Source organism: Lactuca saligna, chromosome 4 (assembly GCF_052625555.1).
Source record: "Lactuca saligna cultivar CGN05327 chromosome 4, ASM5262555v1, whole genome shotgun sequence".
In the NCBI taxonomy this organism is placed as follows: Eukaryota; Viridiplantae; Streptophyta; class Magnoliopsida; order Asterales; family Asteraceae; genus Lactuca; species Lactuca saligna.
In genome coordinates, this window is record NC_136420.1 from 31,080,848 (window position 1) to 31,135,131 (window position 54,284).

Genomic DNA, 54,284 nt, shown 5'->3' on the forward strand with positions numbered 1-54,284 from the left:
TGGGGAGTTCGACTCTCATTGGTAGCCACTCATGGGGAATTTTCCTTTGGAATCCCATTAAAAAGGGTGATGGTTTGCCAGTAAAGGAGCCTGAACCCGGGCTTCCGCTTGGTATTTGCCGTTCCAATATATATATATATATATATATATATATATATATATATATATATATATATATATATATATATATATATATATATATATATATATATATTAGCAAGCAACTAAGACATGAGCTTATTATGTACAAGGAAGCATAAGGAAACAGAAACATAAACAGTTACATGATAGACTTCATAAGGTGAGAAAAAGGTGAACAACAACGGTCTATCCAGCTACCGCATTGCTCTTGTGTTTGCGCCGAAGATATCATAAAGCTACTTTTGTGGACGAAAGTCTTAAATCCTTGTAAATTCTCTCGGATGTTGCATCGTTAAATCTAATGTTATTTGACCACTAATCCTTAATGTGAGATTTTATTGGATGTTGCATGGAGCTGTTAAACTTTCATAAATAACAATTTTACCTTCATATTTTCTCTTTATTTTGTGTTCTATATTTTTCATAAATATCCATTTTATTATTATTTGACCTCGAGACTCATACCCATCTCAATGTTTCAACTTATGTTTTGGCCGTTAAGCTTTCTCAAACCTTTCAAATCCCATCCATTTATCAATACCTTATGGAGATGCATACCACGTATTTGGTTAAATGCCCCCAAGTGTGTTTTTAGAAGTAAACATCAAACATTCGTGGCACTTAAATATACTACTTGACGGAGTTTTGAATTATCCAAACTCTTTCGTTGATTCCTTTTTTGCTTCTCAAAAAGACTTATGCATTTCAACAAAGAACTCTTGATCCTTTTTTTGCTTCTCAAAGCTTCTAATAACATATTCCATGGACCTCCTAAGAGCATGATCACTAGCATTCTTTCCTATAAAATTAAAAATAAAAAAAAATAAAAAAAAAAAAAAAAAAACAAAACAAAACAAAACAAAACAAAACAAACAAACAAACGTAAAATCCGTTAGTTGACTAGGATGAACCCGCTACAAATCCTTATTCTTGTTACACTTGAACTTTATGTTGACTAAATCAAATTTACAAAACAAAATCTACATGAAAGATATCTAGAGGAGAAGATAGGAGATGTGATGAAAAATCAAATACACTGCGGAGTGAAGATCAATGTTTTATCTTCGCTTAGAAGAGGATGTTATATTTGAAGAAGATGAAGCGAGACTAGAGGACAGGGAGACAAAGACAATGAAGTGTTCTTGATAAGGAGGAGATAAGACGATGTAAATCAGAAAAACAAACAGAAAAAAACACACGAGTAAAAGATAAAAGGTTTTATCGTCATTTAGGAGTCATGTGGCAAGTGACAACCGATTGACACCCGTTCAAATGGCTAAATGGTAACAAAATCGTGACTTCAATGACTTATTTAACACGGTTAGAACTTTGGCTAAATAGAAACAATTTTGAAAGTTTTTAGTCAAACAAAAGTCAATAATCCTCTTTTTTACCCTATCATATGCACAACTGAGACGTTAAAACTTGCGATTGCGTGACGCAAATTCTAGTTAGTGGTATTAACGGTCGTGATCACTTAGACGTCTTCAGTCTTCACCACATATAATCACATATATATCGAATATCGATCGTTCTTCTTTCATTTCGCCTCCAAAGCTGAGGTCCTCCGTTCTTCCCCCCTGTCCATGACCACCAACACCTACAATTTCATTCGCCTCCTGATTCCGAATTCAGTTTCCTATTCAAGTTACTGACATCCAATCATCGTTTCAGGTCTTTACTCATCTAAATAATCCTATCAGTAGGTTTGAATTATGCTCATCGTTTCTGTGTATGAAAGTTATGTTTCAGCTTTGATACTGAACGTGTTATTGATTCAAATGCTTCTCGTGTGTTTGAAATGTTAACAAGTAACAATAGGTGAATCGAGCCGCTTAACTAAGAAATCAATCCCCTTGATCTGAAATTGAGTTGCATTTACTGATTACTTTTCAATTTTTGACTGCTTAATAGTTACAAGTGCTGGAAATTCGCATTAGGCATTAGGCATTAGGCAATTGCTTGTGTGAAGTATGCAGTATATTCGATATAGATTTTGCATTTGATAACTAGTAGGTTTGACGTGAAACATCAAAACTGTAGTTGTGTTTTGAGAATGGAAGTGGAATCTATGATAACTCCACAAACTACGAACACTTATCTCGCCTTTAAAATTATCCATGAAAACTTTTGCAGAATATGGTAGGCGTTCAAGCGAGTCTTCCTTGTACCTGGGCTTTAGGAGGTCAAGATCATGTTATGAAAGTAGGATGCCGTATCTTTCCAATTCCATGCTTCAGTGATTCAGGTTTAGGTTCTTCTGGAAGTAGATCACTCTTTTTCCAGAAGCAGTGCGTTGTACATGGTTCTTGTATAGGTAAACGTTGGCATCCTATTGTTTGTTCTAGTAAAATGGATGATGATGCAGATACAAATGATTCTGATGATGATATAAATGAGGACAAATCTTCAGAATCAGTAAGTTGACATTTATAGTTTTATACCCTCTCCACTTTTCAACTGTTGATGAAGATGAGAATATGAAGTTTTAATTTTACAGGTTAACAATGAAATTCTGAGAGAAAATCTAGAAAGAATTATTGGTGTAGATGATTCTGCTTTTTCTGGGATTGATCTTGCAACACTTATTAGGAAAAAATACGGACGATCATATGATGTTCAGCTTATAAAGAAGGTATAAGCTTTATTTATCCCCTTGTAGTAGACTATTTCTTGATCTTGACATTTCAATTCAAACATGTTTAACTTAATATGATGCAGGAATTCATGGGTAAAAATCTCCTTGCATTGAATGTCATGTGGAAGTACATGGAACAGGTAAATAGGACATGTTATTAATACATTTTAGAAAAAACAAAAAATAATTTTAAAAAAAAAATCAATTGGCATGACAGAGATCTTTTCCTCTGACTGAAGAAGAGTACTTGTTGAGGCTTGATGACGTGGCGAATACGTTGAAATGTTGGGGAGCTGTTTCTCATATTCGAAACAGTTTGGAAAAATTGAAAGAGCGACCTCGGATTGGAAAGGTGTGTTCATATACAGCTTAACAGATTAAGTCATGTCTCATTAAGTCGTTTTGTCTGTATTAAGTTAATAATAAACACTCATTTATTATCCATTAAGTCAATGTGCTTTGGTATTGGTTTAGGCAGTCAGCATCTTTATAGACATGGATGAGAGTGGAGGGCGCACAAATGAATGGATTTACAAGTAGGTAAGAATGTGAATATGATCAAATCTTGTGGTGTAATGACAGGGGCATAAAAGTAATTAAGGAATGTTGGTTGTATATTTACTTACCTCTAAATCTTTCAAGATTTTAAAATGAAGGTAAGAAGCAATAGAAATGTTGCCTTGTAATGTGATTCTGTCATATTCTTTGTAATTAAACTAGAAATATGTCGGTTCATACAATATTTTTGGGTAAATTATTTTTACCAATATAGGCAATGTATTTTAATTATTTACCAACAATAGCAACCAAGTTATACTCTTTTTTTTCAATATTGACAAATATATAACATGTTTAATCGGTGATGTTATTTTTAATACATTTGTAGATGACAATCATGAGAGATTGCTTATGAAGTGACACTTGAACATTTATTGTTATATTACTTACATAAATTATATGCTCCACATTTTGATGTACTGTTTAAATTTTAACAAGGTTCTCATCCATTTTCAAAATCAAACATTAAAGTTAATCTCAAAGCCCTAAACCAGGGTTCCTTTTCTTTAAATATTGTATAGATAAAGTGGTTGAATGAGTGATGATGCTTATCTGAATAATCAATTATTGAGTATGAATCGTTCTAATAGATGTTTTATGACATGATGATAAGAAATCAAGCTCTTAAAATCCTTGGATGTGTCAAATCCATGATAACTAGCATGTGACTTGGAAACCTAAGCGAGATGAAGTGAAATCCAAAACTGTGAGATTAATTGTTAATACCCTTTAAAAAATAAAAATATATATTTTTTTAAGGGTTGACGGGTTGACCCAGGAACCCAAATACCACCCAGAACATGGTATGTTAATTTGACAAGTAAGATATCTCAACTTAAATCCGTTAATTTTCGTTATAACAATCTTTTTAGAGCTAATCTTAGCAAAATAACCATCTATTCACTATATTCTTTGTCCTATGGCATCTTAATAAACATCAAAGAAGAGCCAATTGGTTGTTGTATACTTGTGTTCATAAAACGGTCATTAAAATTGTTAAAATATGTCGTAAGAAGCAAAACATCTATAATTTTTTATAAAACAAATTTGACATTAGGTCATTACTCATGTTTAAAAAAAAAAAAAATGGTCCATGTGGTTAGCTAAAAATTGTCACTTTGATCCAAAAAAATTTGGATGGGCACCAGTGGTCTAAAACATAGATTTTGTTATGAGTTTGGCCCAAAACTTTAAGAAAATATTTAAAACGATGGAATTGCCCTCACTTTTATATTTTATCTTTTCTTTTTTCTGTAATTATAAGAAAATCAAAAATAAAAATACCACCCACCCTTACTATCTACCACACCAATAACCACTTTCATCTTCCTATATCCTCCCAATCCCATCGGAACAACCAACCGGAAAAATCAAAACACCATCGGCATCATCGCCGAGAACTGCCACCATCGCTGGGAACCACCATTGTTCGCTGGAAACCACTATTACTACCAGAAATCATTGCCATTTACACCAAATTATGCCAGATTCCACCATCATAGTTGTTAGCTCGTCGGATTTGTCTCTGCCGATCGTCGATTCATGGTTTTTAACCCGCCAGTCACCCAAAATGACTCCAACAACATAGAAAGCACCAAATTCGTCATTCCCCGGCTTTGAAAAACTCTTAAACACAAGAAACCATCAGTCATCTATCTCCGATTCGATCTGTCGTCGAACGACCGCCCTAGTCGTAACCCCCTTTCTCTGTTCCTTTTCTCCGGTAAGATCGGTTTCATGTCTAGATTTAGAGCCCCAGATTTGTTGCCTTTTGTGGTCGACCTACAACATCGACGCCATAAAACCCTATTCTAGGCGTCGCCGCCATAAAACCCTAATCAACCAGACCTAATGTTTATCGCAAGAGGCATAAAAACTTAAGGGTTTTCAGCACCACTTTCATAGAGTTTAAGATCTGGTCGACTTACATCATCTCTCTGTCTTCTCTACCGGAAAATCGAGGGTTTTATCTAACTATTGTTATTGGTGTTAACCGTGCGGTGGTGACGTTCATATCTTTGATCAACAACGTTGGTGGCGTTCATATCTCTCGTTGGCAACGTTTATATCTCCGACCGGTGGTGGTGGTGGTGGTATTTCTATTTGTAAAAATCATGTAGAATACATGTATCGTAGAGAAGAGAGGGAAATACGGGAAGAGGGAAGAGGTGGGGGTGAAGGATTGTATTTTATTTGTTTGTTTTTTTAGTTAGTATAATAACTGGTTTATAACCGTGCGAACCACTATTACAAAATTAATTAAACTATGTAAGTAAAAATTCAAAACTATTATTAAGTATTTTAAATAACTTATTAATTAAGATATACTTTTTTAGTTATATATAAAATTAGAACCATTGATTCAAATAAATATATAAAATTATATCATCTTATAATTTGTATAAATTTTATTTTATTATAATTTGTATAAATTTTATTTTATTTTTTATTTAAATGTTATTAGTTTCATGTAATTAAAATGAGGAATTTAAATTTTGAATTTTGAAATTTAAAAAGAGAATAAATAGATTGACAAATGGCATAATATTAATTATAAAGTTTAAAATGGTGACACATGGTAAAAGAACTACTCTTTTATTAGTATAAAAAAGAATATCAAAAAACAAAATCAAAAGGTTAATTCCATCATTCTAAATATTTTCATAAAGTTTTGAGCCACACTTACAACAAAATCAAAAGGTTAATTCCATCATTCTAAATATTTTCATTAAGTTTTGAGGCACACTTGCAACAAAATCAGATTTTTGGACCAAGTCCAAACATTTTTCGATGAAAGTGTCACCATTTGTGCACTTTAGTCTAAAAAAAAATGTTAAGATATTGTCCAGAAAAATATTATAATAAAAAGTAAAATCCCTTCGATCGGCGTGGCAAGTGGGAGTTTCGACATACCGAAACGGTGGCGACACAGCTCTCGTCCGGCGGAACTCGGCAGTGAAGCGGGAAACCTCTAAAGACTAAAACCCCTTTCTTCAGAACGCAAATGGTGGTATTTGAAGCACGAGAAGAACCCTAGGTCTCATCCCTTCCTTCTTTAGACTTAAATCAATTTCTGGAAAAGAGAACAAAATTGATATGATTAATGGTCGAGATCAACATCATCAGCAGCAGGCAACTACTGTTGAAACGCTCCCTATAAGCTCTCCTCCTCCTTCTTTTAGATCATCACATACAACCACCACCGCTACCAACAACAACATGCAGCAGCAGCAGCAGCAGCAGCTCCCGTCGCCGATCTCTCTTGCTTCCGATCGCCAACTGCCAGGACATCTTGTTACGCCAATTTCCGCTGCTCACCCTACCGGAGAACCCGCCGTGATCATGCCCACATCTTCGCCTTTGGCGAGAATAAGGCTCTCGGACCTGATCCCTTACGACGGGGCGCCTACCGACTCTTATTTGAGAGCGATTGAGGCGTTATCCGGTTCGCTTACGAGGCACAACGCGGCGGTGATTGAATTAGGAACTGATGATGGAGCATTGATGAGATGCGGATTGGAATCGGCGAGGTTGTATTTCAGGACTAGGGCTCAAACTGGTGGTAATTGGAGCAGCAGTAATGGTACTACTGGTGTCTATAAGTATAGGGCAGGAAGGTACGTCTCTTCTCCATTTTTATCCTTTTCAATGATGAAATTCTCTGATGATATTCAATCAGCTTGTGATAATTCGCCCCTTTCTAATACTAAATTACGAGTAAAAAACTGGCTGATTATCTTCTTAGATCCTGCTAATGCACATTATTACTTCCTGCTGCTGCATCTTGTTCTTGTAATGGATGGAATCACAGATAAATGTCATGTGACAGGGCTGTAGAAGACATGGATTCATCTCCACCATGCATGTCAGATGTTTTCAGATGCATGGGAAAGGTTGCTCGTGCTGCTCTATCTGCAATAGCTAGACACCTTCGATTAAGAAGCGAGTAAGAACCATAATCATGGATTCAAGCATTCATTTATTGCACTTAAAGTTACACTTAACATTCATCTACTCACTAACTCAGTGCTTTCAACCATTTACTTGATGACAACCCTTTACCTGCAAATGAGGCATCATCATCCATCCTTGTTGCATCATACCTGCCCACATTGCAAAAGGGGAAAAGTGTGATTGGTGGAGGGAACATAACAACAAATCATGAAAGTGAAAAGGGATTGTTAACATTAGTTTGTTCAGATTCACCTGGTCTGCAGGTATATTTCCTTTGAATCAATCGTTTTATGGATTTGAATTTGATGATTTATAAGTTTTTTTGATAGGTTCGTGATCCCAATGGTAGATGGTATGTAGCAGACATTGTTTCAAGTTCAGGGGATCTTTTATTATTGACAGGGAAGGCACTCAGCCATGCAACAGCTGGCCTTAGGCCTGCTGCTTCATATAGGGCTGCAACAGACTACATTTCTGCTGGGAGGTAACTATGTAGAATTCATCTTAAACCATATTATTACATCATTATAAATTTATAATTTATAATTCATAAAATAAAATGTATCTTTTTTTTTATATAAAATAGGTCATCATTGGCATTTAGGCTGATGCCACAAGGGAATGCCATATTAGACTGTTCTCCCATTAGGGCAGCTGGGCATGTCATCCCTCAAAGCTATGTCCCAATCTCTGTAAGCCAGTTTATGGATGATCTTTCTGCTGATGAAGATATACCTTCTAATGGAACTGATAATGTTTTTGTAAGCCAATCTTTTTTTTTTTTTTATAAAATGTCAAATTCTATGATAATAATTATTACCCATTTGCCAATTTTATATTTTTTTGTATAAATTTGGATGCACAGGCGGCTTGGAAGTTTTCGAATAAAGAACAGTCATTGAGAAGTGTTCTATCTGATTCATTATCGTAAGCTGTTTCATTATTACAAAACTATTGAGTTTTATAAAATATAATAGATTGGATTGGATTTTAATTTAATTTGGTGTTTTATTGATGTAGTGGTGCATTTCTTGAAGATGCTATGCTTGTTCCTTGTGGGCATTCATTTGGTGGCATGATGCTGAAGAGGATGATAGAAACTGTAGGTGAAAATTGTATTATAAAGTATTAATAACCACTTTGGTATATCTTTTTTATAAAGAAAAGAAAAAAAAAAAGTTTTATCTTTTTGTTTACATCACAGGGAAGATGTAGTCTCTGTGATGCTGAAATTGGCACTGCACCTCTAATTCCAAATCATGGTAACATACCTTTTTTTGGTTTTCTTTCTTACTATAATCTATAATCATAACTCCTTTTGTTTTAATTTAATATGATTTTTTTTTAATTATGTTATGAAAAGCTTTAAGAGCTGCAGCTGGAGCTGTTAAACGTGAGGATGATCGAAGGCTCTTTCACAATGCTGCAATGCGAAAACAAAGAAGAGAAGTCAGTGACAGATGGGTATATTTTATATAATCAAAAACACTATAATTATAAATATTTTTTTTTTTACAAAAAATACATTATTTGAGTTAAAATGGCATGAATGATTTCAGGTAAATGGGGATGGTAGTTCTGAAAATGGGTCCCATAGATGTGTACAGTATCCATTTTCAGTAAACGAGAAGGTTGTTATTAAGGTGGGATGTTATTATTATTATTATTATTATTATTTTGAATTATTTCATATATTGAATTAAAAGAAAATGTTGTGCAGGGAAACAGGAGGACACCAGATAAATTTGTTGGGAAAGAAGCTATCATAACTTCACAATCGCTTAATGGGTGGTTAGTATATTGTAGAATTTGTTTTTTAATTACAAAAATATTAAATATGTTTCTTTTTGTTTATAAAACATATAACAATTGAAACTTGTACACAGGTACCTGGTAAATATTATTGAAAGTGGAGAGAAGGTTAGGCTACAATATCGTTCTTTTAGGAAGATCCCAACTTCTCCACCTACAGCTAGTTAATTTTTTAAATTTCAAAGTTAATGTAAATTGTTATGTTTTTCAGCAGAAAAATGACAAATAAAGATGTTAATGTAAGATTTTAGTTCAAGTTATATTAGTTTTTTCAGCAGAATATGATTGATGTATTGGGTATTGGATCTCATACATTTTGCAAGTTATTGTTATGGTTGGATCCTACACATACAAACACGAGTTAATGGATTAAGCCAAAAATCTGGCTTAATATATTAAGACACCAACTCTTTTATCCATTTGCCTTTCTTTTTATGTGGTCACGCTTTATACAACTTTTTTACTTTGAATTCAAATACAATGTATACTTGTTGCAACTTAACTTCAGATATAATATAGTAGCGATTTAAATCGGAAGATAAAGTCCATTGTAGTGCCTTGAAAAAGTTTAAATCATAGTCGGTGGTTTCAACAACATTGTTTGGTATGTCTGGTCTGATCACCACTTCTGATTCTTGAGATGGTTTAGAAATGTCATATTATGGTTGTGTCACTTTTATATTAATATTTTCGAACTTCAAGCTCTCAAATAGACAATAAAATAAACTTTATACACAACTTGTAGATTACTAGAGTTTTGGTACCATATTCAAACCCACAATTTTTTGCAAGCCTATTACCACATACAACGTAAGGTAAAACATACACTACTGATTTTATATTTTAATACTTCATCTATCCATCTAAACGTATAAACATTTACAATGGACCCACACTAATCCCACCAACTAAAGATCTAAACGGCCGTTACGCGTGTTCAAGACAGTGCGAAACATACCGTTAACTCCGTTAGTCAACGTATCTACACCATCCGAGAACTTCGCCGCTGCCGTTCCCAGCTCCTTCACGAATTCCTCCAAACGAACCTTATCTCCGTCGTCGGAAACAAAGACATGGAGGAGGTCGAGTACTACCGCCGCGCGGCTTGCGATGTTGTCAAGCTCCAAAACCGGATTTTGCTTCGGCTTTATCAGGTCAAATATTTGAGTCTGCAGACAGTTGACTGAGTTGGCCCAGAGGAACTCAACCGGAACTGAAAGCTTAGCTACATCGGATTCCCCGTACAAGACGCTAACCAAAACGCTTCCGACGAAAACAGTGAGGACTCCGAGAGCATAAAACGTGCGTCGGATAAGATCTCTTCCGGTGTTCGACTTGCTCGGCGGCAGCTTACCGAGAAGTATTGTCAACTCCCCGATCAAAGCCTTGGCGCGGAGACCTTTCTCCTTTACAGATTCTTGTGTATTGTTAAGAGATTTGGTTAGAGAATCCTTTGCCTTGTTCAATTTCTCAGACGATGGAATCTGATCTGAGAAGTTAAGCAAGCGAAGGCTGAAATTCAACAAAAGACGTCGGTCGGTCAATTTTTGAACCGCCGACGAAAACAAATTACACAGATCAAGTACCTTGAGACTGTATTCCATATACAAAACCTGATAATCATCCGATTCAGATTTCAGATTCGAGATCTGATCCTCCGCTTCGGAATGAACAGTTGAGAGAAACGAAACTGCGGCCGATAGCCAAGATAAACTGATATTTGAGGAACTCGTGGGTAGATCTAGGGCTTTCAGATGGAGAATTACCTTTTCATCAAACGAACGAGCGACGTGTTGGTAGTTTTGGGGAACATGCGGTGGTTTCTTCTTGATTGATCGAAAATGGGAAGATAAGTTTGCTTTCTCGACAATAAACATGGCTAATCGTTGGAGATTAAGATGGTCACTGAGTAAGGAAACCTTGTTGACGGAATTTTGGGTTGCCGGAAAATATAGCTAGGGTTTCTTACGGTGGTTTTATTCAATAATAATCTGTTGGGGTTACACAAGGCGTGTGAAAGTAAATGAACACCGAACGTTGGGATCCTTCGAAATACCCAAATTATCCTTAACCTTTTTAATTTTTTAATTATTATTGTAATAATAGCATATTTACAGTCCCAACATTTCATATCTCTATTTTAATTTTTATATACAACTTTTCTCGTTAAATAAAAATATGCTTTTTGGTCCAACGGTATCGTTTTTTTTTTTTTTTTTTTTTTTTTTAAAGGTTTTTGGAGTAGATTATATATTTATATTTGTTGTTTTAAAAAAAAAAAATTATACAAGTTAAAATATAGGGGGGGTTTTTTAACAACAAAATATAAATGGTATATCGATTAAAGTACCTTTTGCGCACGATGTTATTTAATTTTTTTTTTTTTTTTACATTTGAAAAGTAATTATTTTGTCCGGAACACCATAGTTAGACCGGAGGGAGTGGTGTTATCGAAACTGCACTCCCTTCAGGACCACATAAACGTCACTTTTTAAATAACGTCACTTTTATCACACAAGTGTGGTTTTTTATCACACAAGTGTGGTTTTTTATCACACAAAGAGAGTGGTGCCACACTTTTATTTTATTTTATTTATTTTATTTTATTTTAATTTGATAAAATTTATTTTTAATAAAAATATATAATTTTAAAAAGATAATATTTCATTTTTAAAAAAACAATTTGAAAAACAAATTGAGGAAGAGATAGTAAAAACATAGGAAAATATTGTGAAATTTTTATAAGTAATGGTAAGTATATATAGGGTGAACTAAAAAAAATATTACATACGCAGAGGAGAAAGAAGTAGCAGCCAATCACGAGACGCGGCCATAACTTGCCACACTGCGGCCAAGACCGCAGGAAACCGCACCCAGGGGGCGGTGTGCGCAGTCTAGCTGGCATAACCATGGTTTGAAACCGCGGTCCACTCCGCACAACCTTATAATTGTTGTCGAGTTGATGAGATTCAACATAAAGTGGTAAAGGTATTCTATAATCTAACAAGTATCGTTCTAAAATGATATTGTATAATTCTAAAATGACATTGTATAATTCTAACCAACATAAAAACATTCAAGAACGTACGTAATTCAGGACTAAAAAGGGGGTGAAGATTATGAATTATTGGCCATTTGTTTACTTCTTTTATGCTTTTTGGATTTGTTTGGAGTTTGAAATTTACATTTCTAATATTGATAATGATTTTATATAATTAGTATTTTTAGAATATATGATTGTGGTGGAGAACAATTGAAGCAAAATACTAGGCTCCATGTATTATATTGTTCCATATTACACATGTGTTGGTGTCGATTTAACCAATGATATCAACTTCGTTGAGTTGATTAACTCTAGAGCTTCTAAGTCCATGTTGAATAATAATCAGATTTATTTGTATTTTCAATCTTCCAGTCCAAAAATAGTTAGGTAAATTATTGATAACATGTGTATCCTATATTTTATAAATATTGTAACATGAATGCCTCCTAACATACTTTAATTTTTTTGTTAATAATTATGTGGAAAGTAAATAGGTCACATGGTTCGAGAGCAACCAAGTATGTAATTTAGTACCAATGACGTTGATTCATCTGGTGTATATACAGGGAATGATGCAAGGTATAAAGGTAATAACACTTTTTTTGATGGTACTTCTTATGTGTCATTTCATGTAGTGTTGGAAAGATGGTGATGAATTGGTGTTGTTCTTCAAGTGTGTGAGTGTGTGTGTGTGTGAGAGAGAGAGAGGACGGGACGGGACGGGAAAGTTGAGGGTATATGGATTTAAGGTGGGTGGTGGGTTGACCTAATTTCTCTCTCTTTCTCTCTCTCTCTCTATATATATATATATATATATATATATATATATATATATATATATATATATATATATATATATATATATATATATATATATATATATTAAAAATGATAGAATAGATTTTTACCGGATGATGTTCAACCACATAAGAAACTAAAAACGTCGATATTTTGATAATTGTCATAAATTAGTTAGTTCATGCAAACCACGGTACTGATTGTATAATTTTGTCTATATGAAGTTTTATAAAAGAAATATATCCTTGTTTTTATATGGATAAAAAATATTTATAGAATACGAAAGGGTATAAATGGTAGATCCCAAAATAGATGTGATTGGATGTTGTTTTCTTATCTTGTGGTGGATACAAACGTGAGTTGGACATGACATAAATGGAAGATTGGTTAACCTATATCGCGATTTAAATTAATTAACAACTCATCGTTCTATGAAATTAAGTTTTAATAAAATGATCTTTCCAATGATAAATTCTTTTCGTAAAGATAATTAATTAGTAAAGGGTTTTACTAATTAATTATCTTTCCAATAATAAATTCTTTTCGATACCAAAGAGTTTCTAACCCAGCGGTTGTTCTCCCTCTTTGAGGTCGAGGGTTCAAGTCCCGTGAGGGATATGAGTGGAGAATTAGGAGTAGATTAGATTTACCGTTAAAAAAAAAAACTCTCTCATTTAATTAATCATTTTTAAACATACATCATTCCTAAAATATCACAACAAATGAAAATATTTCTAGAATCATTATGAAATTCATATTTCACAAATAAAATCATTAAATATTTAATAAAAATAATTAATTAGTAAAGAAATAACAAATAAACTAAAGCTAAAATATAGTTATAGAAATGAAATGATATATAACTAAAAGAGAACTTGGATATACGAAGCTTTAAACTATATTGATCATTCAATATTTATTGATTGGTCAACAAAAAAAAGTTATTTGTTTTAATGATAATAAGTGTTATAAATAAATAATAATAATAATAATAATAATAATTAAAAAAAACATCATAAATGGTCCCTGTGGTTTCTCAAAATCTGAAGTTAAGTCTCTGTGGTTCAAAAACATCATAGATGATCCCTGTGCTTTCAAAACTTTTGACGATTGGTCTTTATTGCTAACTCCGTTAAGTTTTGTCCATTAACTGAGGGGTATTTTCGTCATTTCACTCCCATAGGGACCATTTATGATGTTTTCTAGTATCTTTTTTATTAAAATAAATACAATTAAATTTATAAAAGGTCTCTCTCTCTCTCTCTCTCTCTTTCTCTCTCTCTCTCTCTTACACACACACACACACTCAGAATATGGAAACTGTAAAGCCTTGAATCAACCATCAAAGCCTACATTTTGTGAGCGGCTTCTTACACACCACCTCCGGAAAACACCATATATATCACCCTGACAACCACCTTCATTCCCACTACCACCAGTGACCAATATTACACATAAATCTCGAATCATGGTTCATTGTCTACATCTACAACACCAAATCATGTGTGATTCAGAAGGAGGACCGAACCTTGTGTGATTCAGGAAGTGCGATCGATTGGAGAAGGATTGCGATCGGTTGCGATTGGAGAAGGACTGCAACATCAAATTCGAGATAAGAGGGAAGGATTGCGATCGATTGGAGAAGGAGGACCGAACCTTGTGTGATTCAGGAAATATATAAATAGATCAGAGCTCGATCGATTTAGGAGAAAAGAGATTGAAGGGAGCTTTGATTTTTTCCGCCTCATCAATTAAGAACAAGTCGTAGAAAAGGGTTGTGATTTCTTCTTCCTGTCAGGACGCACAAGAGACGCACACATCTAAGAAGCATAATTGATTGTGATCTCCTTTACAGTGTATCTTCTCCGGTGGTGGCAGAGGGTAAGTCTGAATCGGAACCTTAAATTTGAATAAAACTGAAACCGGTGTCTTTGTGTGAATGAAGAGATGATAGAAGGGAAATAAAGTTTGATTTAGGTAAAGAGATGAAAAAGGGTAGATCTTTCATGTTCTTTGTTGTTCTTGGTTTCATGTTCGTCTCTATTTCTTTGTCTGGTCACGACGACATCAAGTGCAGATACACCTGTGTACAGTGTGTAATCGTTTAAGCGTTTTCTCGGTGTTTCCTCAAGTCTCCGACATAATCTATAATTGGGAACATGTGTAAATCAAAAATCAACACACGGAAGAAAGGGAGAAAACAAAAATTGAGGGAATAAAGAATTAAAAAAATACAATTTGTTTGAGGTCAAAGGTTGCTTATCTGAGTTGATCAGAAAATATGTTGTAGGGAAGAGATATAGTCTTTGTTTGGGGATTTGTGGTGGTTTCAGGTGGCGGTGGGTCTTCCTCTTTGATGAACTCCGTCATTTCATTTAGATAGAAACGATCCGTCATTTTACGATGTTGTCTCTTATTGTTTGTGTATGTGTGTGTGTGTGTGAGAGAGAGAGAGAGAGAGAGAGAGAGAGAGAGATCTTATATATATATATATATATATATATATTTAAATATACGAGAAAAACTCATAAATGGTCCCTATGGGAGATAAATGACGAAAATGCCCCTCAGTTAACGGACAAAATTTAACGGAATTAGCAATAAGAACCAATCGTTAAAAGTTTTGAAAGCACAGAGACCATCTATAACGTTTTTAAACCACGGGGACTTAACTTCAAATTTGGAAAACCACAGTGACCATTTATGATGTTTTTTTTTCTAATAATAATAATAATAATAATAATAATAATAATAATAATAATAAGTTTTTTTTTACATTCCTATTAAAAATACTCTAAAAATTATTGATTCTCTTAAATCTTCATATACCTTAGATTATTGTAAAACACAAACACACAACAATTAGTTATCATATTTATTAAAAAGTCAATAATTAGAAAAAGTTATTTAACAAATTTAAAAGTATTTTAATAGTTTTTTCATTCTTTAAAAAGAAAATATTAAAAAAAAAAATTGATTTTTTAAAACTTTTTTTTGTTTTTTAATCCCAATAGTTTTAAAGATGAGATTTTAAGTCAAGCATTTTTAAACTTATTCACTTATTTACTACCATAAAAACTAATCCAAATATTTAAAATTAAAAATAAAAAAAAATATAAAAAAAAAAAAAAAAAAAAAAAAAAAAAAAAACTAGTTCTGTAACCACCATAGATCAATGGATATTTTTGCCAAAAACAATTTTGGAGTTCAAACTCCGAAACACCCTCTTTTATATATATATATATATATATATATATATATATATATATATATATATATATATATATATATATATATATATATATATATATATATAAAAAGAGAGATAGAAAAAGAGGTTCAAATGTGGATTCACGTATATTGTGTGGATGTAGGGATTATTCTAAACCAAGTTATTTCATTAATTAAATAAGATATTATTCCTAATCAAATCCCTTATTTTTAGCCTAATTATAGATATAATTTTAATTCGTATTCATTATCCTTTAAGCCATATATAATCCCTCTGTACGACTAACGTCATGCGGATCATCGTAATTCATCCTCGTTCATTTTTTTCTCTAAAATTGCAATGGAGCATCTGAACAATAATCAAGATCAGGTACAAATGAATTACAATTTGTATTTATCTAATTAACAAATTCGATACAATATGTGTTATTATCATTTTTTTCAGTAACAACCAAACAACGATTTCAATGTTCAAATGGATCCTCCTCCGATGAATGCAAGTAGGATTCGAAAAAGAAGATGTTCGATTTGTATTAAGTTGGTGAATCATGACATGCGAAATTGCTCATTTGCCAGGAAATCAACTTAGAAGTCTAGTTGTTTGGAGTTTATGTTTCAATAAAAATAAGTTTTCGGTTATATGTATGGGTTGATTATATCAAAGAAGCTTTAGGTGTTTTCATTATGTAATTCAAATAAATCCATACATCATTTGATGTATGGGTATCTTTTATTATATTAATTGGTGTTTGTTAAATCTATATAATGAGCAATATCGTTTTTGTTTGGATGTTACACAAGTGTGTTTGAATTATTCAACAATGTAAAAGTAAATGTTTCAATAATATTGTGAATGTGATAATGCAATGTTAAGCTGTATGAATTTATACTTTGCGATTATGAAAGAAAAGGAAAACAGATTTATAGTATTACCATTTGTATATTGCTGTTTTAGAATATTTGTAATTTAAATCATTTAGAGAATTCATATAGGTATTTAATAAAAGTAAAATGTTGCTGCAAATCTGCCAGACTTACGGACTTACAAGGATAATATAACTCATAAGTTCAATACTACTCTGAAAGAAAAGTGAAATAATATTATATTATTGTCATTAGTATAATTCTGTTTATAATCTTTTTATTATGTAGTTTGTTTATAAAAGTCAGGTATTTAGGTGGTAAAATGAAAATACTATAGACATTCTATCAGAATTCCATTCGAATCTTATAGAATCCATTCGAATGTTACTCAATCTTTTCAAATCATACTGAATATTAATCTCATGATTTTTTTTACATGAGTAAATTATTTTTGATTTCAGATCACCATTAAATTTTGGATAGTATATTCAGTTTTTAGAGCATTATGTCAACGAGCCAAGTTACCAAATCTAATACTAATTACAAAAATATTCTCAGAAAACAAGATATTATCAATTAATGAATGATATATTTTTAAAAAAATAAATTAAAATCATAAAATCAGTATTAACTTAATAGCCCCTGATATCACGTGTTATCAGTTACACCGAATTGGATTGTTTGTTATTTGAAATTCCTATTGATGAAGTCGATTATATTCATTTTTCTTTTCTTTCTACAGATCGGTTTATGTTATCATATTCATTCTAATGGAGGAGCAAGTACTTTCAGTTGATGAACAATTAATTCCTATAAATTATGCAGAACAACAAGAAGAGTTTGAATTTTCTCAGTATGATAAACTCGACAATGTAAACTTGCAGATTGTTGATATTAGTAACATTAATGACTGTGAGTTTATTTTTATTTATGAAGTATCTCATTTTTCATAATGTCTTCTGTTATAAACATTTAAATTTCACTTATGAATTTGTTTCTTTGTAAGGCGGTTATTCATATGCCAACCTTGGTTCTGACACACTCTACAACGAAGGATTGTCAATTGGTGAAAGTAGTAAATCTAATGAAGGTGATTCTTTTAATTATTTAATGTTCCCAATACCAACAGAATTTAACTCTATATATTGTAATTTCATTCCTTTTGTTAGCAGAATTTGAAGATGCAGAAATCAACAATTACTCATCTGATGACGATAATATAGCATAGAATATCAATCTACTTCGTGGTAACATATATTTTAACCTAATAATTTTACTGTATTCATATTTATGATTTATTACTTTCAGAACAATCAGCTGATGATCATGATTATGTTTCACATGGTGACTCACTGTATTGGACACCCGAAGTATCTGATCATATTAAGCCAAAGATTAAATCAGTATATGATTCATATGTTGATGTTGTTAGAATGTATAGAAACTATGCATTAGAAGCTGGATTTGATGTTAGACTTGGGACTCTTAGAACATCAATGTTGCGTGTTATTATGGAAAGATATTTATTCTGTAACTGTTAGGCGTGTCAAACCCAACAAATGATAGGGGTACGATATACTCCTAAGAACATTATTATATTGCACTAACAGGTAGTACATGGTAAGTAGGGTCGATTCACAGAGACACACGACAATCGATCTAATACCTCTTTGCGCAAGGTACTTGTTCACAAAAGATTAAATAGGGGGTTTTGAATGCAATGATTAAACATACAAATTAAAACACAAGTAATCAACTAAATGAGTGAATTAAAATCAGAATTTGTAAGAGCTCCAACGTCATGTATGACAACTTAGCAAAATGTGATTCAAAGATGACTCGATGTTCGTTTAGTTCCATTAAAGTTGGTACTTGAAAGTGTAAATAAGCTCTAACACTTCCCATTCACCACATTAATTAACCAAAACGAGCTCTTTGATTAACCCTAACCTTACTAACCTAATCTAAACAAGCTCTTAGAATTAGATTAAAAGATTGCATGAAGCTTTATGTGAATGTTCCCAACAACACCCAATACTCCTCATAAGCTTGGGAGTGTAAAAGTGTATGAATAACAGAATAAGATTTACACTAAATTCATTCAATAAAGATCAATTTAATGTTTGTTACTTGTTTAATTTCACAAAACAATTACGGATTTTGTAAAAGATATAACTTGAGTGACCCAACCCTAATTCAAATAGCCAGTAAGAATCACAATTAGAATCAAACATTCTATTAAAGCAAAATCAAATTCACTAGATAGAAATTAAGAACAAACATCAGTTCATATGATTGAAGTCACTACCAAGAAGTCAAAACATGAAATTGGAGAAACTAGGGTTCTAGCCACACATGGCTAGACAAGATCACAAGTTTAAAAGATGGAAATAATGTGCAGATATAACTTATAAATACTAGAAATAATGTTTCCAAATGATTATTGATCAAACCCTTGCAAAAACCTTCGAAATCTCTCCCTGAAAATGTGCTCTGATATGTTGTATGTATGTAAAAATGGCCCTCAACCCATAATATGAAAGATTGGAAAAACTGACAAAAGTTGGTTTTTGGGTCGAACACGGCCCGTGTTAAAATAGTTTAAACTGATACGTCCCCTTGTTCAGCAGCCAACACGACCCATGTTGATTTGCACTAAACTTACACGGTCGGTGTTCAACATGGTCAACAACTCCCATTTTGGTCAACATGGCCCGTGTTGATTTTGCATTGTATATCCAACACGGCCCGTGTACCCCTCTGACTCCGAATCCAAACTTGATTTTTCCAACTTTTTCGTTCTTCGCCTGATCATCCCGAAACCTTCACCAATGCTTCCCGGTACCTCCCAAAGTGCATTCCAATCTCCGGTTTACCTGAAAAGATATGAAAGTGTGCAAATAAGGTTGTTCTAAAGACTAACATGAATATGATGAAATGAAAGAAAAAGGAAGAACAATTACGCTAAATAGATGCATGAAATGGGACTAAAAGGTGTACAAAAAGGTGCACAAATTGCACCTAACAGTAACCGTGAAGGCAAGCCCAACGCTGGTAAAGTGGATACTTTGGACATTCAACACAACAAGCCTAAAAGAAGAAAAGATTCATTCAGGGTGGATTGCAAAGCAAAGATTGTTTTAAAGATAATACTTGGCACTGTAAAATATGTTGTTCATGATTTTATTGAGAAACATTTTCACGCTTTGTTTAGTAAGGAAACTATTCACTTATCACGTGCCAAGAGAAAACTTGATTACGCACAGGAAAGTTTTATTCACACGTCACAACATGTCCAAACAAAACATTGGTGCAGCAAAAGCACATAGATTCTATACTAGCATAACTGGTTGTCATTCTGATCGAGGCTGGCTTTCTGACTTCAAAAATAGTACAAGAAATCTTAATTGTTTCACAGGTAGGAGAGATTCCAAATTTCTTGTTGACAAAATGAACAAAGGAAAAAATATGTCTCAAACTTTACTTTTGAGTATACTTTTGAGTATAGAGTTGTCGACAAGAAGCTAAATACACTTTTTTGGGCGGACGAGACAGCTAAGTTTAACTATAATGCTTTTGGAGATGTTGTATCACTTGATGCCACGTTCAACACAAATAGGTATGTTTTTCTTATTTTTACTTAATTTATCTTCACTAAAACATGTAGTTGATTTTCCTTTATATAAAACATATTTTCTACACAGGTATAACATGGTTTTTGTTCCATTCACTGGTATAGATAACCATAAAAAATGTGTAACATTTGGTGTTGGTTTGTTGAGAAAAGAAGATTATGACTCTTACTCTTGGCTGGTTAAGGCCTTCTTGAAGGCATTTACAAAACCACCTACATTGATATTATCATATCAGGATTCAACATTGTCCAAAGTTGTTAAAGAATTGATTCCAACAACACATCACAGACTTTGCATGTGGCATATAACTAAAAAGTTACCAATGAAGGTACAATTTAATTCCCATACTCGTATAATAATTATCTAACCACACCAATTACATCAAAATCATACATGTTCTTAAGGAATTGACATTCTTTGATCACAATTAAATTAGAATACAAACTATATTCTGCATATCATTACATTTCAGACACATTCTTATTCATACTAACACATTTATGTTTTTTAACTAGATATCAATTGAAATTTCTACCAATCTAGAGTTCCGTAATCGTATCCATGGCTTAATATGGAATTCTAAAATTGAACCACAAGCATTTGAGGCTGGTTGGGAATGTTTGTTGAGGGATTTCAATATTACATACAACAAGTGGTTGAATGTTATGTACGGGTTGCGTAGATTATGGATCTCATCATTTTTTAAGGACATACCAATGTCTGGTCTTATGCGAACTATGTCATTGTCCGAAAGCCAAAATTGGTCATTTCAAAACAACACCCTCTCTGGTTTGTATCTTGTCATTTTTATGATGTCTTTTGAGACTAATTTGGAACGACAAGACATAATCAGATTTTCAAAGATTTTAAGACTTCCAACACTTCTCCTAAAATAATCAAACATCTTCCGTACGAAGTTCATGCATCCAAAGTGTACACCCGTTAAGGATGAGCAAAACCGAACCGAAAAACCGAAAAAAACCGACATAACCGAAACCGAAAAACCAAAACCAAAACAATAACCGACGGTTTAGGTTTGATTTTACAAAAACCGAAAAATAACGATTCGGTTCGGTTTTGACGTATAAAACCGCCCATAAAAACCGAACCGAACCACATGTATATTATTTATATTATGATTTAAACTTTTAGTTTTAGACTTTAAACTTTATCTCTTTAATACTTTATGTTTATTTTCAACAAAGTGTTATTGATGTTAAACTTTGATATTTTGAACACTTTTATGCTTTTATAATACAAGAATTCGTACTCTTTATTTTAGTATATTTAAAGTAGATACAATACTATTTATCGCAACATATTTTCACTAGGGTTGAACCCAAAATTTTCGATTTTCGATCTTTTTTATCTACTTTTCTTTCATCGGCAACAACTATTTCAACCTCGACAACACCTAATATGTATTTTTGCGTCCAACCCCATATATACATATATGACTTAAGGTGACATTTTATTAAAACGTGACGTTAAATTCAAACCATGAAGACATAGCAAGCCATGACGACCTTTTTAGAAGCTTGCTTAAAATTGTTGCGGGTAAAAAAGATCACTCTATGCTAACATCATATTTTACATTGTTTTCAGAATGAAGATCTATTTTAAAGTCTTGTGCTATAAAGGAATAAGGGACCATATTAAAGAGTTTCATGAGACACAACATATATGTGATTTGATCTCTCATTAGATTAATTTGAGGATCAATGTTTTCCTATCAATAATATCATAGTTGATTTGATCTCTCATTAGATTAATTTGAGGATCAATATTTTCCTATCAATAATATCATATATGAACAATTTCCTTCGGTGTTGATTTGTTATTTATTTCCAAATTAAAGGACACGTAACTTTCAATTAGGAAATAATTTCAATCTCCAAACTAACAGTTAGAACATTTAATCTCCAAATTAACATATTAGAATCCATTTATAAAACTTTTTTTTAAGCAAAAAAAAAAAAAGTTCTTGTGAATATAGGGTCAAAACAACCGCTTCATGATTTGAAACCGGATCCAAATCCAAAACCTATCTGCATCAAAACCTGGTTTAGACAAAAATGGTTCGCCTTGACACTAGTTTGAGAATATAGTCGTTGGAACCGGATTCTACAAACCGGCTATTGATAAAATTCTCATGTTTTTTGTGTTATAGGAACGGTAATACTCAAGTTTTTTAGGTGTTATATGGCCGTTTTTGTATATCTTATACAAAACGGTAATACTCACTTTTTTTGGCCTGGCACTTCAAAAATAAGACCGCTGCCTTCACTTTTGTATTTGATTTATTGGGCCAAATGCTAAGACCAAAGACTCATTTAATTACTCTTTGGTAAAGCTCCGGCTTTTGAAGGTTCTAACACACACACACGCTATATCTCTCTCTAAAACAATCCCTGTTTTGCTTTGCTTTACTGCTGAAAAAAAAGCTCCAATTAACCACTTTCTCTCAAACTGGTGTCAATCAGTTTCTATAGGTTTGAGTATTTTCCGGTTTATGGCCAAACTGGTTTTGACTTGATCTGATCCGGTTTGTGCACCTCTATTTTTAATAATATTAACCTAACAACCAAACTAATTGCATAAAGACAAAACTGTACAAATGATCCCTGTGGTTAGCTGAAAATTGTCACTACCAGAAATCCAAAGTTTTCATTTTGTTGCGAATTTTGTTCAATTTATTTTGAACTTTTTTATATTGACGTTTTTGCCCTTGATATTCTATTGTTTCATTTTTTCTAATTATTTTAATGTTTTCTTAATAAAATAAAAATAAAAAATAAATACACAAATCTCTCTCTCTCTCTCTCTCTCTCTCTCTCTCTCTCTCTCTCTCTCTCTCTCTCTCTCCACAAATCCAACTTCCTCATTCAAACTTTCTGAAAATGAAAATACAATCATCGGTGACTTAGGCTTCCGGTGATTGAGTGTTCCGGCGACTGAGGGTTTCGGAGGCCACCACCGTGTATTAACTACCGTCTGGAGCACCACCATCTCTTCTTTCACCTCAACCCACTCTGAAGTTCCAGACCTGCGACATCTCTTCGGCACCGCCAACGACTCCGACTCCGACGACACCATCGACTTTGATTTCGGCAGAGCACCACCATTCTATTGTCATTATCGTCTGGTGTAACACATTCTCATCGAATCTGGAAAGACGATGGAGGCCTATTCAAACTCACCCCCATTGAACACATACCGATGTCACCCATTTCTCTGCCTTCTTTTCTCTTCATCTCTATCCTTCTTCGACGACGATTCAAGCTACGGGATTGATAAATGCTAGCGACACTACTCCAATCGTCCGTTTAGGGTCTCTACTTCGCTATATCGTTCGTCTCGGTTCAGATTTGTCGGCGCTAGGGTTAGGGTTCCCAAACAGCGGTGGAAGCTATCAGATATGAGGGTTTTCCTGTTGAAGGTTAGTGGAGGCTTTCAAATTTGAGGAACGACGAAGCTCCGGAGATGTGGAGAAACGAAGGCGGCGAAGACCTAATGTTTGATTAGGAAGATGGCGTCAGGCCTCCCTTCTTCAAGTTGCAGATAAGATTTGTCGTAGTTTTAAGTTACCAGGTGGTGGAAAAATGGGTGCCATCGATGGTGGTGGTCCGGCTAAATGGGTGGTGGGAAATGGGTTAGAACCCTTTTGTCGGAGTCGCCACAGAAATGGTAGCAGTGGCGGTGGTTTCCGATTATACTTTTCAGATATGAGGTTTTCAAGGAGATGGTGGTGATGTTGACTTATAGTGGTCATATTGGCTAGATGTTTTGACCTGTCGTGGTGGTGGTGACGTTCATCATTTTCGGTGGTGGCATTTATGTTTTCCGACGGTAGTGTTCAGACTTTCCGGTGTTCATGTTAGCTGAAGAGAGAGACAGAGAGAGAGATTGCATATTTTATTTATTTATTTTTATTTCTTTATAAAAATTATAAAAATCAAGTAGAAAAGACAAATTTTATTTTCAAAAAAATATTTAAATAAATTTTTTTGAAAGAGAAAAAAATAAAAAATAAAAAATAATATTTAAATAAATTAAAAACTAAAAAATATAAAAGTAAGAGCAAAATTGTCATTATGAAAAAGTTTAAAGGAAATTGGACCAAACCCGCAACAAAATGAAAACTTTGGACCTCTGGTGCTAGTCCAAAACTTTTTGGATCAAAGTGGCAATTTTTGACTAACCACAGGGACCATTTGTGCAGTTTAGTCTTGCATAAATTAATATGAGTACAAAACTGAAACATTATTAGATTAAACGGTAAGTAATGACTTTGTTGCATAAATAAATATATAATTAGGCCTTAAGAACATGAAGCCCCAACGACTTTAATCTATAACCCAATACTCGCTATGAATTTATCTATGAAAAATCAGTCAGTCACAAAAAATTGTACAGCTAATCTTTGGGGCCAACTGTGAATTTGGCTATGAAAAATCCAATTGTATCATGTGGGCCCGAAGGATCAAACCTCTGTACAAGATCTTCCTCACCAGCTCTCAACCATTCCCTAAAAAAATTTACAAAAAACAAAAACTTTACAACTCAAAGGAAACAGATTTATAAAAGTTCCCAAATAGAACAAAGAAAAATAAAAAAACTTACTCAGAATATCCATTAGATGATTCATAACGACCAATCAAACCAGGTCCACCAATTCTTGGATCCTACAATTTCATAAAAAGTAGACTTAAATGCAAAAAAAAAAATGGAATTACAATTCTATAACTAGGGTATAGATTTTTCAATATGAAAAAACAAAAAAATTAGAAGGTTGAAATAATAAGAAACTAATAACAAACCTGTCGAGCTAGTGAAAGAAACTTGTATGTGTCCAAAGCATAACGAACCAATGCCTCATTTTCGCCTGGATTTATCGTGCATCTGGAATTTTTTTTATATGATTAATTTTTATCCAATAAATAATAAAAGTAAAAAAAAAAAAAAATCAAATTCATTTATTTTTCTTACGTGGAATATACAAGAACTCCACCAGGGCGAACCAGCTGAACAGCCTGATCAAACAAACGTTTCTGATACTTCCCATGTCTTCTCAACGATTCCACCGTATCCTTAAATAAATAAAATTTTAAAAAATAAAAATCATTAAAACATATATAAATAAATAAAAAGATTTTTTTTTTTTTTTTTTTTTGTTTTTAAAATTGCCCTACCTCTCCAGCAAACAAGCGGGGTCTCAATCCAAGAGCAGAACAAGGAGCATCAAGAAGTACTCTGTCAAAACTATTTGGCAAAAAGCCTTCACATTTATCCACCCTGCCACCTGTCGATTGGTTTCTCCCGGGCCCATTCTTCATCCTTCTTCTTTCTTTCCTTTCCTCTGCTTTACTTTTATAACAACCTACTTTCATTCCCTCATCCTCTCTAATATTATTATTATTATTATTATTATTATTATTAACTTTCTCCAAAATTGGTAAATCTTTCGTAACACAACTCATTGACTCTGCCTCTTCACTGCCTTGACTTTGACTTTGACTACAACTCTGTGTCATTACATTGTTTTCACAAACAGCTTTTAGTGCATCTAACTTATACGCTTTTATGCTAGTCAACCCCAGTTCTGCAGCTAGATTGTGAATTTCAAGCACCTGGATAAATTATTATTATTTAAAAAAACAAAAAAAGGAATAAATACAGATACATGAAAAGATATATAATGTAGTAAGAGGATTTTACCTTGTTGTGAGACCTATCAACTGCAATCACCTCTCCTTTATCTTTCATAATGGAAGCAATTGCAGTTGTTTTTCCACCAGGGGCAGCACACATGTCCAATATTCTTTCTCCCTCTTGTGGATCTATAAATATATATATATATATATATATATATATATATATATATATATATATATATATATATATATGAATTGCCAGAATTACCCCTCGTTGACAATCAGAAAGAAGAAAACAAAGATGTATATGTGCAGACATACCTAAGACATGTGCAGTGATGATGCTTGGCAGGTTTTGAAGAAATATGTCCCCCTTCATCACATCTGTATGTAGTAATTTTTTATTGATGAATTTCAAAAGAATTTAGGGTAAAACCGTAAAAGAAAAATAAAAAAAATGTATACCATTAAAGGATGTTAATCTAAAAACTCTATCAGTCATATCCACACCAAGACCTGATAATCCACGAAAAATTCCTGCCCTTGACATGGTTGTCATTCCTTGACCAATATATAATCCATCTCTTTCAAGATAATGAGGATCTACAACAGATATATAACAAGTGTTATAATTTATTTATAGAGAAATAAAAGTAAGTAAGTTGAATTAAGAGAGAGAGAGAGAGAGAGAGAGAGAGAGAGAGAGAGAGAGAGAGAGAGAGAGAGACCTGTTTTGAGTCCTTGAAGGACAATGCCACGTGTGATTCCAATAGCCCATCCATTGTCACGACTAGGCTGTTCAACACCAACTGAAACTGCAACTACATCCCCTTTCTCAACATGAGCACTGCATGCTAATATACCTGGAACATATACCTACACAAAGGAGAATGAGAAAGGGAAATTGGGCACCAAGTCAAGTTAAGCAATCATAAAAGAAGACACATGATACAAGATTACAAGCACTAATGAAAAAACAAACATGATTGCTAGAATGTGTGATCATTTGAATGAGGATGATAACAAAATGATTAATATAATAATTTCAACTGTTTCTTACCTGAGCACCTCGAAGAACTGCCTCTGCACACTTACGGCTGACAATTATCTCCTTAGGAGGTCTGTCTTGCTGATAATCATACTGAATATCATGTGGACCTGAACCCTTCACAAATACAACATAGTCTAGCCCAGGTATCTGACACTTTAAAACGCTTAGGGATTCTACATCACCATGCTTTACAGTATCTTGCAGTCTCTTCTCGCATTGAATTTCCAGAATCTTCTCAATCACAGCTTCAGTTGTTGTGTTCAGTGTGTTTACACGTATACAAGAGTAGCAAGAGGGACGCCTATACAATTATAAGAGCATACATGTGTAATAAAATGATTGGTTAAACTTATAGAAACTAAGACAACAAGTCTTGTACAACTTGCCTAGTAACATGTAACTATCAAAACTTTCTAGAAAATAGAATCCATATGTGAAGCAATTACGTTAGTGCTTTGGAAATGCGAGAAAAGACTTCTGCTCCGTAAGCATTGGTGAAATACTCTTCCACTTGAGGATTCCAACGCAACGTGGGGTTGTAGCAGTAACGTTCAGATGAATCCATCAGCAGGATCTATGATTGCAGTTGCAACAAAAAAGGAAAACGAAACATTATAACTAGTTGCATAAGCACGGATTGATGAAATGAGAAAGGAAGAAAGCATTGCAGGTGGACCTGAGACTGTGACGGGGACTGCGATTGAGAGGGTGTTGTTCGACTGCTGAAGCTTCGGTTTCTGTTAATAGCTCTGAGAAGAACCCTCGCTCCCTTCATTCAACATTCAATTGAATTTAGAGAGGCAAAAAAACGTTTTACAGCATAGCCCAATTTGACCTACATACCTTACCTTGGGGTTTTAGTTTGCACTAGGGTTTTATAGCTGTCTATTTCGGTTTTAAAATAAAGATTTTTTTTTCATAAGTGTATCATTGTTTCTCTACGCACACAAACATCAAAATAGTGATTGTTGTCTGTTGATATCAAAATAACGCTTGACTTTCAATCTATTTCTAAAATGTTGGGTTTTAAAAGCCTTTCCATTTAGCCTTTCATATTTTGATGTTAAAGAAAAGGAAAATGAATTTAAAAAATAACGGAATATCAAAATTGTACATAAAAGACAATTCTTCTTATTTTTATATAAAACATATCATGTTACCGGTTATTGTTCAGGGTGTCAATTTATGACTAGACGCGATAAAAATACACGAAACGAAACGAAATCGGGATGAAATCAAAATTCGAATTCGTGTTCGTGTCAAAATTAAAAAACACGATGTCGTGTTTGTGTTCATAAATCGACACGATTAAGCATATCGTTGTCGGGTTTTTCGTGTTTGTCGTTTTTATCGTGTTATATATCTTTAAATATGAATGAAATACACTAATAATTATGTAATATTATCTTTGTCGTGTCGTGTTTTAATTGGTTCGTTTTCGTGTTAATGAAAAATAAAACACGACATCGTGTTGTGATGTGTTCGTGTTATACAAAACCTTGTCGTGTCGTGTCAGACAAAAACACGACACGACTGCCCGATTTGACAGCCCTAGTTATTGTAGGTCACAATCAGGTTAGACTGTTTTTTCTATATAATAACAGGTCTTGTACGCATTCCCCTTCATCGTTTCACCCAAATTGAAAGAACTAGGGTTTTTCCTTCATCCATTCTACAGACATCACCATGGCTTCAACATTGAAGGATGAGTTCTTAACAATCGAAATGAATCATACATGTTATTTTGTCCCCAAACCCATTGTGTATTTCAATCTAGTGAAATTGGTTGTTAGCAATGTCGACTTCAGAAACATGATATTCACGAAGTTCATTTCTTATGTAAAGAAGCTGGTAAAGGATGTTATAATCATTGTCTACTATTATGTTCCACAACGTTCACTAAAAGATAGGTTGAGAGAGTTCGAAGATGAAAATGATTGTATACGTTTTCTTGATGTTAGATATGAGAATGGTGGATATATATATATATATATATATATATATATATATATATATATATATATACATATATATATATATATATATATATATATATCCACCATCATAGTCAGGAACCATTTATGGAGTGGATTGTAGAAAAGATAGTTGACGATGGATGCTCAGATGGCCATACTAATGATGATGATGATGATATAGACTCTGAACTTTCAAATAATGATTTTGTGGAGCATGAACCTGATGATGAAGTGATACGAATACACCCATATGATGATCCTTTCCTTGGACAAAAAATTATTAGGCCAACAAGAGTTGTAGATGATAAGAAAGATGTCAATTTAGATCTTCCTCGGTATCCTGTTAATGATCCTGACCAAAAATGGGATACCATGGTATGAAATTTTGTGATCGTTTTGAACTTAAGCACATGTTAAGCAATTATGTTGTAGCAAATGGGTATAAATGTGGTATGAAAAGAATGATTCAACTAGATTATTAGTCAAATATTTCAAAAGATAAGAAAAGTATAAATGCCCTTTTAGGTTGTGAGCAACTTGGATGAGTAAAGAAAAATCACTTCAGATTAAGTCCTTAATCTCTAAACACAATTGATGTGGGGCCTTCTATTTAGGTGAAACCCTAGTATGATGGGCATATACATATGTACGCAGGACGTACATGTGGGTACGCTAAGCATACTAGGGTGTGCCCTAGTATGTTGGGCATATACATATGTACGCAGGACGTACGCGTGTCAGGGTGAAACCCTAATTGTTAGGGTTTGTGGAGTATTTAAGCACCATTATAGGTCATTTGGACTCACTCTTTCAGCCTCCAAGTCCTTTAGCCATTTTGAGAGAACCCTAACCCCATAAGTGAGCATCTTGAGCTTATAGTGTGATATTTGTTTGCCAAAATGAGAAGATAGTGCATCAAAGGAGTCAAGGAAGGAAACAAGCTTGTAGATCTAAGATTATCATCTTCTTAGGGAGCTCTAGAAGGTAAAAACAGCTTCTACCTTTATGCTTGGATTGTTTAGATTTTTTTGGTAGCTTTATGGTGTTCTCCTTGTCCCAAAAGTCCCAATATTGTGCATGCTTTGTTTTTGGATGAGTTTGGTTGTCCTTTCAGACCTAGGGATGGGTTATAAGTCATGAAAATGATGTCCCTTTAGCTAGTTTGGTCCCTTGTTCCTTGCAGGAGGTCTTAATGGATTAAGACCATGTGTTAAGGAATTTTTGGACGACCAAAGTCTTAAAGTTTGAGACTTTATGGTTTTATAGTGCTTTTGAGTCCTAGATTTGAAGTTTGAGCTTAAATGATTAATCCATTAAGCACTTATAGAGGTATTAAGTCCTCTGTCGTCATACCCCCAAACCAAGGATGGCGGAAACGTTCAGGGGTGGAGCACTTCATGTATAGTATCACAACAACAAGTATAGTAGTGCTCAAAGTAAATACAACCATTATAAATATAATCAAGAAAGTTACACGGTTTATAAGAGTACATGTTTCAAAATCGATTACAATATAATGACAAACTGTTTTGATTAACGTCGAAGCGTCCCATCCTCAAAAGTTGGTAGTCACCGGTTTCTATTGATTACCTGAGAATACAAGTAAATTTTGAAAGAGTGTCAACGATTATGTTGGTGAGTGCATAAGCTTTTGTATATAGAGTAGAAATCCTTTCTTTGTAAATTTAAGGTATACACAAGAAAAATCCAATATTTTCCTCATAAAATGTGTTGCAGTCTTAAGACCTAAGACCCAAAATGTACAAGTATTTTACCATACTTATAATAGTGTATGTAGTTTTATAAAAATAAAACCCCTTTTAATCATAGAGATCCCCGTAAACTATGTGTATTGTTATTTTCCTATGTGAGTTGTTATAATCATACTGTTTGACATAGTAGCATGTGGCGACGTTTCTTCAAGCATCGGAATGTTATGATATTTGTCACCCCAGACATGTCGGTCTAGCTGTAGCATGCTGCTAAGGTGTGGGTTGTCAATCCCAATATAGATCTATATACAAGTATCACGCTCTCCCTACAAGAGACTTTGGTTATAACTACAAGATTTTTAACCAGTACTCTAAGAGTTCAATGAAGTAGTGTCTCACAACCAGATTTAACGAGTTTACGTGTAGTGTAATTGGAAAACCTTTTTGCAGTAAGAGTATAACCCTCCTTAGTATGTTTGTAGAGTTGATGTAACATAAACTATACCTATTATAGCTTATCATGAATGTGTGTAGTAATGAAAAACTCGTTTGTAGTGAGAATTGAACCTTTTCATAGTGAATAGTAATATAGCAAATCATAAACTATACTTTTTATAGTTCATCATGTATGTTTGTAATGACCAAAAATCCTTGTAATGAAAGAGTATTTCTGTTATTTTAGGTGTAACTTAATAGAAAACACAAGTAAACATGTAATCATCTAAGATGAACACTTTGCTCAACACATTACAAAGTGTTAATAACTTGTAACTGTTTGTGAAACATCCCAAAAACACAGTCTGAAAATTTTGTTTAATTTAATAATAAAAACCATAGTTAATAAACCTCATATAAAAATCATAAGCAATGTATCTCAAAATATTATAACAACTGTCAAGTATATCAAAGTATAAACATCCCAGGTTGAACAAATGGTATGTTCACTGCAATCTTCCCAAACTTCTCTTTTGAAAACTGAGTACCTGAAACCAAAAGAACTGTAAGCACAAAGCTTAGTGAGCTCCCCCAAATTACCAAATGTCATATAATAACATATAAAGCACATATTGGGCCCTGCCCACTGCATCGGACCGACATCCAAAACTGACTAGGGCCTTGCCCACTACGTCGGACTGAAGTCTGAAACTAACTAGGGCCTCGCCCATTGCATCGGACCGAAGTCTGAAACTAACTAGGGTCTCGCCCACTGCATCAGACCGAAGTCCAGAACTAACTAGGGCCTCACCCACTGCATCGGACCGAAGTCCAGAACTAACTAGGGCCTCGCCCACTGCATCGGACCAAAGTCCGGAACTAACTAGGGTCTCGCCCACTGCATCGGACCGAAGTTCGGAACTAACTAGGGCCTCGCCCACTGCATCGGACTGAAGTCCAGAACTAACTAGGGCCTCGCCCACTGCATCGGACCGAAGTCCAGAACTAACTAGGGCCTCGCCCATTGCATCAGACCAAAGTTCGGAACTGACTATGGCCTTGCCCACTGCATCGGACCGAAGTCCGGAACTAACTAGGGCCTCGCCCATTGCATCAGACCAAAGTCCAGAACTGACTAGGGCCTTGCCCACTGCATCAGACTGAAGTCTGGAACTGACTGAATATAGCATAACATAATCATAACATATAACAAAAACACATATACTTCATACTGCATCGGACTACAGTCCGTAACTCATAACACATAGACATGGTTGTAGACCCATTCCTACTGGAAGGAAACTCACCTCACACTGTTGTAGTCCCGTTGACAAAACCCTAACCGTTGGATGACAGATTCCGAATCTATCAATCATCAAAATAACACCCAATTAATAATTGGGTTCCAACACATAACCATAAATACCTACTTAGGGGTGATAACTACTTTACCCATAACGTATCTTTATTTAAGCCCAATGCCCAACAGTCAATTATGAGTCAAAGCCCAACATATGGCCTAATTTTAGGCCCAAGCATATACATGGTCTTATTCCAAGGCTCAATATCATATAATCATTAAGGCCCAAACTATGGCCCAATTTTCCAAATTGGGCCTAATCCATCATATCGGCCTTATCCTAAAGCACAACTAATTACTCTAGTCCATTTGATTATTCTTGGATGACCCGTTAATAAACCAATTACCAAAGCCCAATGGACAGGCCCAACTCAAGGCCCAAGTGAATTTAAAGTTTCACATAAAATGACGATTAGGGTTAAGTGTTTCTTACTTAACCCATTTAGGACTTAATTCATTAAGTCCATTACTCTACTAGATAAGTGCTATGAAGTGATTGGGCTTAATACACAATCTAATCTCAATGGCCCAAGAGTGGGTCCAATAAGTCTAAGGTCCAAATACTCACAATTAGGATTTTCTAAACCCTAATTAGGGTTTTCACCCAACCATGGCCCAATAGGCCCAAATATTAATCTTTAAGCCCATTAGGGTTTTGCTAAGTCCATTAGGGTTTGCTAGTGGGGCACCACCCACTACCACCTCAGGTAGTGGTGGTCAACAGCGGCTCACGGTGGCAGCCACCACCTTACGGTGGTGGTTATGGTTCTTTTCATTGCATCTTCTACTAATTACAATTACAAGATTTTAATCCATAAATAAACACACACACTAACTAATCTAAAACACACACAACTACTCTAGTGGTGGTTGGCAGTGGTACAAGGCGGCAGTCACCACCTCATGATGGTGGTGGTTATGATCTTGGACCAACGCAACACCAAAAGCACTTCCATCATCAATCTAAACGCACCTGAAAGCCCATAGCCACCGAAGATGGTGGCTAACGGTGGCGGAATGGCGGCAAAAGGTGGTGGTGAGGATTTTTCTTCATTTTTCCTATCCAAGAATATGAATACAATATTAAATCACGAACTAGGCCTGCACACACACTAAATCACGCACACAGTGGGTAAGGCTCAATATGTGTTTATATGTTGTTGTATGGTATGTAGTAGTTTGGGGGAGCTCACTAAGCTTCGTGCTTACAGTTTCAGTTTTGGTTTCAGGTACTTCCGCAAGTAAAGGGAAGGGCTCGGGTTGATGGCATCGCACACACCACAGCTTCAACTTTATCCCTGGGAGTTTTGTTCAGATACTTAGATATGATTTGATACAGTTCTTGATATGACATTTTTATTATGGCTTTTGAGATACCTGACGTATGGTTTTATCATATGACATTCAGTGTTATGACTTTTATTATTATTTAAAAACAAATTTTTTGGGTCGTATTTTTGGTATGTTTCAAGTTGGTATCAGAGCCTTGGTTTGAGGGATTTAGGCACACTTCTGGGTGTGTTTGAACTCAAACTAAGGAAATGGTAAAATGTTTTTTTCGAAAGAAAAGAGTTTTAGAAAAGTAAAAAGAATTTAGAAAGAAAAGGACTTTGAAAAGAGAAAAGGGTGTGGTGCATGCGATCGACCGAGCCTAAGTAAGTACTCCCAAATTACCCATACAACAGTATGTATTAGTTAATGTCCAGTTTCAGTTTCAGTAGAACAACATGCTAGTATAGGACTGAGGATCTAGGAGGATGGCTTATATGCCTGCTTTATGTGTTTCAGCTTTATAAGAATTGCATGCTAGCATTGAGTAGTCAGCAGTAGGATAACCTGTTTAGGTTATGCCTTATATCATGAGCTTAGCATTGTATGCTAGTACAATTTCCCATTATGAGGATAGAATTGCTTGAGTAGTCTCATGTGTCTGAATGCTGCTTGTTTTGTGCTTTGTGGGACTCTGAGTGATGAGAGTTAGCCATTAGGTGAATGCGTCACGTCACATGTGAACAGGGTTGAATAATCTCATAGTGCTAGACTTGGCCCTACTGTGCAGCTCTTATCTGAGTATAACCGTTGTAGGGACGAGTCTTTTACTTGAAGGATTATCTGAGCCTCGCCGCATGTGATGGTATTCAGTTGATGGCTAATTGGCATCACAAGGGGGCTTTCAGTAGTTGAGGACTGAATTGGGTATAGTCATAAAATTCCCTAGGGCAAGCCTATGATGGGAGTAGCAGAGATTATTAGCAGTAACAGTGACTTGGTGGAGTCAAGGCAGTACTTGAGGAAAGTACGGATAGATGTGGAAGATAGTATGGGCCCGTACTGCTGAAAGCAGAGGATCCGTACTCGAATCAAGGAAAGCTGAGATGAGACCAGGAAACTTGTGGTAGTACTGATTCCTTGAGATATATCAGTGTTCCTGATGTTTATTATGTTGTATTTCAAAATTGTGGTATTACGCCCTAGACCAGCAGTCGGCAGTTCAGGTGTCGGAGGGGGATCAGGATTAGGCCCGGAGGTCGGGCAGTTGGATGAGCAGACTAGGGAGTTTCTCTCTTCAGAGATTACTTGCACCATACTTGAGCAGACTCCTGTGATCTTCGGTTCGATCAAGGAGGGTATCTTATAGATGATGGACGAGAGGTTGAGCACCTTTCGTGCTGAGGTGGCGGCCATGATGGGGTCGCGCACGCTTACTTTTAGGGAGTTTCGGGCATGCGGGGCTCCGGATTATCATGGGGCGCGGGACCCCATAAAGAGCACCAGATGGTTGGCATACGTGGCTAACGCTTTTCGCACTAGCAGATGTCCCGAGGGGGACAAGGTCAGATTGGCATCATGTCTTCTGAAGGACAGGGTACGGGATTGGTGGGAGGAGATTGGTCATGCCATCGGGGATGATGCAGCTTTGGATGTCATGACCTGGGAAGACTTTACTACCAGGTTCAGAGCCAATTTCGCACCGGTTATTGAGGTGCAGCAGTTAGCACACGAGTTTCAGGATCTTACCCATACTACAGAGACAGTGGAGGAGATTACCGCCAAGTTCAGGGAGAGGGCTCTTCTTGTTCCTCATTACGCGGCTGATGAGGAAATGAAGATGGCTCGTTATCATGAGATGTTGTGGAGTGACATCCGCCAGTTTGTGAGCCGGTCCAGCTGTAAAACGTTGGATGACATGATTGCTAGGGCGAGATAGAGATAGAGAGAGAGAGAGAGAGAGAGAGAGAGAGAGATTGACCTTGAGATGGAAAGAAAGAGGAAGTCGGAGGCAACTCTAGGTACAGGGAGTGCGGGCAAAAATTCCAAGGGTTCATATCACAGAGCTAGGAGTCAGCAGAGCCACGCTCGGTGTGGCAAGTGTGGGAGATTACACGATGGGGCGTGCAAGGCTTTTGAGATACCCGAGGCATGGTTTTATCATATGACATTCAGTGTTATGACTTTTATTATTATTTAAAAACAAAATTTTTGGGTCGTATTTTTGGTATGTTTCACTTTAACCCTCGACTTTTAAAATTCTTCACAAATTAGTCTGGGACTTACATTTATTAATTTACTTAAATAAATGGGGCGTTACATTTTGTATCTAGTTTTACTTTTCTGTCACTATTTTTGTAAAAAAAAATCACAGAAAAATCAGCGTGAGTCGAAATCTAAATCCATCAACTCCATAAGTTCACAAAACGTGTCTAGTATACTCACAATTTCTATTATGATTTTTAATGATTCCTAACTAGTGTCAAAGTGACCATTTTCACTTACTAGTCTGAATTCTTTGTTACAGTGATAGATAGTATTGTAAAAATCACCATAAATTGTAGAAAAATTGTATGAACATGTGCAAGTAGTCATTTTAAAAGTATAAACCTGAACTATTTTCATTTTAAACAGTTTTGAAAGTTACGGAGTTTAAGATGGTCAAAACATATCGTGATTGAGCCATAACTTTTCGGTTGAAGGTTGTCATTTGAGTTTAAACATGTTTTTGATGTTGTGACTTGTATTATCCCCCATAAAACTAGATGAAAATGTGAAAATAAGAGGGGCATAACCTTACTTTGAGTTATTTCCTTAAATGGATGTTGAAAAGAGAAGGTTTCCAAGTCAAGAACACTTGGAGAAAGCTTGAGGATTTGAAGATCCTAAGAACAAATATGACGATATTTGTATAATAATTTCATGATTTGAGTGAAAGAGTGTGGAATATTCAAGTGCAGAAATGAAGAACTTACCAAGAGTGAAGTAAAAGTTGAAAACTTCTTGGAGGTCTCGAGTTCCAGACATAGGGAAGAGTGGGAGGGAGAAAAAGTGTATTTTTGGAGGATGCAATTGGGTTTTATAGGTGAAGAATGAAGATCTAATGAGTGGATTTAGGATAGGGAAATCTGATAGAGTGTTGGAAAATGCATAAAAGGACAGTGATTTTATATGTTAAAGTATGAATAGTGACATAAAGTGGGTATGGTGTCATAGCTTCTTGGAAAAGTCAACCAACCCTTAGATAATGTCTTGTACAAAAGATATTATCTATAGTAAAGATTTCCCCAAAATATGATTAAAATATGAATTTATGGGGTCTTATATATCAAAATATGAGTTTGGGTGAAAATCCCCCGTTAAAATCATCAAAAATGGGCTTAAAACGCAAAAGTGGTAAAAAACCGGGACCAAGAGGCGAACCTACGAAGTTCTGAGGGTCAGAACCAAAGGTTCGGTCCAGGAAGGTTGAGACCCGAAGATGGGTTCAGTCCGAGGTGGCTCGCAAGCGAAGTTGGTTGAGTGGGGGCTGAGAACGAGATGAACCGCAAGCAGGCAAACCGAATCGGATGTTGCTGAACCAAACCAAAAGCAGGCGAACCAAACCAAATGTTGTTGAAACTGAACTAAATCGAATGGTCTCGGTCCGAATGTTGATTTCGGTCTTAAGGAGGGTTCGGTCCTAGGGGCTTCAGTCCTAAGGGTTTCGGTCCTAAGAGGCTTTAGCCCCATATTGTTGTTTTTCAACTAATCTTCCCGTTTCGAGTGGTTTTTGACTAAGTTAAGGGTTGGGATGCCCCGAGTGACTATAAAGAAGTTAAGAGAGGTGTTTGAGAGAGATTTGGGAGAGAGAGAGAAAGAGAGAGACAGAGCGAGTGAGGTTTAGAAAGACTTTGCCAATGACCTTTATTAGTGTTTAGCATCTTAATGCAAGGTTTGTAAATCCCGTTATGCCTTGTTATGAGTGTTTTACACCCTCGAAGGGTACATGATAGTGCTTTACAGAGTCATTTCCTCACTCACCCTTATTAGGGTTTAGAATTTCTGAACATTCGAAAATTTTGAGTGATACTTTGTATTATGATAGAGAGTTGTACATAAGAAGACGTAGAATATATAATATATTACAATCACTACATGGGTTTATCGGTTTGACTTGTTGCTTTTTTTATAAAAAAAAATGCAATTGTTTTTCAAAACTGCATTTTTTTAACAAAATAATCAACGTTTTAGGTGCATATATGCATATTTATTCAAATGCATATATGCATATTTATTATACTATATTATTCGTAAGTAAATTAGAAAAAAATCTCATTTTAATTAATAAATGAAAAAACATCACAAATGGTCCCTGTGGTTTCCCAAAATCTAAAGTTTAATCATCGTGGTTTAAAAACATCATAGATGGTCCCTGTGCTTTCAAAAATTTTGATGTTTGGTCCTTATTGCTAACTTCGTTAACTTTTGTCCATTAACTGAAGGGTATTTTTGTCATTTCACTACCACTGGGACCATTTATGATCTTTTCACTTATTTAAAAAATAAAATAAAATAAAATAATATGCAAAGGGGGTCCACCATATCTCTCTCTCTCTCTCTCTCTCTCTCTCTCCCAACCCCTCTCTTCCTCTTATTCTTATATATATATATATATATATATATATATATATATATATATATATATATATATATATATATATATATATATATCAACCCCTCTCTTCCTCTCGTTCTTATATCACCAGCCACCATCGTCGTGTTTCTCACTCTTTGTTGCTGATCGGAGGTAGCCAAACACCATGTGTGGTTGTTACTGCTTGTGTGGCTCCATCAGACCAACTCCTTCCGACCACCTATCACCGCTCACCGCCCTCCCTTTAAGTTCACGTTGGCAGAAAACAAACGAGCAAGGCAGTGGAACTGCAATTGCACGCTGCCACCACCAACTGCCACACTGAGGACTCTGATTCACTAAAACTAATAGACCCAACAATGTATCTTCTCTTCCACCTCCTAATTTGACCACCGGTTGTATGGTTGTTTCTATCTCACAAAAGTTTTTAAATCAAGAACCAGGGCATGCATCTTTTCTCTGTGAATAATTAAGACCACTATCTCTATTGAAATCATTCTCTCTTCTCTTACACCGTTTCATTGTCCATCATCATAATACCACCATAATCCTTTTCAATATGCAATTTGAGAACATAAGGAAGAAGGGGTTGTGATTTGAATCTGTATTGATGAGAAGAAAGGCACATAGGAAAAAAGGGCATCTCAGTCTTGATCTTCAAAGGTTAAGGGTGGATCTAGTTTTCTTGAGGTGTACCTGTTGCTCGATTCAGACGAGTTTAAATATAACAGAGGCATCTCTCTTTCTCTCATGTTCTTCATATACTGCAAAAGTTATTATGATTATCAATTTTTAGTTCACTGAAATATGCACACAAAGTGTTTGTTAAAATGCCAAGGAGAGTTTTTAATTGTTATGATCCATATTTGCCTTAAATCCTTTTTTGTTATTATGTGAGGTGTTTGGCTAGCTCCGATCAACAACAAAGATTAAGAAACACGGTGGTGGTGGCTGGTGATATCAGAACGAGAGGAAGAGAGGGGTTGTGAGAGAGAGAGAGAGAGAGAGAGAGAGAAACCTTGGATATTAAATTTAATTTTAAAAAATAAAAGAAAAGAAAACCTCATTAAAGGTCCCTAGATAGTTAAATGACAAAAATACCCTTCATTTCACAGTGTTATCATTTCTTCATATCAAGATTTCCATATTTTCTTCAATTGATCACCTTTCACCTCTTCAATATTTTCCAAAAATTCTTCAAAATCTACAAGAAAATAAAAAAAAATTGATTAATGCAAGAATACGCACATGTATATTGTTGGATTAGTGTCTAAGTCCATAACTATTTTGGTATGTACTTGATCCGATAGTGCATGGTCCTTTTGGGTTGCCTTCACCAAAGCAACTTGATAGGATAAATTATGGAGAGAAAGGATTAAATATGATTTATTAATATATTGTGAGAATAATATATTAAAGGAGAAATCATATTGTTTAATTAATATTAGTCAATAATTAATTGGTAATTAGTTTTGTGACTAAAAGAGATTAATTAAACTTAAGGGACTGGAATTGTAATTATAAGATAATTGCAATTTGGGCCATGGATTGCCTTATATTATAAGGTGGACGAATTCTATGGGGAAGCCCATATGAAATCATCCAAGGCCTTGAGGAAAGGGCTCTATGGGTTGCCTAGGGCTTAAGCATCTAATTTAGGGTTTCCTTGTTAGATAACCCTAATAGCCTTACTATATAAAGACCCCTTATGACCCAAAAACGTGGCTAAGACTTCTCTAGGGTTTGTAGATGGTTTTGGTCAGCCTCCATCCTCTCTCCTCTTCATCCTCTAGCTCTTGGTGTTTGTGAGCTATTAGAGGAGTGACATTTGTGACTCTAAGCTTTCTAAAGTCAATACAAGGAGGAATTGAGATTGTTATTGCTACATAACAATCAAGGTATGATCTACACCCTAATTATATGTTATATTGATTATCATATGTTAGATCTAGGATTTATAGTCTTGGATAACTTGCATGTACAATAGAGAAACCTAGATCCAAGCATTAGGGTTTGTATGAGCACATAGGATGTTCTTATGACCAAAACTCATCAGTAGTATCAGAGACATGATTGGTTTCTATTGTATTGATGCCTTGTATGTTGAAAAAAATTTGTTTTTTTTGGTTCTGCATGATGGACTCGGCGAGTCCCACTGTGGACTCAGCGAGTTGCCCCTACTAGGCGAGTCCATGGGGGGTACTCGGCGAGTTCGAGCGTTAGATGGAGCTATTTTCGGGATTTCTTGCTGTTTATCTTTGAGATACTTGACTTTATCATATTAGATCAATATAAATCCGATTTTATGATATATATGAGTATATTCTTGATCTAATTAAAGATATTTATCAATTAATAAAATATTTATTTCTTTATGTGATAATTGATTAATTATTTTGATTAAATTGGTAAATTGTTTTGCAAGAAATCATTAAATAAATCGAATATGGATAATTATGTGATTAAATGTTAATTAAGATTATTTGTTATTTGATCCTTGTTGTTATGAAAAGTTTCATATTTTCCCCTTTAGGTTTTATAGTTTAAATTTGAACCCAAAAGTTTTGTTGTTTTGAAATTTAAATAGTTGAAACCCTAATGTTTTGAAAAAGGTTTCAAAACTTGCCCTCAAGTTTTGGAATTTAAATTTTAATTAATAATTTAATTTTGATGTATATTTAAATTCTAAACCCTAATGTTTTGAAATGTTTCAAAACTTGCCCTCAAGTTTTGGAATTTAAAAGTTGATTAAAAGGTTTAATTAGGAATGTTAAATTCTAAAACCCTAGTAATGTTTTGAAAAGTTCAAATCACACCCTTATGGTTTTATTAATTAATTAAGGAGTATAATTACAAGAGGTTTAATAAATCCATAAAAATTTAGGTTTACAATTTAATTGAATTAAAAGTATAATTGTTAAATTTGACCACCTAGTATTTTAAAAGTATAAAATGCACCCTATACTATATATAACATTAAAAGTCTAACATTATATATATATATATATATATATATATATATATATATATATATATATATATATATATATGTATGTATGTATGAGTAAAAAGTCAGTCTTACCGTTAGTAGGTCTCATTCACGAAGCTCGTCTATAAGGGGTGTTTAAGGAAATTGCCTATAATATGGCGATTGAATGGGTATCCACTTTTACCCATCGCACTCTTGACTAGTGGAGAGTCGTTAGCCGAACGGGTAGGATAGGATGAAACCTTCCATTATAAGTATAATGAAATACAATGTAACTAAATGTTTTTCAAATTCCCAATCTTAGTTACTTAGGCAAAAGTGAATTGATGCAATTCCATGAAATTTCACTTTGTGCCCTTGCGAAGACGTTAGTGGAGCGTGTGTGGTTTACCGGCACACTAAATGGTTCTAAGCAAAGGTAGCAAAGGGTGACTCAATGTTTGTCATAGTTTGGTGGAGCGTGTGTGGTTTACCGGCACATCGAATAGGTGACTGTAACATGTGAGGGCACCATGTAAGTTTGCATGGTTATTCACACCCGCTTTGTGATCCTCGGCATCCCAGTCACAAACAAGAGGGGCATATCGAGATTTAAACATGCCATTGAAATGTTCAATGAATCTCAAAGGATCTAGGAGTTTTCATAGATTTAAAACTTAAATTTCTTTTTGTTTTTCATGGTGGAAATTAGTGAATCGTCATTCACTTACCTTCAAATATTATGCAACTAGATTACATCATCTCTTTTCTAGGTTGTAGCGTATTGTGTTGGGTCCTAGACTTGGAATTTCATTTGGGTGATTTACCAAGGACTCAATCAATCAACTAACTTGAATTCGTTTTCTCCCGTTTTGTAGATGTCAAAGTTCGACAACTATGGTCTTCCCAAATCCCGTGGAACAATCATTCCACATGAAAATGACATTCCATGATTCGATCCAGGAACAAGAAGTCATGCTTCACTTCCTCCTCCTCCTCCAATTGTTCTCCCTAACCCACAAGATCGAAGAATTGAAAGGTTCAACATCACTAAAGCCCTATTAGAAATGAGACATGAAGATGGTAAACCCGTTTGTGCCCACGTTCTAGGAATGAAATCACACATTGATAGGTTGATAATGTTGGGTGTGTCATTCCCGAATGAGTTAGCTGTGAATTGGGTTTTCCAGTCACTTCCTGAATCATATAATGAGTTCAAAAGAAAGTATTATATGATGGATCATGACGACAACCTCATTGACCTAACTTACATGCTCATTGCTGCTGAATCAGAAATGATTTGGCGAAGCAATGGAGCGTATTTGTTGGGAAAGTCAACCGACCATGCTTCCAAGGACGTTCTAGGAGAACCAACCTGCGTTTGCTGCCAAAAGAAAAGGGCGTTGGATAGAAATCTGCCCCAAGAGCCTGAAAATTCCAAAGATGGGAGAGTCAAAGAGTATGATTGCGCTTCAGGTAAAATTCACTATCTAACTTCGATAAGTTCCTATTCATTTACTCAGAATACATGATGTGATAAGATTGCATTTGAATGTTTTTGCAGGATCGGTGAAAAGAAAGGAAGCTTGGTGAAAAAGCAAGATGAATCTAATCACAAGAAATGGATCTTGATCGCATGGACTTGAAGATTAGATTTTGAGCTTAGATAGTTATGATAGAGTTGTTAGAAATTTTCTTTTTGAAATACTTAGTTTTCAATGGATTTTGCATTGTAAGGACAAATTTTTCTGCTGCTTTTATAAATAAAATAAATTTTGGTTTGACTTATTTATTTGTTTACTTCCTTGCAATGAAATCGTTATGAAAATTGGTGTTTGCATATTTCTACAACAAATGGATATGATTCTTATTTATGGTGTTTATGGAAAGGTCGAGAATTTACGAAATAGGGAGAGTTGCTCATCGCCCAAGTTTCAATTGGACAGAAATTTGGAATCATGCAACTTGGTTGCACGAAGAATGAGAAATTTCATATTTGGAAATTAGAGTAATTCATTGACAAAGTGTTAAGTGAAGGACTAGGAGATCGAGCACACAAAGTTGCGTGTTGATCAAGGTCACCATAAGAGTAACAAAGATATGCGTCATGATTTACTAAAGGTTTAGTAAATATGATTATACTTATAAGATTAAGTGTAATTATGAATTGATTGGAAAAGTTTAAATCAATAGCAGCACGAATAAGAAGAATCAAGTAGGGAGAAAGATAAAAGTTTCTCCATTCTAAGAAGAAGGGAGAGTACCTTTTATGCTTTATGATAGGTCTTAGTGATTAAGAACAATATCTCAATTGATCCTCTAAGTGAGTCTTAGTACAATTGTATGTTTAAGAAAAGGAATCAAGAATTGAAGAAATGGTTAAATTAAAAGGTCAATCATACTTCGTTCCAATAACAAGTCTTAAAGTTAAGATTGTGACAATGAGTGAAAAGCATTAACAAGGTTTATAACATTCATCAAATGTGGAAAGTTGTGATGTCTTGGATAAGACAAAGGCCAACTAGGACCAATTTATGAAGTGTTTTGATAAAAGCTACACTAACTCTTGAATATTTGTTTTGTCAAGAAATGGTTATTGACAAGAGAATCTTATATATCAAGGAGTCAGTGGGAGTCTTAATGGTCTTGAAAGATTTCAAGAACAAATCAAATAAACCTTATCGATCATCACTAGCACACGAGTTGAGGTTTACAACCTATCGTGTTGACATTATTTTGTTTCTGTGTTGTTTCCAATTGAGTTAATTATGCATGTGAGTTTTATGAGTTCTCATTTTGAACGCATAAAAGGCTAGGCACCTTGATCAATGAAAGGTACATTGATAGGAAAAGATGAGTTGTTTAACTACTTGGAAGGCGTGGTGGGCAGCTGTGCTACCATAAGGCAAGAAATCAAGATTAAGAAAGTTCGGTCCATATGAGTTTGAATTTGTCGTAAACTTTGGTTTTAACAAATTCACATGGATAGGAACACATACACCGTTTAAATCTAAGTGTCATAAGATTTCCTCCTTCATGAAAATGATTGTGAGGAAATGCTTTCACTAAGAAAGATTTTAAGAAGATAGTGATTGTAAAATTGCATTCTCGAATTCGATTATGGTTACGGTATCCCTTTATATGATTTGAATTGTGAGGTTTGGCAACTAGTCTTAATTGTTTAGACACACATATGAGCTATCTAAGGAAAAGGTGTATAAGTTTAAGAGGCCTTGATAAAAGATTATCAAAGGATTAAGTATTATAAACATGGACTTAAGAAATTCAATAGTTATTGTTTTTTTTAAAGATAAGATGTTTATGAATACATGTCGAAGCTAGTGGGAGCATAAGTGTTATGTTTTATAATAATCATCATGATAGTAGGAGCATAAATGTTATGATTGTATGATTATTAAGGCACATTTTGCAAGTTGGCAATATTAGTTATAGAAAACAAGAGTTATACCTTGCAAAGTGGTAAGGGTTGTAAAGTTGTTTTGCTATAATTAAGGGAGAGAATATTATGATTCATTTCAAATCCGCAGCAGATCTGGAAGATCTCTACAAAAGTCGAATTTCTCGCGGGTAGAGCTTCGGCTCGGAAACCGCACTTCTCGGGATCTCGGGACTTGCTTCGGGACTTGGGGATATTACTGGGGCTTCGGGGTACTTCTGGCATGCAAATCGAGGTAAAACGGGAGAGAGAAGAGAGAAAATAGCAACCCTAAACGGCTGGCCCTTCAAATCTATTTATAGGGCAATTTTGGCCCTTGCCACGTCATGGGCTTGGTCGTCACTGCATGCGTCATCCCAAGTTGCATCTAGGGGCCTCCCGGAGGTGTCAGGACACTTGCCACGTCATGGCACTGCTTGCCACGTCGTGGTCTCTGACAGTTTTGGGGTTTCGCGCCCCGAACTTCAGAAATTCATAACTTTCGCATACGACTCCGTTTTCGACGTTCTTTATATCGCCGCGAAGGTGAGATCATGATCTACAACTCTCGTTTAGACTCCATTGGCTAATTTTGACTTTATTTTTAATATATTATAAGTATATTACTTATATATTATTTTTAGTAGGCCGGGACAGGAAAACTCCGTTCGAAATTCATAACTCCTTCATCTGAACTCCGATTCCGTCCGTCTTTCCGTCGTTGCACTACTATCGATGAGATCTTCAATTCTCATTTAGATCACTAAGGATAGATATCTATCTACCTTAAATTCACTATTTACATCGCGCTGGGTCGCGTTGGGTCATGTCGGTTCTGTCGCGAAACTTCGACAGGTCATAACTTCTTCGTTATAACTAGGATTTCGACATTCTTTATATATTCGGAAACCTCGTTTCAACTACTACAACATTATCTAAAGATATCAAGTTTGTTTTACACTTAAATTTTGACGCTTATTTTTATTCTTAATTAATCAAACCACCTAATTAATCAATTAAGCACAAAACACATAATACTCAAATAATACACTTCTATTATTTCAAAACGGGTTACAAAGGTTAACCTAGACTATCACATTGCTAAAAATGGTAAGCCCAGAAACACAGGCGTTACAATTCTCCCCACCTTAGAATGATTCCGTCCCCGGAATCACACATTAACAAACAAATGCGGATAGCGACCCATCATGTCACTCTCCGTCTCCCAGGTGAGATTCGGCCCATTCGTGTGTTTCTATCTGACAAGCACTAACTCGACCATCTTGCGTCGCAACTTCTTAGTCTTTCGGTCAACAATTGCCTCTGGTTCTTCAATCAACCTTTTGTTCTCATCGATTCTCAACTCCGAAAGTGGAATCATGTCGGGAACTTCCCCCGTGAACTTTCGCAAATAACACACATGCAAAGTGTTATGAATTCCATTCAGTTCTTCTGGTAGTTCGAGCTTGTAAGCTTGGTTCCCAATCCTCTGAAGAACTTTAAACGGTCCAATAAACCTTGGACTCAACTTTCCCCTTTTACCAAATCTTATAAGTCCCTTCCACGGCGAGACTTTAAGCAAAACCGAATCCCCAACTTCAAAAGTCATCGGTCTTCGCTTTTTGTCAGCATAGCTCTTTTGACGATCCTAAGCTGCTAACATTCTTTCCCTAATTATTTTCAATTTTTCAGCAGTTTGATGAACCATCTCCGGTCCCATAAACTGTTTTTTCCCAGCCTCAAGCCAACAAGACGGCGTACGACACTTTTATCCGTACAAAGCTTGGTAAGGTTCCATCTTAATGCTCGAGTGAAAACTATTGTTATAGGAAAATTCTACCAATGGTAATTGTTCATCCCAATTACCTAGGAATTCCAAGGTACATGCTCTCAGCATATCTTCAAGTGTTTGTATCGTTCTTTCACTCTGACCATCAGTCTGCGGATGGTAAGTTGTACTTAAACATAACTTGGTACCCATTTCTTCTTGTAGACATTTCCAAAACCTTGAGGTGAAACGACTTTCACGATCCGACACAATTGTTAGCAGAACACCGTGAAGTCTCATAATTTCCTTCACATAAGAATTCGCAAGCTTTTCCATAGACCATTTCTCCCTGGCTGCTATGAAATGCGCACTCTTAGTGAATCAATCAACGACCACCCAAATCATGTCGTGACCATTCTTTGTTCTGGGTAGTTTAGTGACAAAATCCATAGCAATGTCTTCCCACTTACCCATAGGCACAGGTAAAGGTTCTAAACTCCCATACGGTTTCTGGTGTTGTGTCTTGACTCTTGCACAAGTCACACACTCAGCCACATACTTTGCAACATCAAGCTTCATCGTCGGCCACCAGTAGTAGGGTTTCAGGTCCCTATACATTTTAGTGCTACCGGGATGAATCGAGTACATGGTCTTGTGAGCTTCTTCCATCAGAAGATCTCTGACTCCTCCTGTCTTAGGTATCCAAATCCGATCTTGGAACACCTTCAATCCATGACCGTTTGTACCAAACACCAGCGTTTTGCCCAAACGTTCCTGTTTCCGGTCATTCTTCTCAGAAGCTTCGCTTTGAGCTTTCTTTATACTTTCTAAAATAGTCGAGACAACTTCAATTCTCAACGCTCTTGGCCTTTTCCTTTCAATATTGACTTTCCGACTGAGAGCATCAGCAACTACATTAGCTTTACCGGGATGGTAAAGTATCTCACAGTCGTAGTCCTTGAGTAATTCTAGCCAGCGTCGTTGCCTCATATTCAATTCCTTCTGATTAAAGAGGTATTGGAGACTCTTATGATCAGTGAAAAGTTTGCACTTCGTGCCATAGAGGTAATGCCTCCATATTTTCAGAGCGAAAACTACCGCTGCCAACTCCAAATCATGAGTCGGGTAATTCTTTTCATGCTCCTTAAGCTATCGAGACGCATATGCTATCACCTTTTCTCTTTGGGTCAAAACACAACCCAATCCAACCCCAGACGCATCGCTATAAACAGCGAAATCTTCAACTCCATCGGGTAAAGAAAGTATCGGTGCCTCGCGTAGCTACTTCTTTAGCTTCTCGAATGCTTCTTTATGCTTCTCACTCCAAGCATAAGCAGCTCCTTTGTGGGTCAAAGCTGTCAATGGAGTAGCGATCGAAGAAAAGCCTTGGATAAACCTTCGGTAATATCCGGCTAATCCTAAAAAGCTTCGGATCTCCGTGGGACTTTTCGGTTGTTCCCACTTCATCACAGCTTCGATCTTCGCTGGATCAACCATTATCCCTTCTTGGTTGACCACGTGACCCAAGAATTGGACTTCACAAATCCAAAAATCACATTTTGAGAACTTTGCATAAAGCTTCTCTTTCTTCAAAACTTCTAACACTTCTCGCAAGTGTCTGCCATGCTCCTCCTGGCTTTTTGAGTAAATCAGAATGTCGTCTATGAACACTATCACAGATTTATCAAGGAACGGATTACAAACTCTGTTCATTAAATCCATGAATGCTGCCGGAGCATTGGTTAGTCCAAACGACATAACCAAGAACTCGTAGTGTCCATATCTAGTTCTGAACGCAGTCTTCTCTATATCCTGCTCTCTTACTTTCAGCTGATGATATCCTGACCTTAGATCGATCTTCGAGAAATAGCTCAAACCTTGTAGCTGATCGAATAGGTCATCAATCCTTGGCAACGGATATCTATTCTTTATTGTTGCCTTATTCAGCTCTCGGTAATCGATGCACATTCTCATACTTCCATCTTTCTTCTTCACGAATAACACCGGAGCTCCCCAGGGTGATGAACTAGGTCTAATGAAACCTTTATCCAATAACTCCTGAAGTTGCATCATCAGCTCCTTCATCTCCGTCGGTGCTAATCGATAAGGTGCTTTTGCTATTGGCGTGGTTCCTGGTAACAAGTCAATACGGAATTCCACTTGTCAATCAGGTGGTAATCCAGGAAGATCTTCGGGAAATACTTCCGGATAATCACACACCACAGGGATACTCTGCATCACCTTCTTCTCCTTCTTAGCATCAATTATGAATGCTAAGTATGATGTACATCCCTTGGTCAAACACTTTCTGGCTTTCATTAGGGAAATGATTCCAGAATTCACTCGGCGTTTGTCCCCATACACCATAAACGATTCCTTCCCTGGCGGGTTTACCTTAACTATCTTCTTCTTGCATAAAATTTCGGCATCATTGGCGCTGAGCCAATCCATTCCCAACACGATGTCGAAACCATTAAGTTCGATAGGCAATAATTCCTCGTGGAACTTATTCCCATTAAGGTCGATTAAGATGTTTTTCATATGATGGCTAACAGGTACAAACTTGCCACTAGCAACTTTGACTAATAAAGAATTATCTAGTCTATCAACAGGCAAGGCTAGTTTTCTACCAAATTCATGCGATATAAAGGAGTAGTTGGCTCCAGAATAAAATAAAATTTGGGCAGGCAAATTGTTAACGAGAAAGGTACCTGAAGCGACATCAGCTTCATCTTTAGCAGCTTCCAGTGTCATCTGGAATGCTCTCGCCTTTGGCTTTGGCGGAATTTTGGGTCTAGCTGCCTCCTTCTTCTTCGGGCAGTCCCTCGACATGTGTCCCTCCTCACCACAACCATAACAAACTTTCTTAGTGAGGGTACATTCATTGGCATAGTGACCTAGCTTTCCACACTTGTAGCATGTGGTCACTACCTCACACTTTCCATGGTGCTTCTTCTTACATTTGTCGCACCATTTCGTTTCACCCCCACTTCCCCTCGAACCAGACTTCGAGAACTTGTTTTTCTTATTGGACCCTGAAGTTCCATCGAACTTCCTCTTTTCGCCAACTTCTACCCTTTCCAGACCCTTCTCTTTCTGCTGGGCCTCCACATTCTTAGCTGCACGTACAACCGTTTTCAGAGTAGTTGCCATCTTGACTGTCGGGCCAAAGTCGCCAAGCAGTCCATTAGCAAACCTCTCAATCTTGGAGAGTTCCGTTGGCACTAGGTACGGAAATAATTTCATTTTCTCAGTGAACGCCATAGCATAGTCGTCTACGCTCATCCTCCCCTTCTTCAAGTTTTGGAACTCATTGTTCAGATCAATCAGATCTATCTCTGAACAATATTGCACCCTTAGTTGTTCTAAGAACTCTTCCCATGACATTTTCAGAGCTTCTCCTCATGGCATAGTATATGCCAACAACTTCCACCAACTTAATACTCTAGTCTTCAGTTGTCTGACTGCAAATACAGTCTTCTGTTTGTTGCTACAGTCGCAACTTTCAAATACCATCTCCATTTCGGAGATCCAATCCATTATTTCAACAGGCTTTGGGCTCCCAGAAAGACTTGGCGGTTTGGCGCCCAAGAAATTCTTGTACATTCGCCCATCGTTGTTGTTTCTCCTTTCCGGATTGTTCCTTCGTTCTTTTTGAGTCCCAACTTGACTCAAAATGCGACTATTGTTCCCTTCCTCCGACTGCTCGGGAATCAATTCAGGTTCCTCAATAGGTATGATAGGTTCGTCCCTATTATTATGCAACATTTGTCGCATCTCCTCCCTTTGTTCGGCTAACATAGCCTGAATCATGGCTTGTACTCTAGCCATGGTGATCTGTTCTGGTGCTGCTGCTACAACAGGTATTTGCTCAATCACTGGCGGTTGATTTCTGTTTTCATCCGCATTTCCAACGCCACTCCTTGTTCTCACCATTTTTTATCTACACACCGAATAAGGTGAAATTTAGATCTTCGTTCATGATAGATTTCAAATCATCCTTATCACTCCGAAACGATTACATGCTAGTTCTAATATCGTAGACGTACGCTTAGAATCCTACACACATAAAGTTTCTAGATCCGGTCGGCAGCAGACCATAGATCCGAATAAATAATATCATATATGGCAACATATAACATTTAGCACATAAAAGCATTTTAGGTAACGTTCCTAAAATAAACTAGTGCTTGTGTCTAAAATCCAACAGACACACATCTCAATTTCCACTTAGCATCCTAAGTTTAAGTCTAGAAATCCTACAAATTCCTAGTTCGCTTAAACTAATGCTCTGATACCAACTGTGACATCCCCAAAATCTCGGCCAGAAAAGACCGATTTCATTTATGCTTTTTAAAATAATATCAGAGTAAATCCTTTTGATTTAAAAGTGTTGCGGAATTTGTTCCCAAAACAAAACATGATAAAATAATATTTATCAAAGCATTTCATCAAGAGATGCATTTTCATTATATAATTAAAACTCGGGGTGTCATGTTCCGATACAGACCATTAAGCATAAACAATAACATTACAAGTCATTCAACAAATATATACATATACAGACTTGTAAACAAAACAACTTGATGGTTCGTCCATCTTACGCCCTTGCGCCACTTCCTGTAATACAAATAAAACTGAGTGGGTCAGGCTTGGGAGCCTGGTGAGCATATAGGGTTTTCAACCCACAATAAATAAATTATATTTAATTTCACCAACCAATCACTATCCCGATTACCCATTCCCGTTATCCTCACTTTACGTCCCTAAAACAACATCTATCTCAAGGGACCTAATCTAGGATTTTCATCAGGGCGGACATTACTGCTAAGGGGTTTCCTCAACAATAGATATCCTAAAGGCAACCATGAGGGGGACAAAGTACACCGGTGAACACATCGTTCACAACACCTACAGGTTATGAACCTGCTAGCGTTCCACGAGACTGTCTAGAAGGAGTCCGTGGTCGTTATCCATACTCCGCTGAATAACTAGGTCAACAACAACAACATCGAGGCCTCTCATCTGTTTATTACACACCAACTATCTACCCATGTTCTACCCAACATATTAGTAGATAAAAATATATATTTTTATACATAGTTTAAAACCTGTATAGCATTTTCATCCAATACATATTTCACATAACAGATGAGGAATACCCACATAGCACGTATTTCATAGAAAACAAATCAAATCTATGAGATTGAAGAGAGTGAATATACATTCACGTACATAACAACGAAACTATACACATAACATGTATTTCGTATAAAATACTTCATAATTATGCGTTAGAAGAAAGTAACCACACACTCACACGTATAAACAACAATATACTTAATACACTCAAACCATACTTGTATTATTATTGCGTTTATGAAAGGTAGTATACACTCACTTGATCAGAAGATGATCAGACAACACTACGGCTTGCAAAAGTAGTAATCCGCAGCAGATCTGGAAGATCTCTACAAAAGTCGAATTTCTCGCGGGCAGAGCTTCGGCTCGGAAACCGCACTTCTCGGGATCTCGGGACTTGCTTCGGGACTCGGGGATATTACCGGGGCTTCGGGGTACTTCTGGCACGCAAATCGAGGTAAAACGGGAGAGAGAAGAGAGAAAATAGCAACCCTAAACGGCTGGCCCTTCAAATCTATTTATAGGGCAATTTTGGCCCTTGCCACGTCATGGGCTTGGTCGTCACTGCATGCGTCATCTCAAGTTGCATCTAGGGGCCTCCCGGAGGTGTCAGGAGACTTGCCACGTCGTGGCACTGCTTGCCACGTCGTGGTCTCTGACAGTTTTGGGGTTTCGCGCCCCGAACTTCATAAATTTATAACTTTCGCATACGAACTCCGTTTTCGACGTTCTTTATATCGCCGCGAAGGTGAGATCATGATCTACAACTCTCGTTTAGACTCCATTGGCTAATTTTGACTTTATTTTTAATATATTATAAGTATATTACTTATATATTATTTTTAGTAGGCCGGGACAGGAAAACTCCGTTCGAAATTCATAACTCCTTCATCTGAACTCCGATTCCGTCCGTCTTTCCGTCGTTGCACTACTATCGATGAGATCTTCAATTCTCATTTAGATCACTAAGGATAGATATCTATCTACCTTAAATTCACTATTTACATCGTGCTGGGTCGCGTTGGGTCGTGTCGGTTCTGTCGTGAAACTTCGACAGGTCATAACTTCTTCGTTATAACTAGGATTTCGACATTCTTTATATATTCGGAAACCTCGTTTCAACTACTACAACATTATCTAAAGATATCAAGTTTGTTTTACACTTAAATTTTGACGCTTATTTTTATTCTTAATTAATCAAACCACCTAATTAATCAATTAAGCACAAAACACATAATACTCAAATAATACACTTCTATTATTTCAAAACGGGTTACAAAGGTTAACCTAGACTATCACATTGCTAAAAATGGCAAGCCCAGAAACACAGGCGTTACAGAAATTATCCAAGGCCTTGTGGAAAGGGCTCCATGGGTTGCTTAGGGCTTAAGCATCCAATTTAGGGTTTCCTTGTTAGATAACCCTAATAGCCTTACTATATAAAGACCCCTTATGACCCAAAAACGTGGCTAAGACTTCTCTAGGGTTTGTAGACGGTTTTGGGCAGCCTCCATCCTCTCTCCTCTTCATCCTCTTGCTCTTGGTGTGTGTGAGCCATTAGAGGAGTGACATTTGTGACTCTAAGCTTTCTAAAGTCAATACAAGGAGGAGTAGAGATTGTTATTCCTACATAACAATCAAGGTATGATCTAAACCCTAATTATATGTTATATTGATTATCATATGTTAGATCTAGGGTTTATAGTCTTGGATAACTTGCATGTACAATAGAGAAACCTAGATCCAAGCATTAGGGTTTGTATGAGCACATAGGATGTTTTTATGACCAAAACCCATCATATATATATATCATGTAAGATTCACATGTGATTTAATAATGTGATATTTACATGTGATTGTATCTTCTAAGATTTAAATGTGAAATTCACAAAAAAAAAAATTAAAATAATTAACGAAGAGCACTTACACAAAATGCATGTGTGCATATAGAGATAATTCATATGTGATTCACTTGTGATTTACATGTGAATCACATGTAATTCACTTGTGATTTACTTGTGAATCACATTTAATTCATATGTGATTCACTTGTGATTTACGTGTGAATCACATATAATTCATATGTGATTAACTTGTGAATCACATGTAATTCATAGGTAATTCACTTGTAATTTACATGTGAATCACAAATTAATCATATGTGAATTACATGTTATTTACATGTGAATCACATGTGAATCAC

General features: G+C 35.5%; 4 protein-coding genes across 6 annotated transcripts; 2 read left to right on the top strand and 2 right to left on the bottom strand.

The window, feature by feature from the left end:
• Positions 1–1,684: 1,684 nt before the first annotated feature.
• Positions 1,685–3,548, top strand: LOC145041485 (uncharacterized). The gene is made up of 6 exons (XM_078989588.1): positions 1,685–1,815; positions 2,278–2,559; positions 2,642–2,776; positions 2,863–2,919; positions 2,997–3,131; positions 3,254–3,548. The coding sequence occupies exons 2-6, from the start codon at positions 2,281–2,283 to the stop codon at positions 3,317–3,319; spliced, it is 672 nt and encodes a 223-aa protein (XP_078845714.1). The 5' UTR covers positions 1,685–1,815; positions 2,278–2,280; the 3' UTR covers positions 3,320–3,548.
• A 2,603-nt stretch (positions 3,549–6,151) lies between these two features.
• On the top strand, positions 6,152–9,383 carry LOC145041486 (RING/U-box superfamily protein). The gene is made up of 12 exons (XM_078989589.1): positions 6,152–6,954; positions 7,167–7,283; positions 7,365–7,554; positions 7,621–7,775; positions 7,878–8,052; positions 8,157–8,218; positions 8,312–8,393; positions 8,496–8,553; positions 8,655–8,755; positions 8,851–8,934; positions 9,012–9,082; positions 9,178–9,383. The coding sequence occupies exons 1-12, from the start codon at positions 6,434–6,436 to the stop codon at positions 9,269–9,271; spliced, it is 1,710 nt and encodes a 569-aa protein (XP_078845715.1). The 5' UTR covers positions 6,152–6,433; the 3' UTR covers positions 9,272–9,383.
• Positions 9,384–9,813: 430 nt separating this feature from the next.
• On the bottom strand, positions 9,814–11,137 carry LOC145041487 (UPF0496 protein 4-like). Its single transcript, XM_078989590.1, has one exon. It carries the CDS (start codon positions 10,978–10,980, stop codon positions 10,012–10,014), a length of 969 nt encoding a protein of 322 aa, XP_078845716.1. The 5' UTR covers positions 10,981–11,137; the 3' UTR covers positions 9,814–10,011.
• A 13,781-nt stretch (positions 11,138–24,918) lies between these two features.
• LOC145041488 (NOL1/NOP2/sun family protein) lies at positions 24,919–28,246 on the bottom strand. 3 transcript variants are annotated; one of them, XM_078989593.1, is made up of 13 exons: positions 28,228–28,246; positions 28,056–28,148; positions 27,826–27,953; positions 27,389–27,680; positions 27,057–27,204; positions 26,794–26,931; positions 26,650–26,712; positions 26,393–26,514; positions 25,867–26,304; positions 25,664–25,764; positions 25,495–25,576; positions 25,298–25,359; positions 24,919–25,202 (listed from the first exon to the last, which is right to left on the bottom strand). In XM_078989593.1, exons 3-13 carry the CDS (start codon positions 27,942–27,944, stop codon positions 25,091–25,093), a joined length of 1,677 nt encoding a protein of 558 aa, XP_078845719.1. In that variant the 5' UTR covers positions 27,945–27,953; positions 28,056–28,148; positions 28,228–28,246; the 3' UTR covers positions 24,919–25,090. The 3 variants fall into 3 exon arrangements, with proteins under 3 accessions (XP_078845719.1, XP_078845718.1, XP_078845717.1); XM_078989592.1 differs by having other exon boundaries at positions 28,223–28,241; XM_078989591.1 differs by lacking the exon at positions 28,228–28,246 and having other exon boundaries at positions 28,056–28,215.
• Between the last annotated feature and the right edge of the window lie 26,038 nt (positions 28,247–54,284).

Excerpts from the sequence above, each read along its gene's own strand:
- LOC145041485 (XM_078989588.1), top strand. The coding sequence starts at position 2,281 with ATGGTAGGCGTTCAAGCGAGTCTTCCTTGTACCTGGGCTTTAGGAGGT. Across the intron at positions 2,560-2,641 it reads AGGACAAATCTTCAGAATCA|GTTAACAATGAAATTCTGAG; the intron begins GTAAGTTGACAT and ends TTAATTTTACAG. Across the intron at positions 2,920-2,996 it reads TGTGGAAGTACATGGAACAG|AGATCTTTTCCTCTGACTGA; the intron begins GTAAATAGGACA and ends TTGGCATGACAG.
- LOC145041486 (XM_078989589.1), top strand. The coding sequence starts at position 6,434 with ATGATTAATGGTCGAGATCAACATCATCAGCAGCAGGCAACTACTGTT. Across the intron at positions 6,955-7,166 it reads TATAAGTATAGGGCAGGAAG|GGCTGTAGAAGACATGGATT; the intron begins GTACGTCTCTTC and ends GTCATGTGACAG. Across the intron at positions 7,284-7,364 it reads CACCTTCGATTAAGAAGCGA|TGCTTTCAACCATTTACTTG; the intron begins GTAAGAACCATA and ends TCACTAACTCAG.
- LOC145041487 (XM_078989590.1), bottom strand. The coding sequence starts at position 10,980 with ATGTTTATTGTCGAGAAAGCAAACTTATCTTCCCATTTTCGATCAATC.
- LOC145041488 (XM_078989591.1), bottom strand. The coding sequence starts at position 28,154 with ATGAAGGGAGCGAGGGTTCTTCTCAGAGCTATTAACAGAAACCGAAGC. Across the intron at positions 27,954-28,055 it reads AGTCCCCGTCACAGTCTCAG|ATCCTGCTGATGGATTCATC; the intron begins GTCCACCTGCAA and ends CTGCAATCATAG. Across the intron at positions 26,713-26,793 it reads TAGATTAACATCCTTTAATG|ATGTGATGAAGGGGGACATA; the intron begins GTATACATTTTT and ends TACTACATACAG.